At 48.7% G+C, this 72,089-nt stretch overlaps 1 protein-coding gene across 1 annotated transcript; it reads left to right on the top strand.

Annotated features, from left to right (window-relative positions):
• The first annotated feature begins 23,517 nt into the window (after positions 1-23,517).
• LOC147096307 (zinc-binding protein A33-like) lies at positions 23,518-61,542 on the top strand. The gene is made up of 6 exons (XM_085973886.1): positions 23,518-23,941; positions 24,032-24,127; positions 24,214-24,447; positions 25,605-25,627; positions 25,725-25,840; positions 57,029-61,542. The coding sequence occupies exons 1-6, from the start codon at positions 23,531-23,533 to the stop codon at positions 57,559-57,561; spliced, it is 1,413 nt and encodes a 470-aa protein (XP_085830012.1). The 5' UTR covers positions 23,518-23,530; the 3' UTR covers positions 57,562-61,542.
• Positions 61,543-72,089: the final 10,547 nt, after the last annotated feature.

Genomic DNA, 72,089 nt, shown 5'->3' with positions numbered 1-72,089 from the left:
AGTTAACAGTGAACTCAGGAAACGGGAGTGAGAAATATATAAGGACACATTTGAGATGGAAAGTCCGGCTCTCACAAGCGATCTTACAGAGCTCCGTGACCCTAAGAGCCTCTGTCCAGTCTAACCAGGTCCGCAGAGAGAGTTGAGCGACACACATTTTGCCCGCAGAGTGAATGCCATCGCGATATTCGCCAGAAGAACCGACACACCAGGAGTGCAGCAAACTGGAGTGGACTTGCCCAAGACAGAGTCTTGAGACCAAGACTGACAGCGATCCTGTTCAGTTCCCGAGTTCTCCAATCACTTGTTCTCCACCATTACTCGACTGAACTCGCTCTGTGGGCACAACAATGCCTTGGTGTCAATCATATTGGTTTATGTCGGGCAATTCAAAGCTCGCTAAGTACTGCAGCATATAGAACCATAGAAACATAGAAGATAGGAGCAGGAGTAGGCCATTCGGCCCTTCGAGCCTGCTCCACCATTCAATGAGATCATGGCTGATCATCCAAACTCAGTACCCTGTCCCTGCCTTCTCGCCATATCCCTTGATCCCTTTAGCCTCAAGAAATATATCCAACTCTTTCTTGAATATATTTAATGAACTGGCCTCCACCGCCCTCTGTGGCAGAGAATTCCATAGGTTCACCACTCTCTGGGTGAAGAAATTCCTCCTCATTTCAGTCCTAAATGGCTTACCCCTTATCCTTGGACTATGACCCCTGGTTCTGGACTCCCCGGCCATCAGAAACATCCTTTCTGCATCTAGTCTGTCCAGACCTGACAGAATTTTATAGGTTTCGATGAGATCCCCTCTCAATCTTCTAAACTCCAGTGAGTATAAGCCCAATTGACACAATCTCTCCTCGTACGTCATTCCTGCCATCCCAGGTATCAGCCTGGTGAATCTTTGCTGCACTCCCTCCATGGCAAGAACGTCCTTCCTCAGGTAAGGTGACCAAAACTGCACACAATACTCAAGGTGCGGTCTCACCGAGGCCCTGTACAACTGCAGCAAGACATCCTTGTTCTTGTACTCGAACCCTCTTGCTACGAAGGCCAACATACCATTTGCCTTCTTAACCGCCTGCTGCACCTGCATGCTTACCTTCAGCGACTGGTGCACAAGAACACCCAGGTCTCTTTGCACTTCCCCTTCTCCCAATCTATTGCCATTCAAATAATAATCTGCCTTCCTGTTTTTGCCACCAAAGTGGATAACCTCACATTTATCCACATTATAGTGCATTTGCCATGTTTCTGCCCAATCACCCAACCTGTCCAAATCGTACTGGAGTTTCATGACATCCTCCTCAAAGCATACCCTCCCACCCAGCTTTGTGTCGTCTGCAAATTTGGAGATATTGCATCCAATTCCCTCGTCCAGATCATTAATATATATTGTGAACAGCTGGGGTCCTAGGACCGATCCTTGCGGTACCCCACTAGTCACTGCCTGCCACTCGGAAAATGACCCGTTTATTCCAACTCTTTGCTTTCTGTCCGCCAACCAGTTCTCTATCCAAGTCAATACCTTGCCCCCAATCCCATGTGCCTTAACTTTACACGCTAATCTCTTATGCGGGACCTTATCGAAAGCCTTCTGAAAGTCCAAATACACCACATCCACTGGTTCTCCCTTATCTATTTTACCAGTTACATCCTCAAAAAATTCCAGTAGATTAGTCAAGCATGATTTACCTTTTGTAAATCCATGTTGACTTTGTCTGATCCTGTCACTGCTTTCCAAGTGCTCTGCTATTACATCTTTTATAATGGACTCTAGTATTTTCCCCACTACCGATGTCAGGCTTACCGGTCTATAATTCCCCGCTTTTTCTCTGCCACCTTTTTTGAATAGTGGGGTAACATTAGCTACCCTCCAATCCATGGGTACTGTTCCAGAGTCCATTGAGTTCTGGAAGATGACCAGCAATGCATCTACTATTTCTAGGGCCACTTCCTTAAGTACCCTGGGATGTAGGTTATCAGGCCCTGGGGATTTATCGGCCTTCATTCCCATCAATTTTCCTAACACCATTTCCCTACAAATACTGATATCTTTCAGTTCCACCCTTTCATCAGACCCTATGTTCCGCGGTATTTCTGGGAGGTTATTTATGTCCTCCTTTGTGAAGACAGAACCAAAATATGTATTTAGTTGGTCTGCCATTTCTTTGCTCCCCATTATAAATTCCCCTGATTCTGACTGCAAGGGACCTACGCTTCACCAATCTTTTCCTCTTTACATACCTATAACAGCTTTTACAGTCAGTTTTTAAGTTCCCTGAAAGCTTACTCTCATATTCTATTTTCCCTTTCTTAATTAATCCCTTTGTCCTCCTTTGTTGAATCCTAAACTGTTCCCAATCCTCAGGATTATTGCTTTTTCTGGCCAATTTGTATGTCCTCTCCTTGGAATATTATGCTATCCCTAATTTCCCTTGTTAGCCACGGTTGAATCACCTATTTTGTTTTATTTTTATGCCAAACTGGGATGAACAACTTCTGTAGTTCATCCATTCGGTCTTTGAATGTTTGCCATTGCCTATCCACCGTCAACCTTTTGAGTGCCACTCCCCAATCAATCCTACCCCACTCGCTCCTCAGACCATCGTAGTTTATTTAAATTGAGGACCCTAGTTTCTGAGTCAACTACTTCATTCTCCATCTTAATGAAGAATTCGATCATATTATGATCGCTCAGACCCAAGGGGCCTCGTACAACAAGATTGCTAATTAATCTTTTCTCGTTACATAATACCCAGTCTAAGATGGCCTGATCTCTGGTTGGTTCCTCGACATATTGGTCCAGGAAACCATCCCGTATGCACTCCAGGAATTCCTCCTCCACAGTATTGTTACTAATTTGGTTAGCCCAATCTATATGTAGATTAAAGTCACCCATGATGACTGCTGTGCCCTTATTGCACGCTTCTTTAATTTCCCTTTTAATGCCATCCCCAACCTCCGCCTTACTGTTTGGAGGTCTATAAACCACTCCCACTAATGTTTATTTCCCCTTCGTATCTCTCAATTCTACCCATACAGATTCCACCTCATCAGAGCTAATATCCTTCATTACAATTGTGTTAATCCCTTCTTTAACCAGTAATGCTACCCCTCCTCCCAAACCCTACACATTAATGGCGAATCCTAATGTGTGTATATTTCCCACATGATTGTGGATATTAATGTGGCATTTTCTAGCTAATCTTTCCCAATGAGGGCCCTGGAACGGATAATCAAACAATGGGCTTGAATGAAATCAATTTTGAGAAGGTGAATTTGATCAGATCCAAGTGTAAGAATACATAAGAATCAGAGGATGATACAGCACAGAAGGAGGCTATTCGGCCCATCGTGCCTGTGAACCTTCAGAGACAGTCACCGCTTCTTGGGCCGTTTTTAATGGGGATTCCTTCCTGCAGTACTGATATGCTGCCAGCAGGTGGCAGTAATGCACTTTGTAACAAGGACAGACTTGCGATCAAACAGCGTCTCAGGGTCTGGGAGGGCAGCACTGCCTGAGATGTGAATCCACAGACCCAAAATACCCGACACACAGTTTGAGTAACTCGAGAATCTTTTCTATTTCCGAAAACAAACGTCATTTACTCAAACATATAAGAAACAAGCTCCAAATAGATTCTGTGCAGTATAATGACATCTTGGATTTCAAGCCTCACTTTCAATGCATCAATGCTCTCAACTTCAACCACCCAATGAGGCAGCGAGTTCCACATTCTCACCAATCTCCATGTAAAGAAATTCCTCCTAATATTGGGGGAAAGTTGACACTCCAAGGCCTTCCAACATCAGTTGATGCTTTTTTTTGGGCCAGTGTCCCTGGGAAGGATCCATTGAGCACAGAGGCCTGTGTTATGGAGTTGGCTGGGAGTAGCAGGGGGCGGGCCGGCTGCGGGATCAAAGTAGGGGGCGGGCCGGCTGCCGGAGTATTGTAGGGGGCGGGCCGGCTGCGGGAGCATAGCAGGGGGCGGGCCGGCTGCGGGAGCGTAGTAGGGGGCGGGCCGGCTGCGGGAGCGTAGTAGGGGGCGGGCCGGCTGCGGGAGCATAGTAGGGGGCGGGCCGGCTGCGGGAGTATAGCAGGGGGCGGGCCGGCTGCGGGAGCATAGCAGGGGGCGGGCCGGCTGCGGGAGTATAGTAGGGGGCGGGCCGGCTGCGGGAGTATAGTAGGGGGCGGGCCGGCTGCGGGAGTATAGTAGGGGGCGGGCCGGCTGCGGGAGTATAGTAGGGGGCGGGCCGGCTGCGGGAGTATAGTAGGGGGCGGGCCGGCTGCGGGAGTATAGTAGGGGGCGGGCCGGCTGCCGGAGTATAGTAGGGGGCGGGCCGGCTGCGGGAGTATAGTAGGGGGCGGGCCGGCTGCCGGAGTGTAGTAGGGGGCGGGCCGGCTGCGGGAGCATAGTAGGGGGCGGGCCGGCTGCGGGAGCATAGTAGGGGGCGGGCCGGCTGCGGGAGCATAGCAGGGGGCGGGCCGGCTGCGGGAGCATAGTAGGGGGCGGGCCGGCTGCGGGAACATAGTAGGGGGCGGGCCGGCTGCGGGAGCGGAGGGGGAGGCGGGCCGGCTGCGGGAGCGGAGGGGGAGGCGGGCCGGCTGCGGGAACATAGTAGGGGGCTGACCGGCTGTGGGACCATAGTAGGGAGCTGACCGGCTGCGGGATCATAGTATTGGGCAGGCCGGCTGCGGGAGCGGGGGGGGGGGGGTGGGTGGCGGGCCGGCTGCGGGATCACAGTAGAGGGCGGGCCGGCTGCGGGATCACAGTAGGGGGCGGGGCGGCTGCGGGACCGTAGTAGGGGGCGGGCCGGCTGCGGGAGCATAGTAGGGGGCGGGCCGGCTGCGGGAGCATAGTAGGGGGCGGGCCGGCTGCGGGAGCATAGTAGGGGGCGGGCCGGCTGCGGGAGCGTAGTAGGGGGCGGGCCGGCTGCGGGAGCATAGTAGGGGGCGGGCCGGCTGCGGGAGCGTAGTAGGGGGCGGGCCGGCTGCGGGAGCATAGTAGGGGGCGGGCCGGCTGCGGGAGCATAGTAGGGGGCGGGCCGGCTGCGGGAGCGTAGTAGGGGGCGGGCCGGCTGCGGCAGCATAGCAGGGGGCGGGCCGGCTGCGGGAGAGTAGCAGGGGGCGGGCTGGCTGCTGGAGAGTAGCAGGGGGCGGGCCGGCTGCGGGAGAGTAGCAGGAGGTGGGCCGGCTGCAGCAGCATAGCAGAGGGCGGGCTGGCTGCGGGAGAGTAGCAGGGGGCGGGCCGGCTGCGGGAACATAGTAGGGGGCGGGCCGGCTGCGGGAGCGGAGGGGGGTGCGGGGCGGGCCGGCTGCGGGAGCGAAGTATGGGGCGGGCCGGCTGCGGGAACATAGAAGGGGGCGGGCCGGCTGCGGGAGCGAAGTACGGGGCGGGCCGGCTGCGGGAGCATAGTAGGCGGCGGGCCGGCTGCGGGAGCATAGTAGGGGGCGGGCCGGCTGCGGTAGCATAGTAGGGGCGGGCCGGCTGCGGGAGCGTAGTAGGGTGCGGGCCGGCTGCTTGAGCAGAGTAGGGGGTGGGCTGGCTGCGGGAGAGTAGCAGGGGGCGGGCCGGCTGCGGGAGAGTAGCAGGGGGCGGGCCGGCTGCGGGAGCATAGTTGGGGACGGGCCGGCTGCGGGAGCATAGTTGGGGGCGGGCCGGCTGCGGGAGCATAGTTGGGGGCGGGCCGGCTGCGGGAGCATGGTAGGGGCCGGGCCGGCTGTGAGAGCGTAGTACGGGGAAAAGGTGATATGGCTGCTAAATAATATACAGTATCCTTAGCTTTATAAACAGAGTCATAGATTACAATAGCAAGGAAGTTATGCTGAACCTTCCTAAATCAGTGGTTCATAGAAACATAGAAGATAGGAGCAGGAGTAGGCCATTCGGCCCTTCGAGCCTGCTCCACCATTCAATGAGATCATGGCTGATCATCCAAATTCAGTACCCTGTCCCTGCCTTCTCCCCATATCCCTTGATCCCTTTAGCCTTAAGAAATATATCCAACTCTTTCTTGAATATATTTAATGAACTGGCCTCCACCGCCCTCTGTGGCAGAGAATTCCACAGGTTCACCACTCTCTGGGTGAACAAATTCCTCCTCATTTCAGTCCTAAATGTCCTACCCCTTATCCTTAGACAATGACCCCTGGTTCTGGACTCCCCGGCCATCGGGAACAACCTTCCTGCATCTAGTCTGTCCAGGCCTGACAGAATTTTATAGGTTTCGATGAGATCCCCTCTCAATCTTCTAAACTCCAGTGAGTATAAGCCCAATCGACACAATCTCTCCTCATACGTCATTCCTGCCATCCCAGCTATCAGCCTGGTAAATCTTCGCTGCACTCCTTCCATGGAGTATTGTGTCCAGTTCTGGGAAATACAGTTTACTGGACTGGTACCAGGGATGCGGGACTTCAGTTACGTGGAGAGGCTAGAGAAGGGCTGTGGGGAAAGGGCAGTGGAGTGGGATTAATTGTTTCGCTCTTTCAAAGAGCCGGCACAGGCACGAAGGGCCGAGTGACCTCCTCCTGTGCTGTATCATTCACTGGTTCAATGCCCAGGAATTTGGGTCGGGGGCTTCCCGCGGGTGTAAGCCCTTGACCTGCACTTACCTTGCGTGCCGGCAGTTGAGCTGTAGGGCCCCGTGGAATTGCGCTCCGGTACCTGGCCCAGAGACCAGCGCGCTGTGCTTGCGTGTCCCAGGGGCGCAGTTAGTGCGATGCTTCCGCTGGGATCACGTGAGCCATGGGCAGCCAATCGGAGGAGGGAAAAGCCCATTCATAAGATTGACAGGGAGACCTGTCAAAACTTATAAATACTACAGCCCCAAAATAGCAGTAAACCTTCAAATAATTTTTTTTAAATCACGCTTTTGAAATAAACTATAAATTACATTAAATAATTATTTTAAACAATAATTTAAATTTTTGAAAAAAATATTTTTTTAATCTAACGGGGCTAAAAATAAACTTACCTTGCTTTAAAGTATTTAAAAATAATAAACCTCTGGAAAAAATGTTTTAATTTTAATTAATTGACCACTTAGCTTGTAAAAAGCAGGCCTTATGCCTCCTTTTTACATTTCTAAATCCTGTAGGCTTAACCTCACGTGAAAACCTGCAGTCCGTGTCCATATGCAGCAAGACCTGGACAACATTCAGACTTGGGCTGACAAGTGGCAAGTAACATTCGCACCACACAAGTGTCAGGCAATGACCATCTCCAACAAGCGAGACTCTAACCATCTCCCCTTGACATTCAATGGCATTACCATCGCTGAATCCCCCACTATCAACATCCTGGGGGGTTACCATTGATCAGAAACTGAGCTGGACCGGCCAGATTGATTAAGAATGGGAAGATACATTATGAAAGTAAACTAGCAAAAAATATAAAGACAGATAGTAAGAGTTTTTATAGTTATATAAAAAGAAAAAGGGTGGCTAAAGTAAATGTTGGTCCCTTAGAGGATGAGACCGGGAAATTAATGGTGGGAAATATGGAGATGGCAAAAACACTGAATGAATATTTTACATCAGTCTTTACAGTAGAGGACACCAAGAATATCCCAACACTTGACAAGCAGGGGGCTATAGGGGGGGAGGAGCTAAATACGATTAAAATCACTAAGGAAGTAGTACTTGGTAAAATAATGGGACTCAAGGCGGATAAATCACCTGGACCTGATGGCTTACATCCCAGGGTTTTGAGGGAAGTGGCGGTAGGGATTGTGGATGCATTGGTAATAATCTTCCAAAACTCCCTGGACTCAGCAAAGGTCCCGGCAGACTGGAAAACTGCAAATGTAACACCCTTATTTAAAAAGGGCAGTAGACAGAAGGCTGGAAACTATAGACCGGTTAGCCTAACATCTGTGGTAGGTAAAATTTTGGAGTCCATTATTAAGGAGACAGTAACAGGACATTTGGATAATCATAATTTAATAAGACAAAGTCAGCATGGTTTTATGAAGGGGAAGTCATGTTTGACAAATTTGCTGGAGTTCTTTGAGGAAGTAACATATAGGGTGGATAAAGGTGAACCAGTGGACGTAGTGTATTTAGACTTCCAAAAGGCATTTGACAAGGTGCCACACAAAAGATTATTGCTTAAGATAAAAAATCACGGGATTGGGGGTAATATTCTGGCATGGATAGAGGATTGGCTATCTAACAGAAGGCAGAGAGTTGGGATAAATGGTTCATATTCAGACTGGCAATCAGTAACCAGTGGTGTTCCGCAGGGGTCAGTGCTGGGTCCCCAACTCTTTACAATCTATATTAACGATTTGGAGGAGGGGACCGAGTGTAACACGTCAAAGTTTGCAGATGATACTAAGATGGGAGGGAAAGTAGTGAGTGAGGAGGACATAAAAAACCTGCAAGGGGACATAGACAGGCTAAGTAAGTGGGCAGAGATTTGGCAGATGGAATACAATACTGGAAAGTGTGAGGTTATGCACTTTGGCAGGAAAAATCGTAGAGCAAGTTATTATCTTAATGGCAAGAAACTTGAAAGTACTGAAGTACAAAGGGATCTGGGGGTCCTGGTGCACGAAACTCAAAAGGTTAGTATGCAGGTGCAGCAAGTGATTAAGAAGGCCAATGGAATGTTGGCTTTTATTGCTAGGGGGATAGAATATAAAAATAGGGAGGTATTGCTTCAGTTGTACAAGGTATTGGTGAGACCGCACCCGGAATACTGCATACAGTTTTGGTGTCCATACTTAAGAAAGGACATACTTGCTCTCGAGTCAGTACAAAGAAGGTTCACTCGATTAATCCCGGGGATGAGGGGATGGACATATGAGGAGAGGTTGAGTAGATTGGGACTCTACTCATTGGAGTTCAGAAGAATGAGAGGCGATCTTATTGAAACATATAAGATTATGAAGGGGTTGGATCGGGTGGATGCAGGGAGGATGTTCCAGATGATGGGTGAAACTAGAACTAGGGGGCATAGTCTTAGAATAAGGGGCTGCTCTTTCAAAACTGAGATGAGGAGGAACTACTTCACTCAGAGGGTGGTAGGTCCATGGAATATGCTGCCCCAAAAAGCTGTCGAAGCTACATCATTACATAAATTTAAAACAGAAATAGACAGTTTCCTAGTAGAAAAGGGAATTAAGGGTTATGGGGAGCGGGCAGGAATTTGGACATGAGTCTAGGTTCGGATAGGTCATGGCCCTGTGGGTAGCGGAGCGGGCCCAGGGGCCGTGTAAGCCTGATCCTGCTCCTGTTTTCGTGTGTCTAATGCTGTTAGATTCAGGAGATAGTCCTGTCATAGTGGATTGGCGGTTAGGATCAGATCAGCCATGATCTTATTGAATGGCGGAGCAGGCTCGAGGGGCCAATTGGCCTACTCCTGCTCCTATTTCTTATGTTCTTATGTTCTTATATAAATACTGTGGCTACAAGAGCAGGCCAGAGGCTGGGAATTCTGCGGCGAGTGTCTCACCTCCTGACTCCCCAAAGCCTTTCCACCATCTACAAGGCACAAGTCAGGAGTGTGATGGAATACTCTCCACTTGCTTGGATGAGTGCAGCTCCAACAACACTCAAGAAGCTTGACACCATTCAGGATAAAGCAGCCCGCTTGATTAGCACTCCATCCACCACTTTGAACATTCACTCCCTCCACCACCGGCACACTGTGGCTGCAGTGTGTACCATCTGCAAGATGCACTGCAGCAACTCGCCAAAGCTCCTTCAACAGCACCTTCCAAACCCGCGACCTCCACCACTTAGAAGGACAAGGGCAGCAGACGCATTGGAACATCACCACCTACAAGTTCCCCTCCAAGCCACACACCATCCTGACTTGGACCTCTATCGCCGTTCCTTCACTGTCGCTGGGCCAAAATCCTGGAACTCCCTTCCTAACAGTATTGTGGGTGTACCTACACCATACGGACTGCAGCGGTTCAAGAAGGCGGCTCACCACCATCTTCTCAAGGGCAATTAGGGATGGGCACTAAATGTAGGCCTAGCCAGCGACGCCCACATCCCATCAATGAATTTAAAAAAACGTAAGTTTGATGCGCACACGCAGCCTCTCCTGCGCGCACGTTCGCCCTCTGTACCCCTTCGTTCAGAGGATTGGAAGTGCCAGTTTCCCGCGCATGTGCAGTGCATGCAGAAAACCGGCACTTCCATTCGGCCTACGGGTGAGTACCCCGTGCGCACTCACCCGTGGAGACCCGAATTGCTGGGCCAATTAATGGCCCAGAAATTTGGGTCTCCACAGCTGAGTACGCACGGGGTACTCACCCGTAAGCCCAATGGAAGTGCTGGTTTTGTGCATGCGTGGGAACCCGGCATTTCCGTTCCCCTGAAATAAGGGGTTAAGAGGTGGAACGCGTGCGCAGGAGAGGCAGCGCGTGCGCATCAAACTTACGTTTTTCTTGCAGGTTTTCCCGGGAGGGTAAGTCTCCAGGAGCTACACTTATAAAAAGCAGTCGCAAGGCCTGCTTTTTACAAGGTAAGTGGTGAATTATTTAAACTAAAACATTTTTTCCACAGGTTTATAATTTTTAAATACTTTAAAGAAAGGTAAGTTTATTTTTAGCCCCGTTAGAAAATAAAATTCTTTTTTCAAAAATTTAATTTATTATTTAAAATAGTTTTTTCATGTAATTTATAGTTTATTTTAAAAATGTGATGAAAAAAAGACTGAAGGCCTCTCACCACGTGCTGCTGTGCTGAGGACAGCCCCGCCCCCTGCCCCGCCCCCGCTCGCTGATCCTCCAATCAGAGCCGCGCTTCTTCCCGCGCTCTCGGGCCCGCGCTTTGGGGGCGGGGCTTTGAGCGGAGCGCGCGCCCGCTCCTCGCAGTCTGGCCGGAGCTTTTCCCCCCGAGCGAGCGAGCGAGCGGCCGCTTTCGGCCTCAGCCGCCCGGCCTCGCTCTCCTCCGCCCGGCCCTGCCCTGCCGGGGAAAGCCGCTTGACATCAGACAAAAGCTGCTCATGTCTGGCGGGATGGCCAAACGGATCCCGCCGCCTGAATGTGCGGGAGGTGCGCTGCTCGCCGGGCCCGAGCTGAAGGATTCTCTCCCCCCGGGTCTGAAGAACCTGTCAGCAAGAAAAAGGCAAAAAGAGCCGCTTCTTCCCGCACTCAAAGTGGTTCAAAATATTAAACGCTCATTTGGTGCGATTTTAATTGGGGCGAGGGCATTAAACGGGCGATAGCGAATATTGGAGTCAATTGAAGCGAAAATCGGGCGCACAATAGGCGGAGAATTGGATATTGCCCATTTTACACAATCGTCCAAAGTTAAAATTACAGCCGTTCAGTGAAAGGAAACTGGTGTCAGAATAGCGACAGGGAGAGCTCAGTGTGATGGTCCTTTGTTTGTGACAACCTGCAATGTTCCAATGGAAGTAGAGAATCAGCGGGGACCAGAATGTCAGCCTCGACCATTGGCTGGAATCCGGGAGTGGGGCTGGAACCCACAGCACTTGGACCCAGAATACAAAAGTGCTGCAGACCACACCAAGCTGACACTGGGATTGACATTCAAGGCGTCTTCTGGATTTACATCCGATTTATTTATTGATAATTGACCATCACTTACATAGACAGGTTTTCTCATTGACAAGTGGCTATCAGTAAATTGACACTTTGACATTGTCCAGTGATGAGGACAATTTAGCGCAGATAAAAAGGCTCAACCCTCGGCCGGTGATCAGGCCCTGACCCTGTCGCCTTCCCGCAGGCCTGTACACATACTGACAGCGAGGAGTAGCCGCACTCTCCTTAAAGCCCTCAATCGGACAGTTTCTATGGCAGACCAGAGAGCCGGTCCTGCAGACTGCCCCAGTGCACAATGTCGATTCTCAGTCCGAACACTCAGATTGAAGAGAATGGTACATCTGATCATCTTCAAATGGTGAAGTGCCCACTCTGTCACTTCAATTGTTGCATCAAATGTTTTTAACTTCAGGACAGTGACACCATTAGTGCCCCTGCTGACCTGTAGCAACACAGAGGGTGAAATTTGTCTTGGCAGGTAGCGCAAAACAGGCGCATCAGCCGCCCATTTCACACTGCGCCCAATATTCTGTCCCACTGAGGTTGTAAAACGGGCTGCTGATTGGTTGTCACCCGCTTCGCTAAACTGCCGAAGGTGAATCTCACCCCCTTTAGTCTCTGCAACTTTATCGATGACCAGTCACTCCGACTTGTGCCCACCTCCAGTCTGACTATAGGATCCCCTGGTCCCACATCACTGGGTGATTTTTCACCGCCACTGACCACCTCTCTCACCCTGTCTCCCATAAACAGGCGACACTGCATCACATCGCAGCCTTTCACTCCTCCCGCAAGGAGTAAGTCAGTGGGTTAGAATAAATTGTTCCAAAACACACCGACACAGTGCTGGAAACTGTTGAGCTCAATTGCTTGGCGCAGTGTTAATTACACTCCGATTACAAACTGTTTAACAACAGGAACTGTTTATTACACCGGACCAGGACAGAGAGTCTGAAATCAGCCATAGGAAATGAAAGCAGTTAATAAACTCCAATCAGGCAGGTTTTCATCGGCTCTGCGTTTTCCCCACCCTCATGTAAACAGGGACTGAAGTAAGGGTGGACTTTCTCAGTGAACATGTGGGTGAAAGTGTGGAGATGGGACATGTTGTCCGCATCGTAAAATGACACCTGTCCGCCCTCATAGTCCAGGTACACCCCGATCTCCCGAGGCTTCACACTCGGGGCGAGGGGGGTAGATGGTGAAGTGAGAGCCTTGTATTAATGTCCATTCCTCAGCCAGTATCCAGACTCTGGAGCCTCGACCTCATAGCCTTTCCTGTCAATGGACTCTCGGGCCACTCCCACGTCCCACTCAATCTTCTTCCCACCCGCACCTCCCAGTAGTGCCTCCCTGATGTGAATCCCTCAGATCCCAGGACACAGAGCCAGTTATTGAACCTTTCCGGAGAGTGAGGGAGACGCCTCCATCTCTTTCCACTTCTCACAACTCGTTTAGTCCTTAGACAGGGTGAGCTGGGAACGGGCTGCTTTCGGATCCAGAGTCAGACAGGCTGGAACTGGGAGAAAGTTTAAAAAGAGCAACACCAGTGATTTGTGTTAGGGCTGTAATTTATTAAAACAATGTGTGACTTTCCTTTTTAAAATGTGCCTCCCTGCTGTACAATTTAGTGACTGCTGTTTCAGCTCGCTCTGCACAAAGGGTGAATTATGGGGACCGGTTGCATAAACTTGGTTTGTATTCCCTCGAGGATAAAGGTTTGAATGGCGATTTAACTTTACAACAAAGTTTCCTCTGAGTTACACAGTGAACCCGATCTTCAGTAAGCTCTTTTCAATTGTCAAAATCAGGGATACATGTTTGATAAACAAACCTACATTACAATGTAATCCATCTCATCATAACGATGTGTAGCTCCATCGCAGTTCTGGTCGCCATATTTTTTTAAGAAGGATATAGAGGCACTGTAGAGGGTGCAAAATGATTCACAAGGATGATACCAGAACTGCGAGGTTATACGTATCAGGAAAGGGTGAACAGACTGGGTCTCTTTTCTCTTGTAAAGAGATGGCTGAGGGGGAGACTCAATAGAGGTTGAAAAAATTATGCAAGGTTTTGATAGATTAGACAGAGAGAGTGAGTTTCCACATGTGGGGAAGAGCAAAGCTAGAGGCCATTAATATAAGATAGTCACCAAGAAATAAAATAGGGAATTCAGAAGAAATGTCTTTACCCAGAGAGTGGTTAGAATGTGGAACTCGCTACCACAGGGACTAGTTGAGGCGAATAGTATAGATACATTTAAGGGGAAACTAGATAAGCACGTGAGGGAGAAGGGAATTGAAGAGCTATGCTGATCGAGCTAGATGTAGAAAGCTGGACGTTGGCTCGAGTGCAGCATAGATGCTGGCATGGACTGGTTAGGCCGAAGGGCCTGTTTCTGTGCTGTATATTTTATGTAATAAACCATATATTGTGGGCTGGAGTCCCATGTTGGCCAAACCAGAGAGAGCAGATTCCATTCCCTGAAGGATATCAGTGAACTAGTTGGGTTTGTATGAATATCTTAATAGAGTTCGTGGTCTTTTTGTCTGTTAAACTCGACTTTACAATTTGCTATGAAGGGATAAAGAATTTGTGAGCCCTGGGTTCTTAGTCTGGTATCATAACCACTAAACAACCAGGGGAAGAAGGTTCCGGAGGGGCGCTGGTGTCGAAGAGTTGTTGAAGCTTGTGATCCTTGACATCTGAAAGGAAGAAAAAAAGTTTTTTGTTGAAGCGCCGGATGAAACATAGAAACATAGAAGATAGGAGCAGGAGTAGGTCATTCGGCCCCTCGAGCCTGCTCCGCCATTCAATGAGATCATGGCTGATCATCCAAATTCAGTACCCTGTCCCTGCCTTCTCCCCATATCCCTTGATCCCTTTAGCCTTAAGAAATATATCCAACTCTTTTTTGAATATACTTAATGAACTGGCCTCCACCGCCCTCTGTGGCAGAGAATTCCACAGGTTCACCACTCTCTGGGTGAAGAAATTCCTCCTCATTTCAGTCCTAAATGGCTTACCCCTTATCCTTAGACTATGACCCCTGGTTCTGGACTCCCCGGCCATCATAAACATCCTTCCTGCATCTAGTCTGTCCAGGCCTGACAGAATTTTATAAGTTTCGATGAGATCCCCTCTCAATCTTCTAAACTCCAGTGAGTATAAGCCCAATCGACACAATCTCTCCTCATACGTCATTCTTGCCATCCCAGGTATCAGCCTGGTGAATCTTCGCTGCACTCCTTCCATGGCAAGAACGTCCTTCCTCAGGTAAGGCGACCAAAACTGCACACAATACTCAAGGTGCGGTCTCACCAAGGCCCTGTACAACTGTAGCAAGACATCCTTGTTCCTGTACTCGAACCCTCTTGCTACGAAGGCCAACATACCATTTGCCTTCTTAACCGCCTGCTGCACCTGCATGCTTACCTTCAGCGACTGGTGCACAAGAACACCCAGGTCTCTTTGCACTTCCCCTTCTCCCAATCTATTGCCATTCGAATAATAATCTGCCTTCCTGTTTTTGCCACCAAAGTGGATAACCTCACATTTATCCACATTATATGAACTGTGGTTCAGTGAAGTAAGATTTTAGATGCGGGGTCTGTAATGTCCAAGTGAGAGATTACAGGTGTGTAAGGGCTGTTACCTGGGCTGATACTGTCGATCATTTCTATCCACACCATGTACTGTAAAGCTCCTTTGAATATCCCGAGAGACAGATTGCCACCTGCTAATGATACTCCATTACAAATTTCATTAATCCTATAAATATAAAATGTTTGATTGTATTAAGTCACAATGAGCGCTTTGCTGAATAAATGTTCTCAGTTGTGCCGGGATGTTGTACAGAATATGTCCTGCCGCCTCTCCCGATCAGCTTATTCCGGGAAATAAACCATAAACAGATCTGAAGCGGCAGAGGCCAGTGTAAAGCCCAGACTGCAGCGAGCAAGAGGCTGCAGTGCAGAATACAATGGCACTGAGGCAAACACTCAATAATTGCAGACTCTGAATCCACAAAGATAGAATCAGATGTGTGTGGAAATTCTATTTTGTCTGCATTTGGAAGCTCATCCCCAGTTTAAAACACACAGGGACACAATCTCTCACACACACAAACAATATTTATCTGTGCCCACTTGCTCCACCCCAAGAGCTTGCATCATGTAGTCAGGTTTTGTCAGACTTTTGCTTCACATTTCTCCCCTTATAATTTCCAATATCCACATTTATAATAGAAACTGCCTCTGGAAGTCTGTTATTACAACCTCCCACCACCAGGGGCGCAATAGCAACTAGATTGTCAGCTCCAGGTTGCTCAAGTCTGCAGCGCCCAGACTCTCCTGTGCTCCAGCAACTCTACTCCCCAAATTGCTGCAAGTTCAGTTATCTGACTATTAAAAAAATCAAACTATCATCCAGAAAATAAGGGCAGAATGCATGAATTTAAAATGTTGACTGGATTATATCTGCGTGCCCTAGCCCTATTATTACTGATCCCCAACTTCCCTAAACCAGCAGCGTCCACTTGTTCTCGACTCCAGGAATGCAATCTCACAGCAGATGGAGCAACAGCTTCCATTGATACAGCGCCTTTAACACAGTAAATCCTTCCAAGGCGCGACACTGGGCGACAGAAGGAGAAACTAGGCAGGTGGCCAAAAGCTGGCTCAAAGAGGTAGGTTTATAAACAGCGTCTTAAAGAAAGAGAGAGAGGCGGAGAGGTTTAGGGAGGGAATTCCAGAGCTCAGGGCCGAGACAGCTGAAGGCACGGCCGCCAATGGTGGGGCGAAGGAGATCGGGGCTGCACAAGAGGCCAGAATTGGAGCAGCGCCGAGATCAGCAAGGGCTGTGGGGCTGGAGGAGGTTGCAGAGATAGGGAGGGGCCATGGAGGGATTTGAACACGAAGATGAGAATTTTAAAATCGCGGCGTTGCGGGACCTGGACACATAATCACACACAAGTACACACAGCCGGCGCACCCAGACATGTGCCCCCATCACATAGACACACACACAGTCAGAAAACACTGAATCCGACAGGTACATCAGTAAATATAACTACACAGATTTCATTGTGATGTAAAGGCCAATACTGTGTTCTGGGCCAACATAACCGGCAACTAAAAGCGGAATCTCCGGCAACACTCCGAGAATGGAGGAGCCCGAGATTCTGCTGCCCTCCCATTGGTTAGTTGTGTATCACTGAGAGCAGCACAATCGCCCAGTGAATGTAGGAAAGTCCAGAAACTAACTAACCCGCTCCGTTGTGTTCACAAGTGTTAGAGGAATGTTGGCCCTCTCACTTTAAACTTTTATATCTTATTTTATGGCTGTGCCTTTATGAATAAATCACATCAGAGAATCCCCTCACCTTGAGAAATATCTTGTTGATCCGTTTGTATCTGGAACTCGAAGAATACTTGCTCAATGGAATCTACATTCTCTTGAATTTCTCGGAGGTTTTCCTCCATTGTTTCTAGAATCTTCCCCTCTTGTTCCCTGAGATCTCTGATTAAACTCTGCTCTTTCTCACTGAGAATCTGGTGCATTTTAGCGAACTCGGATGTGATGCGGGTCTGCAGACTGCTCGACTGTTCCTACCAAATGAAACGTGAAACATAATTAATGTACCGCGAAAAAGGGAACAAAACTAACCGAGATCCCAAAAAATCAGCACAGGGAGACCTTACCCTAACTGCAGAAATCTGCTGTTTCTGTTTTAATTCCGGTTCTAGAACCGCCGATTTCTTCTCTGTGAGAGAATCTAAGGAAGATTTCAGCTGATCCTGGGATTGGGAGAGAAAAATCACAGAATAAAAGTGTTTGTGAAAACAGGCGAGTGAAAGAGTGGATCAAGTGAATCTCTTGTTCATTTTACCCTGTAGATCTCAACAGCTTCATTGATGGGCAGGAAGCGGCGCGACTCGTCACTCTGCCCGTCTCTCCCCGCAAGGCCCGTCACACAGATCAGTTTCCGGTCAGTTTCACAAAACAGCTTCAGTTCTTCCTGATGTTCCTCACAGTGAAGTTTACTTTCCTTCTCTTTCCCATTCAGGTTTAATTTTCGCGCTTTCTGGGCCAGACTCGCTCAGGCCCGATTGACCGGGAGGTTTCTGTCTGCAAATTCCCCTCTACATTCCGGCCCGGAGTTTGTCGCCTCCTGGTGTTCCCGAGGCCGGGTGACACAGGCGCGGCACAAGTTGTGGCCGCACTCCAGTATAACCGGATCGGTGAAGAAATCAAGACAAACGGGACAATTTCAATCCTCAATGAAACTCTCCGCCTCGTGTCTGGAAGCCAGGATGAGTTTCAGCGCTTCCTGATTCAAACTGCTGGGCTGATATTTCTGTGGGTGGATCAGCCCCGGTTCGCCCATCAAATCCTCCTTCGGTTCCCTGCGGTGTTACCGTATTTACTCTGACAGTGATACAAAGTTATATAGTCACACAATAAAAGACAATTCACAACTCCCTGTCATGAACTAACACTAAATTGTCACTAAATTGGCCTCGTCAGTTCCCTGCTCTGTTACCGTATTTACTCTTACGCTGTTACAACGTTATATATCGCACATTAACATTCCTAATCCCTAATAAAAACAGAAAATACTGGAAACACCCAGCAGATCAGGCAGCATCAGTGGAGGGAAAAACAGAACGTTTCAGGTCGGTGACCTTTGGTCAGAACTGGAAAGGGTTGGAGATTTAACAATCTGTAAGCAAGTACAGAGCCAGGGGAAGGGGGGAGGGGTGGGCGCGCTGGGAAATAACAAAAGGGAGGGTCTGTGATAGGGTGGGGGGCTGGAGTGAATAAATATCAAAAGGGATGATGGTGCAAAGCAAACGAGGGTGGTAATGGGACAAGTAAAGAAACATAGAAACATAGAAGATAGGAGCAGGAGTAGGCCAATCGGCCCTTCTAGCCTGCTCCGCCATTCAATGAGATCATGGCTGATCATCCAAATTCAGTACCCTGTCCCTGCCTTCTCCCCATATCCTTTGATCCCTTTAGCCTCAAGAAATATATCCAACTCCTTCTTGAATATATTTAATGAATTGGCCTCAACTGCCCTGAGTGGCAGAGAATTCCACAGGTTCACCACTCTCTGGGTGAAGAAATTCCTCCGCACCTCAGTCCTAAATGGCTTACCCCTTATCCTTAGACTGTGACCCCTGGTTATGGACTCCCCCGCCATCGGGAACATCCTTCCTGCATCTAGTCTGTCTAGTCCTGTTAGAATTTTATAAGGCTTAATGAGATCCCCTCTCATTCTTCTAAACTCTAGCAAATATAAGCCTAATCGACCCAATGTCTCCTCACACGTCATTCCTGCCATCCCAGGTATCAGTCTGGTGAATCTTCGCTGCACTCTCTCCATGGCAACAACATTCCTCCTCAGATAATGCGACCAAAACTGCAAACAATACTCAAGGTGTGGCCTCACCAAGGCCCTGTACAACTGCAGCAAGACATCCTTGCTCCTGTACTCGAATCCTCTCGTTATGAAGGCCATCATACCATTTGCCTTCTTAACCGCCTGCTGCGCCTGCATGCTGACCTTCAGCGACTGGTGCACAAGGACACCCAGGTCTCCTTGCACTTCCCCTTTTCCCAATCTATTGTTGTTCAGATAATAATCTGTCTCCCTGTTCTTGCCATCGAAGTGGATAACCTCGCATTTATCCTCATTATACTGCATCTGCCCAATCACCCAACCTGTCTAAATCATACTGGAGTTTCTCTGCATCCTCCTCACAGCACACACGCCCACCCAGCTTTGTGTCGTCTGCAAACTTGGAGATATTACATCTAGTTCCCTTGTCTAGATCATTTACATATATTGTGAATAACCAAAGGTGGGTCCAGAGGAGGTGTGAATGGTTCCAGCAGAATGGTGACGGTGGTTATGATCTGAAGTTCTTGGTCTCAGTGTTGAGGCCGGAAGCTGTAAAGTTCCTAATGGCAAGATTCCTAATCCCTGTCATGATGAACTAACGCTACATTATCAGATGCTGCCTGACCTGCTGAGTGTTTCCAGCATTTCCTGTTGTTATTTCAGATTTCCAGCATCCGCAGTATTTTGCTATTGTATTAGTGTTTGGTTCACTGCCACTTCTCTCCTCGGAATGCCCACCTTGAAGAAGTTCTGCTCTTCTCTCCGACCGGATTTCCGTTTGTCTCTTCAACCTTGTTCATCTTCATTGCTTTTGGTTTCCCTTCTCGTGTTTGATCAGGTATCTGCCAAGACTCGTTTTCACAGCCACATCTCTTTCCTCAGCAACTGTCTCCGGTTCCGACTTATTCCACTTGGATTCCGACTGAAATTCCACCCTTCGTGTTTCAGATCTACCCAGGATTACAGATATCTCCGAGATATTCAGCGTTCCTCGAACTACTGCTCTCGCCACATCCTGAGATCCACGCTCAACGCCATGTGTCGCCACATCAACACTCTCGCCCTCTCCCTTCTGCAGCACCGACGCACTCTATCTCAAAGCTGTCCTGGGCTACAGTTCCAGTTCATCCTTCGCCTCATCCGGCGCTTCGACAAAAAACTTGTTTTCTTCCTTTCAGATGTCAAGGATCGCGAGCTTCAAGAACTCTTGGACACCAGCGCCCTCCGGAATCTTCTTCCCCTTCACTTTCCTCTGACCCCATCCCTTCTTCCAATCTCACCCCCTGCTGTGTTTTCACTCTCCCCTCTGACCTTCCCCTCTCTGACCCCGAGCGAGGGAGGCTGCCTGGCCTGCTGAGTGTTTCCAGCATTTCCTGTTGTTACTACATTATCAGAGCTGCTCATAAGCGGCCGTTTGGAAGAGACAGACGAGTAGATGTCATTTTAGAGACAAAGGCGGGAGTTAACAGTGAACTCAGGAAACGGGAGTGAGAAATATATAAGGACACATTTGAGATGGAAAGTCCGGCTCTCACAAGCGATCTTACAGAGCTCCGTGACCCTATGAGCCTCTGTCCAGTCTAACCAGGTCCGCAGAGAGAGTTGAGCGACACACATTTTGCCCCGCAGAGTGAATGCCATCGCGATATTCGCCAGAGGACCCGACACACCAGGAGTGCAGCAGACTGGAGTTGACTTGCCCAAGACAGAGTCTTGAGGCCAAGACTGACAGCGATCCTGTTCAGTTCCCGAGTTCTCCAATCGCTTGTTCTCCACCATTACTCGACTGAACTCGCTCTGTGGGCACAACAATGCCCTGGTGTCAATCATATTGGATTATGTCGGGCAATTCAAAGCACGCTAAATACTGCAGCATATATCAAACCTTACACATTAATGGCGAATCCCAATGTGTGTATATTTCCCACATGATTGTGGATATTAATGTGACATTTTCTAGCTAATCTTTCCCAATGAGGGCCCTGGAACGTGTAAACAAACAATGGGATTGAATGAAATCAATGTTGAGAAGGTGGATTTGATCAGATTCAAGTGTAAGAATACATAAGAATCAGAGGATGATACAGCACAGAAGGAGGCCATTCGGCCCATCGTGCCTGTGAACCTTCAGAGACAGTCACCGCTTCTTGGGCCGTTTTTAATGGGGATTCTTTCCTGCAGCACCGATATGCTGCCAGCAGGTGGCAGTAATGCACTTTGTAACAATGACAGACTTGCGATCAAACAGCGTCTCAGGGACTGGGAGGGCAGCACTGCCTGAGATGTGAATCCACAGACCCAAAATACCCGACACACAGTTTGAGTAACTCGAGAATCTTTTCTATTTCCGAAAACAAACTTCATTTACTCAAACATAAACGAAACAAGCTGCAAATACATTCTGTACAGTATAAAGTCATCTTGGATTTCAAGCCTCACTTTCAATGCATCAATGCTCTCAACTTCAACCACCCAATGAGGCAGCGAGTTCCACATTCTCACCAATCTCCATGTAAAGAAATTCCTCCTAATATTGGGGGAAAGTTGACACTCCAAGGCCTTCCAGCATCAGTTGATGTTTGTTTCTGGCCCAGTGTCCCTGGGAAGGATCCATTGAGCACAGAGGCTGTATTATGGAGTTGCCTGGGAGGACCCGGCCTCGACAGAAAATCCACTGCTTCTTCACATAAGAACATAAGAAATAGGAGCAGGAGTCGGCCATTTGGCCCTTCGAGCCTGCTCTGCCATTCAATAAGATCATGGCTGATCTTCTATCTCATCTCCAGTTTCCTGCACTATCCCCATATCCCTGGATTCCCTTAATATTCAAAAATCTATCAATCTCTGTCTTGAATATACTCAATGACTGAGCCTCCACAATCCTCTGGGGTAGAGAATTCCAAAGATTCACCACCCTCTGAGTGAAGAAATTTCTCCTCATCTCAGTCCTAAATGGCCGACCCCTTATTCTGAGACTGTGACCCCTGGTTCTAGACTCCCCAGCCAGGGGAAACATCCTCCCTGCATCTACCCTGTCAAGCCTGTAAGAATTTTGTATGTTTCAATGAGATCACCTCTCATTCTTCTAAACTCGAGAGAATATAGGCCTAGTCTACTCAATCTCTCCTGATAGGACAATCCCCCTATTCCAGGAACCAGTCTGGTGAACCTTCGTTTATTCCCTCTATGACAAGTATATCCTCCCTTAGTTAAGGAGAACAAAACTGTACGCAATACTCCAGGTGTGGTCTCACCAAGGCCCTATATAATTGCAGTAAGATGTCTTTACTCTTATACTCAAATCCTCTTGTAATAAAGGCCATTTGCTTTCCTAGTTGCTTGCTGCACCTGCATGTTAACTTTCAGTGGTTCGTGTACAAGGACACCCAGCTCCTCTGAACACCAACATTTCCCAATCTTTCACCATTTAAAAAATACTCTGCTTTTCTATTTTTCCTACCAAAGTGGATAACTTCACATTTCTCCATATTATATTCCATTTGCCATGTTTTTTCCCACTCACTAAGACTATCTATATCCCCTTGAAGCCTCCTTGCATCCTCCTCACAACTTACATTCCCACCTAGCTTCGTATCATCAGCAAACTTGGATATATTACATTTGGTCCCCTCATCTAAATCATTGATGTAGATTGTGAATAGCTGAGGCCCAAGCACTGATCCTTGCGGTACCCCACTAGTTACAGCTTGCCAACCCAAAAATGACCCGTTTATTACTACTCTCTGCTTTGTGTCCGTTAACCAATCCTCAATCCATGCTACTATATTAGCCCCAATCCCATGTTTAATAACTTCGTCTGTGTCACTTTACCGAATGCCTTCTGAAAATCCAAATACACCACATCCACTGGTTCCCCCTTTTCTATTCTGCTAGTTATAACTCAAAAAACTCGAACAGATTTGTTAAACACGATTTCCCTTTCATTAATCTGTGTTGACTCGGCCCAATCCTATTGTTATTTTCTAAGTGCCCTGTTACCACCTCCTTAATAATAGATTCTAGCATTTTCCCTACTACTGATGTCAGGATAACTGGTCTGTAGTTCCCCGTTTTCTCTCTCCCTCCTTTCCTAAATAGTGGGGTTACATTTGCTACCTTCCAAGGTGCTATATAAATGCAAGTCTTTCTTTCTAGCAGATAAAATCGATCCTCAATGCTTCAATCCCTCGAAAGATCTTCTCTGTACCTGTCATCTAAAGTCACACCTTGACATTTGTGGCACTTTGTGTTTTAGGGTGAGCGGCTGCAATCATTAACACAATTCAGTTTATGGATCTCTATCTCACACCGTGTGTCACCAGAGGGTTTGTAGTCGGCAGTGAGTTCAGTCTGGAGCAAAGTGCCCTGGAATCTCGATCCCCGCCCATCTCCGCCTCCTCCCTCCCTCTCTCCCCCTCCCCCCACTGTCAACACTCCCGGAACCTTCACCCTCCCGGCCAGGGTTCAATTATTCCCCTCCGTGCTCTGATTGGCTGAACTCGCTGAACTGAGGCTGTTCGGCAGCAGAAAAACATCGAAACTGAAAGCGGTTTGAATCAGGAAGTGCTGAGGGTGAACATGGCTTCCAGACAGCAGGCCGAGAGTATGACTGAGGATTTAAATTGTCCCATTTGTCTGGATTTCTTCACCGATCCGGTAACACTGGAGTGTGGACACAACTACTGCCGCTCCTGTATCACACAGTGTTGGGAAAAGAAGGAGACAAACTCCTGCCCGGAATGTAGAGAGGAGTTTCCGGAAATAAACCGCAGAGTAAATCGGGCCTTAGTGAATCTGGCCGAGAAAGCTCGAAAATTAAAACTGAATCCGAAAGAGAAGGAAAGTGAACTTCACTGTGAGGAACATCAGGAAGAACTGAAGCTGTTTTGTGAAACTGACAAGAAATTGATCTGTGTGATTTGTAGAGATGCGCGGGAACACAGAGAGCACCGCTTCATGCCCATTAAAGAAGCTGTTGAAATCTACAAGGTAAAAGGGAGCAGGTTTGATCACCTGATTATTTTATCACATTTTCATGGTCTAACACTTTTATTCTGTGATTTTCTTTCCCAATCCCAGGATCAGCTGAAATCTTCCTTAGATTCTCTCACAGAGAAGAAATCGGCGGCTCTAGACACGGAGCGGCGGCAGAAACAGAAGATTTCCGAAATTAGGGTAAATCGTCCTGTGCTGATTTTCGAAACTTGATGTTTTTTTTGCTTTTATTGCAGAAAAAATATTTTTCCCATTTCATTTGGTAGGAACAGTCGAGCAGTCTGCAGACCCGCATCACATCCGAGTTCACTAAAATGCACCAGATTCTCAGTGAGAAAGAGCAGCGTTTAATCCGAGATCTCAGGGAACAAGAGGGGGAGATTCTAGAAACAATGGAGGAAAATCTTCGACAGATTCGAGAGAATTTAAATTCTATTCAGGAGAAACTCTCAAAGTTGCAGAAACAGATGGAACAAAAAGATGAGCTGACATTTCTGCAGGTGAGGATTATATTTCAGTTTAGTTCAGTGAAAGTTCACAGTCACAAGTTGACGGGCGAGAATTTTGACATAAATGCAGCATTTTCCCAATAATTCGTCACTGATTTAAACCGATCGAGTGTTTTGTCTATCCGGGGCGGAGCTGCGATTGTCACCGAACTAATCGGCCTCCCACAAAATCTACAGGATCCCGGGAATACCTGCAACCTCCCCGGGAATGAGTTGCCGTGATCTTGATATTTAGTCTGTAATTATTTCTGTTGTGCCCAAGTTTAATAATCTCCTGAAACTCAGATTCCAATCCAGTTCCAGTCCCATGTTGTGAGTGTGTGGGTGTGTCTGGTAGGGTGGGTGTGAGAGGCACTGTGTCTGGGAGTGACACTGGTGTTGATTTCTAGTATCTATACTCTAATAAGATTTTTCAACTATATCCTGTTTCTATCAGAAGCATTTAATAATTTTTCGTGTAATTTCTGATGGCCTGTTTTCAAATATGCCGCTCATAGAATTACACAGAATTTTACAGCACAGAGACCGGCCATTCGGCCCATCAGATCAATGTCAGTGTTTATGCTCCACACGAGCCTCCTCCCACCTTACTTCATCTCACCCTATCAATATATCCTTCTGTTCCTTTCTCCCTCATGTACTGATCTCGCTCCCTTTTAAATACATCGGTGCTATTCACCTCAACTTGTGGTAGCGAGTTCCACATTCTAAACACTCTCTGAGTAAAGAGATTTCTCCTCAATTCTCCTTTGGATTCATTACTGACTCTCTTATATTTATGACCCCTCGCTTTAGACTCCCCACAAGTGGAAACATCTTCTCTACATCTGCCCCATCGAATCCTTTCATAATGTTAAAGACCTCGCTCAGGTCACCTCTCAGTCTTCCCTTTTCTAGAGAATAATCTTTCCTGTTCACTCTTTCCTGTTAGTTGTACCCTCGCAGTTCTGGTATCATTCTTGTAAATCTCTTTTATACGTTCTCCTGTGCTTCTATATCCTTTTTGTAATATCCTCTTTCTACCTGTGTGTGGGCAGCAGTGAGAATTGGGAATTATCAGCAGCTTGTAACAATCTGGGTGTAATTTCTGCTGTCCCGATATAGACGCTCAGTCTCTGTCAACTCAGATTGTGTTTTATTTATTTCAGGAAGAAACTCGTCAGAAGAGGAGGTAGGCCATGCTCTTTACTGAAACTCTGCACTGTTTGGTGAAATAGCTCAGGAAAGTGTTTATGGTCAATTTATAACCAATTGTTTGATATTTGCAGGATTAGTGAGGATGATAATAAACTGACATTAGTAGATACCGCCCTGACTATCGAAAAATTCAACGGCCCTTTACCGTACGCAGTGTGGAGTGAAATGCTGGATTCCATTAACCCCGGTAAAACTCATATCAGTTCCTTTGGCCTGATTTATATCTCATAATTTGATTCGTTATACATAAAAATATCATAGATAGTATCTTTTAGTACTAAGTAGTTGCTAAGGAACGCGGTTAAAAGCGGGCCTGGATGGAGTTAGTGTTATTCACACACCAAATCCATGTTCTAAAAAGCATCAACTGGTCAGCTGAAAATGTCAGCTCCCCGAACATGACCAACACAGGGACCCTCAGATGAACCACAGCCTCCAGAACCCATCGATACTTTGCACACTTCAGCAACAGGAAACACCGCCCTTCCCAGCTGAACCTTTCCTCCTCTACAATACTCATCTCCTGATCCATCTCCATCTTGTGTGTCAAACTCATGTCCGTGACCAAGGTCAGGACAGGAAGCCTGGGAGCGAGGCTTTCTCTGCCTGTTGAGGGAGGAGTGGTCAGGGGTATAGAGTTAGCTGGTGCTCACTGTGGACCTGGGGAGCAAGCACTGGATTGCTGAAAGTGTCACCAAGGCTTATTCTCTCAATTGCCTTGAATCATTCCACTCGCCCTAGACAATTATGGCTTATACATCCAGGGATAGTTTCAGGGTAGAGGTATGACAATGGTGCATCACATTGAATAACCGCTGGTGCTTTGCATCCACGTGCGGCCCCGTATGAAGCCTGTTTGTTTGCATGGACCAGGCCGGAGATATCTGGAGGTTAAGATATTGGCCAATATTTTCTTGTCAGCATTGAGGAGGATTCAGTTTTCTACGATGAGCAATGGTGGTGACCTTTCTGTTCATATGTATTAACATGATTGTGACGAAGTTAAGTGTGTCTGTGTCCTTGTCTCCAGCACATAGTGCGGGGTTTCAGTAGCGGGAGAGTAAGTTCCGTGATTAGGACCTTGTAAAACTCGGTAGGCGAGCTATTAGTTGGTGTGGGACCAGGTCACTATTTTTCCCAGATTGCTCCGGCTGCTTGTCCTAGTGCCCTGTGTCCAGTGGAAGCTTGTCCCGTTGGGAGTGAAGAGCACAGTTTAGGTCTCCACTCATGGTTACTGTGCTGTCCATACGTGGGGCGAGTGTGAGGATTGCTGATGTGGGGAATGTGGGGACACCTCATTCAGGACACAGAACTGAAGCTTCACTTTGGGTTCTCCTGTTATTCGAGATTCTTTAGGATGGAGCGGCCTCCTTCTCCAGGAATGCGTGTCTCAGAGTAATGGGAAGGTTCCTGTTGATTAGTGTGACTATCCTCTGCTCTTGGGTCAGTAGAAGGCAGCAAGCATTGGTCCCACCCACTCACTCACAAACTTGGTGTGTTCTGAGGGTGGTGAGGAGGATCTCCTGCAGAAATGGAGCATCCAGCTGTTCTTTTATGTTGATCAGTTTATTTTGCCTGATTATGTGCTGGAGTCTGTTGAGATTCGTGGATATAATTTGATTGATGGACTGTATTCAGGGCGATGTCGGTTTGCTGTCTCCAGGGTGTCTTTTCCACTTGAGGGTGCCTCTGAATCTGGGGCCGGCCCGGTTGTACCAGATTTGCTTGAGTTCCTGTCCAGGCTGTTGTTCAGACTGATCCAGTTGTGGACCACAGCTGCTTCATCCTCTTTTTTTTCTCTACATTTTCCCTTGAATTATTTATTCACTGCCCTTCCTTACCTTTTCCCCTGTGGTAGCTCTTTTCCTCACTCCATCTGTGGGATGTATTCTTGATCCTGTTATGTGTTATCCTAATACACTAAATATACATTGGCTTTTTACAAAATAATCTGTATTCAAACCCCGTTAAACGATCTTGAAAACTTGGAAATAATGAGAGGTCGGTTGAATACTTTTCAATCATATTGATCCACCCACTACATACAGAGACTGAGATTACTGGTACAGACAGATCATACAGTGAACGTGAGATTACTGGGACAGACAGATCATACAGTGACATTAAAATAATTGGTACAGAAAGATCATACACTGACCGTAAGATTACTGGGACAAACAGATCAAAATGTTACCGTGAGATTACTGGCACAGACAGATCAGACGGTGACTGAGATTACTGGGACAGACAGAGCAAACAGTGAATGTGAGATTACTGGTACAGACAGATCATACAGTGACCGTGAGATGACTGACACAGACAGATCATACAGCGACCACGAGATTACTGTTATAGGCAGATCATACAGTAACCGTAAGATTACTGGCACAGACAGATCATACAGCGACCACGAGATTACTGTTACAGGCAGATCATACAGTGACCATGAGATTACTGGAACAAACATGTCATACAGTGACCGTGAGATGACTGACACAGACAGATCATACAGCGACCACGAGATTACTGTTATAGGCAGATCATACAGTGACCGTGAGATTACTGGCACAGACAGATCATACAGCGACCACGAGATTACTGTTATAGGCAGATCATACAGTGACCGTGAGATTACTGACACAGACAGATCATACAGTGACCGTGAGATTACTGGAACAAACACATCATACAATGACCGTGAGATGACTGACACAGACAGATCATACAGCGACCACGAGATTACTGTTATAGGCAGATCATACAGTGACCGTGAGATTACTGGCACAGACAGATCATACAGCGACCACGAGATTACTGTTATAGGCAGATCATACAGTGACCGTGAGATTACTGACACAGACAGATCATACAGTGACTGTGAGATTACTGGTGGAGACAAATCATACAGTGAATGAGATGACTGACACAGACAGGTCATACAGTGACTGTGAGATTACTGGTACAGACAGATCATACAGTGCATGAGATTACTGGTACAGACAGATCATACAGTTACTGTGAGATTACTGACACAGACAGATCATACAGTGAATGAGATTACTGGGACAGACAGATCACACAGTTACTGTGAGATTACTGACACAGACAGATCATACAGTGAATGAGATTACTGGTACAGACAGATCATACAGTGACCCTAGAATCATAGAAAGTTACAGCACGGAAGGAGGGCATTTCGGCCCATCGTTTCCGTGCCGGCCAACAAAGAGCTATCCAGCCTAATCCCACTTCCCAGCTCTTGGTCCGTAGCCCTGCAGGTTAGAGCATCCCAAGTGCACACCCAAGTACTTTTTAAATGTGGTTAGGGTTTCTGCCTCTACCGCCCTTTCAGGCAGCGAGTTCCAGAATCCCACAAGCCTCTGGGTGAAGAAATTTCCCCGCAAATTCCCTCTAAACCTTCCACCAATTACTTTAAATTTGTCCCCCCTGGTTTCTGACCCCTCTGCTAAGGGAACAGGTCCTTTCTATCCACTTTATCTAGGCCCCTCATAATTTTATACACCTCAATAAGGTCTCCCCTCAGCCTCCTCTGTTCCAAGGAAAACAAACCCAGCCTACCAACCTTTCCTCATAGCTAAAATTCTCTATTCCCGGCAACATCCTTGTAAATCTCCTCTGTACCCTCTCTCGTGCAATCACATCTTTCCTGCAATGTGGTGACCAGAACTGCACGCAGTACTCTAGCTGAGGCCTAACCAGTGTTTTATACAGTTGAAGCATGTGGTAAACCACTTTTATCGTTCACTATCGTTACACTATAGTTATCACTGTTGTATTGTTATCACTGTTCTCACTGTTGTATCACTATACGAGGTCGCCTCTTGTCGCGCTGTTATACCTGGGCTGACCACCTCCGACTCTGCCCATGGCTCCACCTACCTGCCCAGGTATAAAGGTAGTCGACTGGCTGGTATTCCTCCTTGTTGGACCCGATCACCCACGAGGGTGGGCTCTGTTATTTAGTCAATAAAAACCTTTAGTTACGTTCCTAACTCGTCGCTTTTTATTGGACGAATTGATAGGTATATCAATTTTATTGACTAAATTTTAAAGATGTCTACTACTGGCCAGCCAGAAGCCCTCCCAGAAGCACAGCCACAGCAGCTTTCAGACACCGGGCTACACCAGCCACACCAGCCGGCTTGGCTGCAAGCCCTCAAACCACCGTACCTGGATCTAAACCCACAGGCAGCAAACTCAGCCCTCGACTTCAAACACTGGCTGGGCTGCTTCGAATCCTACCTGGAAGAATCCGGCGTCCCTCAGAGATCCAAACTAAGAGTTCTGAACGCCCAAGCGAGCCCGAGAGTATACGCACTCATCCAGGACACGACTACATACGAGGCCGCTATCAACCTACTGAAACAGCAGTACCGGAGCCCGGTAAATTACATGTACACCAGGCACCTCCTAAGATCCCGCCCGCAACAGCCAGGAGAGTCTGTAGCTGAATTTTTATGGGCGCTAAGAGCACTCGGCAGGAACTGTGACTTTAAAGCGGTGACGGCTGTTGAAAATACGGAAGATAATATCCGCGATGCCTTTGTGAAAGGCCTACGGTCCGACTACTCACGGCAAAGACTGCTTGAAGCTAAAGACCTCGACCTGGACAAAGCTGAAGCCCTCGCTCTCTCCCTAGAGGTGGCCCATCAGGACCAGGAGGCGTTTTCCAGGTACTGCTCGCGACCCTGGGACTCGGGCCCGACCCCTACCGCAATACCCTTCGCAGCACCGCCCCCGGGACCTACCTCAGCGTCGGCGTCCCGGACCCGACCGGGACCGCCACCCCCGGTACCGGCTCCGACATCGGGCACCCGCGATCGGGCCGCCGGCTGCTTCTTTTGCGGCCAGGAGAAGCACCCGAGGTCGCGCTGCCCAGCCAGGAACTCTACCTGCTCAACCTGCAGGAAGAAAGGCCACTTCTCTAAGGCCTGCAGGAGCGGATCTTCAGAGGCCAGCAGTGCCTCATGCGAACTGTGGGGGCGGCCATCTTCTTTCAAGGCAACTGAGGCCAGCATCCCCACACGTGAGTCATGGGGCGGCCATCTTTGATCAAGGCAACCGACCCCAATAGTGCCTCATGTGAGTTATGGGAGCAGCCATCTTCTCCGCCATTTTGTCCTACCTCGTGGGAGACGCCATTTTACCCACCACGCCTGACTGCCACCGGGCCTCCGGACCCGACGACCGCCTCACCCGCAGACGACAACGACTCGCTTACCTACACACTAGCCTCCGTCACTCTGGATCAAGCCCGCCCACACCACCTGTCCAAGTCGATGATGGACATCAAAGTAAACGGCCACGCCACGACCTGCCTGTTCGACAGCGGAAGCACGGAGAGCTTCATCCACCCAGACACGGTGAGCCACTACTCCCTCCCTGTCCTGCCAACGCGCAACCGAATCTCGATGGCATCGAGGTCCCACGCCACGGACATTAGCGGCTACTGTGTTGTGACCTTGTCGGTTAAGGGTACGGAGTATAAAAATTTTAAACTCCTCGTCCTCCCCCAGCTCTGCGCTGCCGTCCTACTAGGGCTGGACTTCCAATCCCACCTCCAAAGTGTAACCCTAGCATACGGTGGACCCCTCCCCCCACTCACAGTCGACAACCAGCGAATGTTAAACCGCCCACCGCGTAACACCTGCAGCCTATCCACCCTCAAGGTGCCGCCACCTTCCCTGTTCGCTAACCTCACCCCCGACTGCAAACCCGTCGCTACCAAGAGCAGGCGGTACAGCGCTGGGGACAGAGCCTTCATTAGCTCTGAGGTGCGGCGCCTCCTGAAAGAGGGCATTATCGAGGGGAGCAACAGCCCCTGGCGTGCCCAGGTCGTGGTCGTTAAGACCGGCGATAAAAATCGCCTGGTCATCGACTACAGCCAGACCATAAACAGATACACCCAGCTGGACGCATACCCCCTTCCCCGCATATCTGACATGGTCAATCAGATTGCACAATACCGCGTATTCTCGACCATCGACCTTAAGTCGGCCTACCACCAACTCCCTATCCACCCCGAGGACTGCCAGTACACCGCCTTCGAGGCGAATGGGCGCCTATACCACTTCCTTAGGGTCCCCTTCGGTGTCACCAACGGGGTCTCAGTCTTCCAAAGGGAGATGGACCGGATGGTTGACCAGAACGGACTGCAGGCCACATTCCCCTATCTAGATAACGTCACCATCTGCGGCCGCGACCGGCAGGACCATGACGTGAATCTGGAGAAATTCCTCCGTACGGCCCAACGGCTGAACCTCACCTACAATAAGGAGAAATGTGTGTTTAACACCTCGCGCCTTGCCATCCTTGGCTGTGTAGTAGAGAACGGACTCATCGGCCCCGACCCCTAAAGAATGCGCCCCCTCATGGAGCTACCCCTCCCCCACTGCCCTAAGGCACTTAAGAGAACCCTGGGGCTCTTCGCCTACTATGCCCAATGGGTGCCCAATTATGCGGACAAAGCCAGACCCCTCATGAAGTCCACATCCTTCCCCCTCACGGAGGGAGCGTGCGCGGCCTTCTCCCTCATCAAGGGAGACATAGCCAAGGCCACAATGCACGCAGTGGATGAGTCCATCCCCTTCCAAGTGGAGAGCGATGCATCCGACTTCGCCCTAGCTGCTACCCTTAACCAGGAGGGGAGGCCGGTGGCCTTCTTCTCAAGGACCCTACAGGGCCCCGAGATCCGACACTCGTCGGTCGAGAAGGAAGCCCAGGCAATTGTGGAGGCGGTACGGCGCTGGAGGCATTACCTGGCAGGCAAACGATTTACCCTCCTCACCGACCAACGTTCGGTTGCTTTCATGTTTAATAACAAGCTGAGGGGCAAAATCAAGAATGACAAGATCTTGAGGTGGAGAATCGAGCTATCCACCTACGATTATGATATCTTGTACCGGCCAGGTAAGCTGAACGAACCCCCTGATGCTCTTTCACGAATTACATGCGCCAGCGCGCATATTGATAGACTTCAGACCCTCCACAACGACCTCTGCCACCCCGGGGTCACCAGACTTTACCATTTCATTAAGGCCCGCAACCTGACCTACTCCATCGAGGAGGTCAGGACCGTGACCAGGAACTGCCAGACCTGCGCCGAGTGCAAACCGCACTTCTATAGGCCGGACAGAGCAAGCCTGATCAAGGCCACCCGCCCCTTCGAGCGCCTGAGCATCGACTTTAAGGGGCCTCTACCATCATCTGACCGCAATGTGTACTTACTCAACATCGTTAATGAGTACTCCCGTTTCCCTTTTGCCTTCCCCTGCCCAGACATGACCAGTACCACGGTCATCAAGTGCCTGAATGACCTCTTCGCCTTGTTCGGGTTCCCGAACTATATACATAGTGACCGGGGCTCCTCCTTCATGAGCGAGGAACTCCGTCAGTTCCTACTAGCGAGAGGTATTGCAGCAAGTAGGACCACCAGCTACAACCCCCGAGGGAACGGCCAGGTGGAAAGAGAGAACGCGACGGTATGGAAGGCCGTCCTCTTAGCCTTAAAGTCTAAGGGCCTCCCAACCTCCCGCTGGCAGGAAGTCCTCCCTACAGCGCTGCACTCCATCCGGTCACTACTTTGCACTGCCGTTAACGCCACCCCCCATGAACGAATGTTTAGTCGACTGGCTGGTATTCCTCCTTGTTGGACCCGATCACCCACGAGGGTGGGCTCTGTTATTTAGTCAATAAAAACCTTTAGTTACGTTCCTAACTCGTCGCTTTTTATTGGACGAATTGATAGGTATATCAAAGCATAACCCCTGTGATAATAATAATAACTTCTGGGAAGTTATGTCATCACTTCCTGTGAACTGTGAACTATGAACTATGAACCTTGTACATACCTCACTTCCTGTCGTATGTCACTTCCTGTTGGACTGGTATAAATACTGGACTGTTCAGTATTGTAAGAGGCTTCTACCAGAGGCATGGTAAAGACCTCTCTTGTATATAGTGTGTTTATAAGTTGCTTAAAGCTTACTTTAAAGTTACTTGAGTGTAAGACTCCTTTTTCTTACATCAATTTAAGCAACTTCGTATTTACACTCACAAATACTAGACCTTCGGACAAACTCGGAGTTAAGGATCCAGGGAACCACCCATCATGGAGAGAATCCTTAGACCTATTCGTCTGGACTTGGACCCGAATACACCAGCAGCTGGCAGGGTATGGAAGCATTGGTACCGTACTTTTGAGAATTTTCTGGATGAATGTAAAGCGGATGCTCCTACTAGATTGAGGATACTTATCAACTATGTGACCCCAAAAGTGTTTGAATATGTTGATGAATGGGATAATTATGATGAGGTGATTCGGGCACTTAAGAAACTGTATGCCAAGACTCCAAATGAGGTCTATGCTAGACATCTACTGGCCACAGCCCAACAAGGGCCAGGGGAATCGATTAACGAATTCCTTCAAGAACTTCGCAGGCTCAGCATAGATTGTAACTTTCAGGCAGCCTCAGCTGAGCTGTACCGCGAAGAAATGATTCGTGATGCTTTCATCTGCGGGATTGCCTCTCCATTTATACGCCAGCGTCTACTAGAAAGTAAAACACTTGAGCTACAAAAAGCTTTTGACCTAGCTTGTTCTCTGGATTTGGCAAAGAGAAAAGCAGACCTCTATCAGCTGCCCAGATCTCGATCTGCTGCTGTAACTGCAACCAGACAATTCAAGCGGTCTCAGGTGAACCCTATCATGGGGGAATCTAATTCTGATGAAGAAGAGGAGGATGACCCCACTTTAGCAGCCTCTTGGCAATCTAGGAAGGAATGCTTCTTTTGTGGAGATGCTTTTCACCCTAGGAAAACCTGCTCTGCTCGCAATGCAATCTGCAGTTATTGCAAAAAAAAAGGACACTTTGCTAAAGTTTGCCTATCAAGGGCCTCTACGAGGGCCAATCCAGCTAAGGCCTACCGAACTGCCCCAATTAGGGCCTATCAAGATACTCCAGCTAGGACCTATCAAGCTCCCTCTCGAGCTCTCTCCCGAAGAAGCACACCGAGAGTTTTAGCCACTCTCTGTGCAACGACAGCAATTACAGCTGCTTGCCCACAGAACCTGTTTCATGCAGCTACAAAAGTTTCAATTAAAGGGCATCCCTTAGATGCCTTAATTGACTCAGGAAGTACTGATAGTTTCATTAAGGAACAGATTGTTGCGAAATTGAAACTACATATCTTCCCATCAGACCAGGCAATTGCGATGGCTCAGTCATCACTTAATACCAGAATCTCCGGCTTTTGTATTGTTGATATGACACTTAATGGTCGCATGTATCCCTCCACCCGACTTTCGGTACTCAAGGACTTATGTAGCGATCTCCTCTTAGGGCTGGATTTCCAGAAACAGCATAAGAAACTCACTATTGAGTTCGGCGGATCCAAACCTGGTCTTACTATTTCTAATATACCGTCTAAATTACCGTTTTGTGCATTATCAGCAGCTTCACTGGATGAACCCTCATTATTTGCCAGTATTCGGCCTCGATGCAAACCAATAATAACAAAATCGCGGCACTTTAATCAGGAAGACCAATCTTTTATTGAGGCTGAAATCTCTCGACTTCTAGCAGAGGATATCATCGAACCATGTTCATCGCCCTGGCGGGCTCAAGTCGTCATTGTCAAGAACCCTCTAAAACCTCACAAACAACGACTATGCATTGATTATTCGCAAACCATCAATCAATATACCGACTTGGATGCCTACCCATTGCCACGCATTGATGATATGGTTAATAAACTGGCCGAATACAAAGTGTTCTCAACTTACGACTTAAAGTGCCTATCATCAGGTACCCTTGAAGGTCTCAGATAAGCAGTACACGGCCTTTGAGGCTAATGGACGGCTGTACCAATTTCGTCGCCTCCCATTCGGGGTTACTAATGGAGTGGCTGTCTTCCAACGGGCGATGGATGGCCTGGTTAAACAGGAAAATCTAAGGGACACTTTTTCCTATCTTGATAACATTACTATTGCAGGTCACGATCAACAGGAACACGACGCCAAACTCCAAAAATTTCGGGATGCCCTCCATCGCCGTAACTTAACCTTGAATGAATCCAAATCTGTTGAGTCGCAACCGACCATCAACATCCTTGGCTACTGCGTAGGCAATGGTATCATTAAGCCAGACCCAGAAAGACTTCGCCCGCTCCAAGAGCTCCCGTCACCTAAGAATCCGGCTTCTTTACGTCGGGCTCTCGGTCTGTTTGCATACTACGCTAAATGGATTCCTCATTTTTCGGACAAAATCCAACCCTTGCTGCATGCTAGATCATTTCCATTGGGAACAGCGGCTGTTGCAGCCTTTAACCTTCTCAAAAAACAGTTGGAGAAAGCGGCTCTTCACTCCATCGATGAGAATCTCCCTTTCGTAGTCGAATGTGATGCCTCGGAGGTGGCGATCTCGGCTACTCTGAATCAGGAAGGTCGCCCTGTAGCATTTATGTCCAGGACCTTACAAGGTGCCGAGCTACATTATCCTCTGGTTGAGAAGGAAGCCACAGCCATCATAGAGGCAGTACGGAAGTGGAACCATTTTCTAGCTCGCCAGCACTTTACATTAATCACGGATCAGCGATCAGTCGCCTTCATGCTCGATAATCGAAAACGAACCAAAATTAAGAATAATAAAATACAACTTTGGAGGGTGGAACTGGCCTCTTTTGGTTATACCATTCTCTATCGGCCTGGCAAGGAGAATGTGGCCCCGGACACCCTCACACGGGCATTCTGCTCCACTATGTCGTCCTCTACTCTCATGGAGGTCCACAATGGATTGTGTCATCCTGGCGTTACGCGCATGCTACATTTCGTACGATCATGGAATCTCCCTTTTTCCACTGGAGATGTAAAGAAAATATGCTCAGAATGCCGGCTTTGTGCGGAATTAAAACCTCAGTTCTTCCGCCCCTCAGATGGTATACTCATACATGCAACCCAACCGATGCAACGACTTAGCATCGATTTTAAGGGCCCAGTGCCCTCTTCAACTCGGAACACATATTTGCTCACCATGATCGACGAATATTCACGTTTTCCGTTTGCCTTCCCCTGCTCCAATATGCTGGCGTCCACAGTAATCTGCTGCCTTGAGCAGGTATTTTCTCTCTGTGGCATGCCGGCTTATATTCACTCAGATCGTGGTCCATCCTTTATGTCAAGGGAACTCAAGGACTACCTCTCAGAACGGGGAATTGCTACAAGCAAAACAACACCATACCATCCCATCAGAAATGGGCAGGTAGAGAGGTATAACGGTATCATCTGGAATGCCGTACGTCTCACTTTAAGATCTCGGGGCCTACCAGACCAGCAATGGGAAACAGTGCTTCCGGATGCATTGCACTCTATACGGTCCCTGCTTTCTACAGCCACAAATACTACACCTCATGAGCGGTTCTTTGGATTCCAGCGTCGTTCATCTCATGGGACATCACTCCCGTCATGGCTAACTACTCCTGGACCTGTATTACTCCGAAGATACGTTCGGACGTCTAAAAATGACCCTCTCGTAGACGAGGTCGAACTAACCGATGCCAACCCCACCTATGCAAACATACGATATTCTGACGGCCGAGAATCTACCGTATCATTACGGGATCTGGCTCCCTGCCCACCAGGACCTAGTGGGACATCGGGTGATGGCATTTCACCAGGAAACTCTTGGGACCTATCGGGTACCCCTCCAGGATCCTGATCAGACACCAACTAGCTTGGTGCCGGTAGAACCCTGTACTCAAAGTTGCGACCCTCCCAGTACCGCGCACAAAAGTACTGATCCGCCACAAACCAGCTCTGCACCTCCCTCTGAACAGAGGCAGTCCGACTTTGAACCTATTGGGGCTCGTACACGAAGCCATGATTTCCCCGACCCTTCACAGGGTAATCCGGGCCACACAGACTCTGACCAATGGCCAACCGCATGTAAGCGGACCAGCGACCCTCTACGACGGGAACCCAAACGGGTGCGACTCTTCCTCGTTCGGCGGCTGCAGAACAAAAGGTAGACCACAGCCTCCTAATCCTGCAGGAGGGAAGAATGTGATAATAATAATAACTTCCGGGAAGTTATGTCATCACTTCCTGTGAACTGTGAACTATGAACTATGAACCTTGTACATACCTCACTTCCTGTCATATGTCACTTCCTGTTGGACTGGTATAAATACTGGACTGTTCAGTATTGTAAGAGGCTTCTACCAGAGGCATGGTAAAGACCTCTCTTGTATATAGTGTGTTTATAAGTTGCTTAAAGCTTACTTTAAAGTTACTTGAGTGTAAGACTCCTTTTTCTTACATCAACCCCCTGCTCTTGTATTCTATGCCATGGCTAATAAAGGCAAGCATTCCGTATGCCTTCTTAACCACCTTATCTACCTGGCCTGCTACCTTCAAGGATCTGTAGACATGCACACCAAGATCCCTTTGTACTTCTACAAGACTCAGTGTCCTACCATTTAATGTGTATTACCTTTTACTTGTTAGCCCGCTCCCCCCCACCAGCCAAATACATTACCTCACACTTCTCCGGATTGAATTCCATTTGCCACTGTTCTGCCCACCGGACCAATTTATTGATATCTTCCTGCAATCTACAGCTTCCTTCTTCAGTATCAACCACACAGCCGATTTTAGTGTCATCTGCAAACTTCTTAATCATGCACCCTATATTAAAGTCTAGATCATTGATATATACCACAAAAAGCAAGGGACCTATTACTGAGCCCTGCAGAACCCCACTGGAAACAGCCTTCCAGTCACAAGAACACCCATCAACTATTACCCTCTGCTTTCTGCCTCCAAGCCAGTTTTGAATCTAACTTGACACTTTGCCTTGGATCCCATGGGCTTTTAACTTCGTGACCAGTTTCCCATGTGGAACCTTACCAAAAGCCTTGCTAAAGTCCATATACACTACATCAAACGCACTACCCTCATCTACACTCCTTGTTACCTCCTCAAAAATTCAGTCAAGTTTGTCAGACACGACGTTCCCTTAACAAATCTGTGCTGACTATCTTTCTAAATGAAGATTTATCCTGTCCATCAGAATTCTTGCCAATAATTTTCCCACCACCGAGGTTAGGCTGACTGGTCTGTAATTACTCGGTCTATCCTTTTCTCCCTTTTTAAACAAGGGTACCACATTAGCAGTCCTCCAGTCCTCCGGCACCACACCTGAAGCCATGGAGGATTGGAAAATGATGGTCAGGGCCTCTGCTATTTCCTCCTTTGCTTCGCTTAACAGCCTGGGATACATTTCATCCAGGCCTGGGGATTTATCCACTGTTAACGTTGCTAAACCTCTTAATACTTCCACTCTCACTATGTTTATTTCATCTAATATTTCACACACCTCCGCCCTAATAGCAATGTCTGCTCCTCCCCTCTCCTTTGTGAAAACAGACGCAAAGTATTCATTAAGAACCCTACCGACATCTATCGTGTCCACACACAGATTACGCTCATGATCTCTAATAGGCCCGACCCTTTCTTTAGTTAACCCCTTACACTTAATATATTTATAAAACATCTTTGGGTTTTCCTTGAGTTTAATTGCCAATAATTTTTCATGCTCTCTCTTTGCTGACTCTGAGATTACTGGGATAAACAGATCATACAGTGACCGTGAGATTACTGGTACAGACAGATCATACAGTGACCGTGAGATTACTGGTACAGACAGATCATACAGTGACCGTGAGATTACTGGTACAGACAGATCATACAGTGACTGTGAGATTACTGGTACAGACAGATCATACAGTGACCGTGAGATTACTGGTACAGACAGATCATAAAGTGACTGTGAGATTACTGTTATAGACAGATCATACAGTGACCGTGAGATTACTGGTACAGACAGATCATACAGTGACTGTGAGATAACTGTTATAGACAGATCATACAGTGACCGTGAGATTACTGGTATATGTGGTGTATGTAACCTGTTCCACCTTAAGAGAACTACCTTAAGAGATGTACTACTTTCTCTTGGCTGCTGTATACTGTAATACCGGTGGTGACCACACCGGTATATAAACGTTGTGTAGTGACTTGCTGGGCAGTTCAACCCTGACCGCCGAATAGTAAAGACCTGTTAAAGTTATTCTTGTTCTCTGTGTCCAGTGATTTATAATAAGCATAACTGGGACACACAGACTCAACAGTATAGACAGATCATACAGTGACACTGAGATTACTGGTACAGACAGATCATACAGTGACACTGAGATTACTGATACAGATAGATCATACAGTGACCGTGAGATTACTGGTACAGACAGATCATACAGTGACCGTGAGATTGCTGTTAGAAACAGATCATACAGTGAATGATATTACTGGTATAGACAGATCACACTGGGACCGTGAGATTAATGGTACAGACAGATCATACAATGACCGTGAGATTACTGATACAGTCAGATCACACAGTGACTGTGAGATTACTGGTACAGACAGATCATACAGTGACCGTGAGATTACTGGTACAGACAGATCATACAATGACCGTGAGATTACTGATACAGACAGATCATACAATGACCGTGAGATTACTGATACAGTCAGATCATACAGTGACGATAAGATTACTGGTACAGACAGATCATACAGTGACCGTGAGATTACTGGTACAGACAGATCATACAGTGACCGTGAGATTACTGGTACAGACAGATCATAGAGTGACCGTGAGATTACTGGTACAAACAGATCATACAATGACCGTGAGATTACTGGTACAGACAGATCATACAGTGACCGTGAGATTACTGGTACAGACAGATCATACAGGGACTGTGAGATTATTGGTACAGACAGATCATACAGTGACCGTGAGATTACTGGTACAGACAGATCATACAGTGACTGTGAGATTACTGGTACAGACAGATCATACAATGACCGTGAGATTACTGGTACAGACAGATCACACCGTGACCGTGAGATTATTGGTACAGACAGATCATACAGTGACCATGAGATTACTGGTACAGACAGATCACACCGTGACCATGAGATTACTGGTACAGACAGATCATACAGTGACCGTGAGATTACTGGTACAGACAGATCATACAGGGACCGTGAGATTATTGGTACAGACAGATCATACAGTGACCATGAGATTACTGGTACAGACAGATCACACCGTGACCGTGAGATTACTGGTACAGACAGATCATACAGTGACCGTGAGATTACTGGTACAGACAGATCATACAATGACCGTGAGATTACTGGTACAGACAGATCATGCAACTTTAAGTTTCTTTTTTTCGCCTTTTGATCTGGACGCTGTGTTCCAGGAGGCAATCACACCCCTTAGATTAATTCATTCAAATTTGGTCCGTGGTCAGTGACAGGTGGGTGTGACTACAAGCGAGGCAGGTATGGGTACCCAGGAGTTAGTGGTGGAGGAGCCTCAGCTCTTGCTCTTGTCCAATAGTTACGAGGTTTTACTCTCTGCATGGGCGTGAGCAGGGGCTGCAGTGAGGATGAGCAAACTGACCACAGCACCGTGGAACAGGGAGCCATTCAAGTGGGAGGAGCAAAAAGAAATGTGGTAGTGGTCGGGGACAGTACAGTTAGGCGGATAGGCACGATTCTCTGCAGCCAAGAGCGTGACTCCCAAAGGTGCCAGTGTAAAGGAAATATCCTCTGGGCTGGAGAGGAACTTAGAGTGGGAGGGGAAAGATCAAGTTGCCGTGTTCAATATAGGTCCCAATGACATAGGACAAAGAAAGAGGTTCTGCTGAGGGAGTATGAGCAGCTAGGGGCTACATTAAAAGCAGAACCACAAAGGTAATAATCTCTGGATTACTACCTGAGCCACGTGCAAATTGGCATAGGGTAAATAGGATCAGAGAGATGAACGAGTGGCTCGAAGGTTGGTGTGGGAGAAATGGGTTTCGATTCCTGGGGCACTGGCACCAGTACTGGGATAAGAGGGAGCTGTTCTGTCGGGATGGGCTTCATTCGAACCAGGCTGGGGCCAGTGTCCTGGCGAATTGCATAACTAGGGCTGTAGATAGGGCTTTAAACTAAATAGTGGGAGGGAGGGATACGCTGCGCGGAAATTAAAAAATTCGAAGTAAAATGAGAAGGCAAAAGTGCAGGGTAGCGATAGGGGTAATGATAACCAGAGTGTGACAGGAAGGGACAGAGTGTACACACATAAGAGTGCATCAGAAAGAGGGGTCAAAGTAGGGAAAAATGGTAAAAAGACAAAATGAAAAGCTCTATATCTGAACGCACACAGCATTCGTAACAAGATAAATGAGTTGACAGCACAAATAGAAATAAATGGGTACGATCTGATAGCCATTACAGAGACGTGGTTGCAAGGTGTCCAAGGCTGGGAACTGAATATTCAGGGGTATTTGCCATTTCGTAAGGATAGGCAGAAAGGAAAAGGAGGTGGTGTAGCTCTGTTAATAAGGGATGAGATCAGTGCAGTAATGAGAAATGATATTGATTAGAAGATCAAGACGTAGAATTGGTTTGGGTGGAGATAAGAAATAATCAAGGTAGGTAGTCACTGGTGGGAGTGGTCTACAGGCCCCCAAACAGTAGAAACATTAAAATATAGAAAAATAGGAGCACTTCGAGCCTGCTCCGCCATTCAATATGAGCATGGCTGATCCTCTATCTCAATACCATATTCCCGCACTCTCCCCATAACCCCTGATGCCTTTTGTGTCTAGAAATCTATCTACCTCCTTCTTAAATATATTCAGTGACATGGCTGATCATCCAAATTCAGTACCCGGTCCCTGCTTTCTCCCCATATCCCTTGATCCCTTTAGCCTAAAGAAATATATCCAACTCCTTCTTGAATATATTTAATGAATTGGCCTCAACTGCCTTGTGTGGCAGAGAATTCCACAGGTGAAGAAATTCCTCCTCATCTCTGTCCTAAATTGCTTACCCCTTATCCTTTAACTGTGACCCCTGGTTCTGGACTCCCGACCATCGGGAACATCCTTCCTGCATCTAGTCAGTCTAGTCCTGTTAGAATTTTATAATTTTTAATGAGATCCCCTCTCATTCTTCTAAACTCTAGTGAATATATGCCTAATCAACCCAATCTCTCCTCATACGTCATCCCAGGTATCAGTCTGGTGAATCTTCGCTGCACTCTCTCCATGGCAAGAACATTCTTCCTCAGATAAGGCAACCAAAACTGCACACAATACTCAAGGTGTGGTCTCACCAAGGCCCCGTACAACTGCAGCAAGACATCCTTGTTCCTGTACTCGAATCCTCTCACTATGAAGGCCAACATACCATTTGCCTTCTTAACTGCCTGCTGCACCTACATGCTTACCTTCAGCGACTGGTGCACAAGGACACTCAGGTCTCGTTGCACTTCACCTTTTCCCAATCTGTTGCCGTTCAGATAATAATTTGTCTTCCTATTTTTGCCACTGAAGTGGATAACCTCGCATTTATCCACATTGGGCAGATGCATGGCAAGCGCAGTATAATCACCCAACCTGTCCAAATCTTATTGAATTTCTCTGCATGCTCCTCACAGCACACCCACCCACCCAGCTTTGTTTCATCTGCAAACTTGGAGATATTACATCTAGTTCCCTTGTCTAGATCATTTATATATATTGTGAATAGCTGGGGTCCTAGCACCGATCCCTGCGGTACCCCACTAGTCACTGCCTGCCACTCGGAAAAAGACCCATTTATTCCAACACTTTGCTTCCTGTCTGCCAACCAGTTCTCTATCCAAGTCAATACCTTACCCCCAATCCCATGTACTTTAACTTTACACGCTAATCTCTTATGCGGGACCTTATCGAAAGCCTTCTGAAAGTCCAAATACACCACATCCACTGGTTCTCCCTTATCCATTCTATCAGTTACATTCTTAAAAATTCCAGTAGATTAGTCAAGCATGATTTACCTTTTGTAAATCCATGTTGACTTTGTCCGATCCTGTCACTGTTTTTCCAAGTGCTCTGCTATTACACCTTTTATAATGGACTCTAGCATTTTCCCCACCATCGATATCAGGCTTACCGATCTATAATTCCTCGTTTTTTCTCTACCACACTTTTTAAATAGTGGGGTTACATTAGCTATCCTCCAATCCATGGGAACTGTTCCAGAGTCTACAGAAATTTGGAAGAGGACCGGCAATGCACCTATTATTTCTAGGGCCACTTCCTTAAGTACCCTAGGATGTAGATTATCAGGCCCTGGGGATTTTTTGGCCTTCAATCCTGTCAATTTCCCTAACAGCATTTCCCTACAAATACTGATTTCATTCAATTCCTCCCTCTCATTAGATCCTATGTTCCCCGACATCTCTGTGAGTTTATTTGTCTCCCCCTTTGTGAAGACAGAACCAAAGTATGTATTTAATTGGTCTGCCATTTCTTTATTCCCCATTATAAATTCCCCCGAATCTGACTGCAACGGACCTACGCTTGCCTTCACCAATCTGTTTCTCTTATTGGTGAGTAAGTGCCGCTTGATAGCACTGTCGATGACACCTTCCATCACTTTGCTGATGATTGAAAGTAGACTGATGGGGCGGTAATTGGCCGGGTTGGATTTGTCCTGCTTTTTGTGGACAGGACATACCTGGGCAGTTTTCCATATTGTCGGATAGATGCCAGTGTTGTTGCTGTACTGGAACAACTTGGCCAGAGGCACGGCTAGTTCTAGAGCACAAGTCTTTAGCACAATAGCCGGGATGTTGTTGGGGCCCATAGCCTTTGCTGTATCCAGTGCACTCAGCCATTTCTTGATATCACGTGGAGTGAGTCGAATTGGCTGAATACTGGCTTCTGTGATGGCGGGGACCTCGGGAGTAGGCCGATATGGATCATCCACTCAGCACTTCTGGCTGAAGTTGGTTGCAAACGCTTCAGTCTTGTCTTTTGCACTCACGTGCTGGGCTCCACCATCATTGAGAATGGGGATATTCTTGGAGCCTCCTCCTTCCGGTAGTTGTTTAATGGTCCACCACCATTCACGACCGGGCCACGAGGTTACAGATTGTGGTGGAATACAATTCTGCTGCTGCTGATGGCCCACAGCGCCTCATGGATGCCCAGCTTTGAGCTGCTAGATCTGTTCTGAATCTATCCCATTTATCACAGTGGTAGTGCCACACAACACGATGGAGGGTGTACTCAGTGTGAAGATGGGACTTTGTCTCCACAATGACTGTGCGGTGGTCACTGCTGCCAATACTGTCATGGACAGATGCATCTGCGACAGGTAGATTGGGGAGGACGAGGTCAAGCAGGTTTTTCCCTCTTTTTGGTTCACTCACCACGTGACGAAGGCCCAGACTGGCAGTTATGTCCTTCAGGACTCGGCCAGCTCGGTCAGTAGTGGTGCTACAGAGCCACTCTTGGTGATGGACATTGAAGTCCCCCACGCAGAGTACATTCTGTGCCCTTGCAACTTTCAGTGCTTCTTCCAAGTGGTGTTCAACATGATTCATCAGCTGAGAGAGGGTATAGGTGGTAATCAGCAGGAGGTTTCCATGCTTTACCTGAAGCCATGAGACTTCAAGGGGTCCTGGGGCTGTGATGATTGACTTCCAACAACCACAACCATCTTCCTTTGTGCTAGGTATGACTCTAGCCAGTGGAGAGTTTCCCCCCTGATTCTCATTGACTTCAGTTTTACTAGGGCTCCTTGATGCCAGACTCGGTCAAATGCTGCCTTGATGTCAAGGGCAGTCACTCTCACCTCACCTCTGGAATTCAGCTCCTTTGTCCTTGGTTGGACCAAGGCTGTAATGAGGTCTGGAGCCGAGTGGTCCTGACGGAGCCCAAACTGGGCATCAGTGAGCAGGTTATTGGTAAGTAAATGCTGCTTGATAGCACTGTCGATGACACCTTCCATCACTTTGCTGATGATTGAGAGTAGACTGATGGGGCGGTAATTGGCCGGGTTGGAGTTGTCCTGCTTTTTGTGGACAAGACATTCCGGGGCAGTTTTCGGCAATGTCGGATAGATGCCGGTGTTAAAGCTGTACTGGAACAGCTTGCCTAGAAGTGCGGTTAGTTCTTGAGCACAAGTCTTCAGCATGATAGCCGGGATGTTGACAGGGCCAATAGACTTCGCTGTATTTTTTTAAATTCATTTTTATGTGATGTGGGCCTCGCTGGCAAGGCCAGCATTTATTGTCCATCCCTAATTGCCATTGAGAAGGTGGTGGTGAGCCGCCTTCGTGAACCGCTGCAGTCCTTGGTTGGGGGAATGAATGTTTAAAGTGTTAGAGGGGGTGCCAGTCAAGCGGGTGCTTTGTCCTGTATGGTGTCGAGCTTCTAGAGTGTTATTTGAGCTGCAGTCATCCAGGCAAGTGGAGATACTCCATCACACTCCGTACTTGTGCCTTGTAGATGGTAGAAAGGCTTTGGGGAGTCAGGAGGTGAGACACTCGCCGCAGAATACCTCGCTTCTGACCTGCTCTTGTTGCCACAGTATTTATGTGGCTGGTCCAGTTAAGTTTCTGGTCAATGGTGACGCCCAGGGTGTTGATGGTGGGGGATTCGGCAATGGTAATGCCATTGAATGTCATGGGGCGGTGGTTAGACTCTCGCTTGTTGGAGATAGTCATTGCCTGGCACTTCTGTGGCGCGAATGTTATCTGCCACTTAACAACCCAAGCCTGAACGTCTTCCATAGAAACATAGAAGATAGGAGCAGGAGTAGGCCATTCGGCCCTTCGAGCCTGCTCCGCCATTCAATGAGATCATGGCTGATCATTCAAATTCAGTACCCTGTCCCTGCCTTCTCCCCATATCCCTTGATCCCTTTAGCCTTAAGAAATATATACAACACCTTTTTGAATATATTTAATGAACTGGCCTCCACCGCCCTCTGTGGCAGAGAATTCCACAGGTTCACCGCTCTCTGGGTGAAGAAATTCCTCCTCATTTCAGTCCTAAATGGCTTACCCCTTATCCTTAGACTATGACCCCTGGTTCTGGACTCCCCGGCCATCTGAAACATCCTTCCTGCATCGAGTTTGTCCAGGCCTGACAGAATTTTATAGGTTTCGATGAGATCCCCTCTCAATCTTCTAAACTCCAGTGAGTATAAGCCCAATCGACACAATCTCTCCTCATACGTCATTCCTGCCATCCCAGGTATCAGCCTGGTGAATCTTCGCTGTACTCCTTCCATGGCAAGAACGTCCTTCCTCAGGTAAGGCGACCAAAACTGCACACAATACTCAAGGTGTGGTCTCACCAAGGCCCTGTACAGCTGTAGCAAGACATCCTTGTTCCTGTACTCGAACCCTCTTGCTACGAAGACCAACATACCATTTGCCTTCTTAACCGCCTGCTGCACCTGCATGCTTACCTTCAGCGACTGGTGCACAAGATCACCCAGGTCTCTTTGCACTTCCCCTTCTCCCAATCTATTGCCATTCAAATAATAATCTGCCTTCCTGTTTTTGCCACCAAAGTGGATAACCTCACATTTATCCACATTATAGTGCATTTGCCATGTTTCTGCCCAATCACCCAATCTGTCCAAATCGTACTGGAGTTTCTCGACATCCTCCTCACAGCTTACCCTCCCACCCAGCTTTGTGTCGTCTGCAAATTTGGAGATATTACATCCAATTCCCTCGTCCAGATCATTAATATATATTGTGAACAGCTGGGGTCCAAGGACTGATCCTTGCGGTACCCCACTAGTCACTGCCTGCCACTCGGAAAATGACCCGTTTATTCCAACTCTCTGCCTTCTGTCCGCCAACCAGTTCTCTATCCAAGTCAATACCTTGCCCCCAATCGCATGTGCCTTAATTTTGCACGCTAATCTCTTATGTGGGACCTTATCGAAAGCCTTCTGAAAGTCCAAATACACCACATCCACTGGTTCTCCCTTATCTATTTTACCAGTTACATCCTCAAAAAATTCCAGTAGATTAGTCAAGCATGATTTACCTTTGGTAAATCCATGTTGACTTTGTCCGCTCCTGTCACTGCTTACCAAGTGCTCTGCTATTACATCTTTTACAATGGACTCTAGTATTTTCCCCACTACCGATGTCAGGCTTACCGGTCTATAATTCCTCACTTTTTCTCTACCACCTTTTTTGAATAGTGGGGTAACATTAGCTACCCTCCAATCCATGGGTACTGTTCCAGAATCTATCGAGTTCTGGAAGATGACCAGCAATGCATCTACTATTTCTAGGGCCATTTCCTTAAGTACCCTGGGATGTAGGTTATCAGGCCCTGGGGATTTATTGGCCTTCAGTCCCATCAATTTTCCTAACACCATTTCCCTACAAATACTGATTTCTTTCAGTTCCACCCTTTCATCAGGCCCTATGTTCCCCGGCATCTCTGGGAGGTTATTTGTGTCCTCCTTTGTGAAGACAGAACCAAAGTATGAACTTAGTTGGTCTGCCATTTATTTGTTTCCCATTATAAATTCCCCTGATTCTGACTGCAAGGGACCTATGCTTGACTTCACCAATCTTTTTCTCTTCACATATCTATAAAAGCTTTTACAGTCAGTTTTTATGTTCCCTGCAAGCTTACTCTCATATTCTATTTTCCCTTTCTTAATTAATCCCTTTGTCCTCCTTTGTTGAATCGTAAACTGCTCCCAATCCTCAGGATTATTGCTTTTTCTGGCCAATTTATATGTCGTCTCCTTGGATCTTATGCTATCCCTAATTTCCCTTGTTAGCCACGGTTGAGTCACCTTTTTTGTTTTATTTTTATGCCAAACTGGGATGAACAAATTCTGTAGCTCATCCTTTCGGTCTTTGAATGTTTGCCATTGCCTATCCACCGTCAACCCTTTGAGTGCCATTCCCCAATCAATCCTACCCAACTCGCTCCTCAGACCATCGTAGTTTCCTTTATTTAAATTGAGGACCCTAGTCTCTGAGTCAACTACTTAATTCTCCATCTTAATGAAGAATTCGATCATATTATGATCGCTCAGACCCAAGGGGCCTCGTAAAAAAGATTGCTAATTAATCCTTTCTCGTTACATAATACCCAGTCTAAGATGGCCTGATCTCTGGTTGGTTCCTCGACATATTGATCCAGGAAAGCATCCTGTAAACACTCCAGGAATTCCTCCTCCACAGTATTATTACTAATTTGGTTGGCCCAATCTATATGTAGATTAAAGTCACCCATGATGACTGCTGTGCCCTTATTGCACGCTTCTTTAATTTCCCTTTTAATGCCATCCCCAACCTCCGCCTTACTGTTGGGAGGTCTATAAACCACTCCCACTAATGTTTTTTTCCCCTTAGTATTTCTCAATTCTACCCATACAGATTCCACATCATCAGAGCTAATATCCTTCATTACAATTGTATTAATCCCTTCTTTAACCAGTAATGTTACCCCACCTCCCTTTCCTTTTTGCCTATCTTTCCTGAATATCGAATACCCCTGGATGTTGAGTTCCCAGTCTTGGCCATCCTTGAGCCACGTTTCCGTAATCCCAACCAAATCATATTCGTTTACCTCTATTTGCGCAGCCAATTCGTCCACCTTATTACAAATGCTCCTCGCATTAAGGCACAAAGCTTTCAGGCTTGTTTTTTAACGCTCTTAGACCTATTAGAATTATTATTTACTGTGGCCACGTTTGATTTAAACCGTTGATTTCTCTGACTGCCACTTTTGTTTTTCTCCTTCCTATCTTTTGCTTTTATCCCTGTTTCCCTTTCCTCTGTCTCCCTGCTCAGGTTCCCAACCCCCTGCCATTTTAGTTTAAGCCCCCCTGAACAGTGCTAGCAAACCTCCCCGCAAGGATATTTGTCCCGCTCTGGTTCAGGTACAACCCGTCTGACTTGTACAAGTCCCACCTTCCCCAGAAGCAGGCCCAGTGATCCAGGAAACTAAAGCCCTCCCTCCTGCACCAAGTCTTTAGCCACGCATTCATCTGCTCTATCCTCCTATTCCTATACTCACTAGCACATGGCACCGGGAGTAATCCAGAGATTACAACCTTTGAGGTCCTGCTCTTTAATCTGCTACCTAGCTCCCTAAATTCTTGCTGCAGGACCTCATCCCTCTTCCTACCCATGTCGTTGGTCCCAATGTGAACCACGACCTCTGACTGTTCACCCTCCCCCTTCAGAATGCCCTGCAGCCGTTCAGTGACATCCTTGACCCTGGCACCAGGGAGGCAACAAACCATCCTGGAGCCACGTCTAAGACCACAGAAACGCCTATCTGTTCCCCTTACGATAGAATCCCCTACCACTATTGCTCTCCCACTCTTTTTCCTCCGCTCCTGAGCAGCAGAAGCACCCCTGGTGCCAGGAAGTTGGCTGCTGCTGCCTTCCTCTGGTAAGTCATCCCCCTCAACAGTATCCAAATCGGTATACCTGTTTGAGAAGGGGATGGCCACAGGAGTCCCCTGCACTACCTGCCTGCCTCTACTGCTCTGCCTGATGGTCACCCATTTGCCTTCTGCCTGCGGTGTGACCAACTCACTAAACGTGTTATCCACGACCCTCTCAGCATCGTGAATGCTCCAAAGCCCATCCATCCGCAGCTCCAGCGCCGCAATGCGGTCTGCTAGTAGCCGCAGCTGGATGCATTTCTGCATCCAGGTCTTGTTGCAGGCGGGCATGGACTGCTTCATTATCTGAGGAGTTGTGAATGGCACTGAACACTGTGTAGTCATCAGCCAACATCCCCACTTCTGACCGTATCCAGTGCACACAGCCATTTCTTGCTGCCACGTGGAGTGAATTGGCTGAAGACTGGCTTCTGTGATGGTGAGGATCTCAGGAGAAGGCCGATATGGATCATCCACTCGGCACTTCTGGCTGAAGATGGTTGCAAATGCTTCAGCCTTGTCTTTTGCACTCACGTACTGGACTCCACCATCCTTGAAGATGGGGATGTTCATGGAGCCTCCTTCTCCCGTTAGTTGTTCAATGGTCCACCACCATTCACGACTAGATGTGGCAGAACTGCAGAGCATTGATCTGATCCGTTGATCGTGGGTTCACTTAGCCCTGTCTATAGCATGCTGCTTCTGCTTTTTAACATGCATATAGTCCCGTGTTGCAGCTTCTCCAGGTTGGCACCTCATTTTTCGGTACGCCTAATGCGGCTCCTGGCATGCTCTTCTACACTCCTCAGTGAGCCAGGGTTGGTCCCCTGGTTTGATGATAATGGTAGACTGAGGGATATGTCAGGCCATGAGGTTACTGATTGTGGTGGAATACAATTCTGCTGCTGCTGATGGCCCACAGCGCCTCATGGATGCCCAGCGTTGAGCTGCTTGATCTGTTCTGAATCTATTCCATTTAGCACAGTGGTAGTGGCACACAACACGATGGAGGGTGTCCTCAGTGTGAAGACCGGACTTCGTCTCCACAATGACTGTGCATTGGTCACTGCTACCAAAGCTGTCATGGGCAGATGCATCTGCGGCAGGTAGATTGGTGAGGATGAGGTCAAGTAGGTTTTTCCCTATTGTTGGTTCTTTTTTTTTTATTCATTGATGGGATGTGGGCGTTGCTGGCTGGCTAGGCCTGAATTTAGTGCCCATCCCTAATTGCCCTTGAGAAGATGGTGGTGAGCCACCTTCTTGAACCGCTGCAGTCCGTATGGTGTAGGTACACCCACAATGCTGTTAGGAAGGGAGTTCCAGGATTTTGGCCCAGCGACAGTGAAGGAACGGCGATACAGGTCCAAGTCAGGATGGTGTGTGGCTTGGAGGGGAACTTGTAGGTGGTGATGTTCCCATGCGTCTGCTGCCCTTGTCCTTCTAAGTGGTAGTGGTCGCGGGTTTGGAAGGTGCTGTTGAAGGAGCTTTGGCGAGTTGCTGCGGTGCATCTTGTAGATGGTACACACTGCAGCCACAGTGCGCCGGTGGTGGAGGGAGTGAATGTTGAAGGTGGTGGATGGAGTGCCAATCAAGCGGGCTGCTTTATCCTGAATGGTGCAGGCCCAGACTGGCAGCTATGTCTTTAAGGACTTGGCCAGCTCGGTCAGTAGAGGTGCTACCGAGGCACTCTTGGTGATGGACATTGAAGTCCTCCACCCAGAGTACATTCTGTGCCCTTGCTACTCTCAGTGCTTCTTCCAAGTGGTGTTCAACATGGAGGAGAACTGATTCATCAGCTGAGGGAGGGCGGTAGGTGTTAATCAGCAGGAGGTTTCCTTCACCTTGCTTTACCTAAAGCCATGAGACTTCAGGAGATCCGGAGTCAAGATTGAGGACTCCCAGGACCACTCCTTCCCGACTGTATACCACTGTGCCGCCACTCCTGGTGGGTCTGTCCTGCCGGTGGGACAGGATCTGCCCAGGTGATGGTGATGGAGGAGTTTGGGACAGTGGCTGAAAGGTATGATTCTGTGAGTATGAGTCTGTCAGGCTGTTGCTTGACTTGTCTGTGGAACAGCTCTCCCAATATTGGCACAAGTGCCCAGATGTTGGTGAGGAGGACTTCGCAAGGTCGACTGGGCTGGGTGTGCCATTGTCATGTCCGTAGCTGGTACCGATGTCCATGCTGGGTGGTCCAAATGGTTTTATCTGGGGTATTTATGGCAATACTAAAGGAATATGTCTCCACAGGTTGAGATACGGCCCTTGCTGTTGGCCTTTGTTTTTATAATTCACTGCGGATGTTCTAACATTTCAGCACAATGGTAACTGCACCTGACCTTGGTTCCCAGGCTAACTGCAGTCTAGACGACCGTGGAAATCTCTTTCTCACCCCAGGCTGTCTGGTTACAGCTTCCTCACAGACTTTTAAGCATAAGAAAAAGGGTTACATGTTACACATCATTCAGGTTATCATTGCATACAGTTGGTGATTACAAACTTCTACATTTAATTCTTACACACGATTATGGATCTCTTACTGACAATTATAAGATATTATTGGTTATAAGATATTAAAACAAGAATTCAAAAAAAACAAACATGTAATTCATAACAATCTTACAGTCCCTGCCTCGTATCTCAGTCTCTAGAATTCTATTAATTCTCTCAGCTTTTCTCACAGACTGACTGTCGCTTTGCTAACAAGGCTTGTTAAAGTCTGCACCATTAATATTTGGTCAAGCAGGCCCAAGGCCTCTTTCTTCCATTTTAAAATCTAACTGGGTCTACCCAAGGCATATTACACTGGTTTATAAACACGATTATTCAAGAATTGGCGAGCATTGACTAACAGTTACATAATACCAACCTAAACCTACAACTAATAATGTTTATTTCATTTCGTCCATGTTAGCTAGTGGGAATCTGAAATGGGGATTTCTCAGGATTCTTACACTGGGACAGACAGATACTCACTGGAGGATTTATCAGGAACAGTTGTAAGCGTGTAGCTCTCATCTCCTTACGCTGCTCGAAGCTCGAAGTCCAAGTCCCTCTGAGCTTTTGGGTGTTGTTCCATTTATCGACACCGCCCATAAAACTGGCCCCGCCGCCAGATCGGGATAATGAGCCTGGCGAGTTTCCGCTGATTGTGCCCGTTTGAGGAAGCTCTTCAAATTGAACCCATTTTTAGGGGCACAGGCACTAGTAGGCACGTTTTAACAGTTTTTAAACATTAAAATATATTAAATTTACGAAGAAACTGACTAGTGTACACCAATGAAACTAGTAAATGGTTCAGTACAGTTTTAAAGTCGTTCTTGGTCATCTGAAAGCAGACTACTCACAGGTGGAGGATTAGACACTCTTAATAAAATGCTTATTTTTTGTGACCATAGAATGATGCAGAACAAAAGGAGGCCATTCGGCCCATCTTTGGTAGAGCTATCCTATTAATCCCAGTCCCCTGCTCTTTCCCCACAGCCTTGTCATTTTTTCCCTTGAACTATTTATCCAATACTCTTTGGAATGTTACTATTGAATCTGCTTCCACCGCCCTTTCAGGCAGCGCGTTCCAGATCACAACAACTCGCTGTGTAAAAAATGTTTCCTCATGTCGCCTCTGGTTCTTTGGCCAATCACCTTCAATCTGTGTCCTCTGGTTACCAACCCTTCTGCCATTCGAAACAGTTTCTCCTTATTTACTCGATCAAAATCATACATGGTGTGGAGATGCCGGTGTTGGACTGGGGTGGACAAATGTAAGAAGTCACACAACACCAGGTTATAGTCCAACAGCTTTATTTGAAATCACAAGCTTTCGGAGCGCTGCTCCTTCGTCAGGTGAAGTGGAGAGATGCATAAAGTCAGTACCTTGCCCCAAATCCCATGTGCCTTAACTTTACATGCTAATCTCTTATGCGGGACCTTATCAAAGGCCTTCTGAAAGTCCAAATACACCACATCCACTGGCTCTCCCTTATCTATTCTACCAGGTACATCATCAAAAATTTCCACTAGATTAGTCAAGCACGATTTACCTTTTGTAAATCCATGTTGACTTTGTCTGATCCTGTCACTGTTTTCGAAGTGCTCTGCTATTACATCTTTTACAATGGACTCTAGCATTTTCCCCACTACCGATGTCAGACTTACCAGTCTGTAATTCCCCATTTTCTCTGTACCACCTTTTTTGAATAGTGGGGTAACATTAGCTACCCTCCAATCCATGGGAACTGTTCCAGAGTCTATAGAATTTTGGAAGATGACCAGCAATGCATCTACTATTTCTCGGGCCACTTCCTTAAGTACCCTAGGATGTAGATTATCAGGCCCTGGGGATTTAGCAGCCTTCAATCCCGTCAATTTCCCGAACACCATTTCCATACAAATACTGATTTCATTCAGTTCCTCCCTCTCATTAGACCCTATATTCCCCGACATCTCTGGGAGGTTATTTGTGTCCTCCTTTCTGAAGACAGAACCAAAGTATGTATTTAATTGGTCTGCCATTTCTTTGTTCCCCATTATAAATTCCCCTGATTCTGACTGCAAGGGACCTACGCTTGACTTCACTAATCTTTTTCTCTTCACATATCTATAGATACCTTGGTTTGAAAGTCGATATATACCACATCCACCTCACTACCTTCATCAACTCTCCCCGTTACTTCATCAAAGAACTCGATCTCGTTAGTCAAACACGATTTGCCTTTAACAAATCCGTGCTGACTTTCATTTCCTCGCCCATACTTTCCCAAACGCTGATTAATTTTGTCCCAGATTATTGTCTCTACAACTTTCCCCACCACCGACGTTAGGCTGACTGGCCTGTAGTTGCCAGGTTTAGCCCTCTCCCCTTTTGAAAAGAGCAGTGCAACATTTGCAATCCTCCGGTCCTCTGGCACCACCCCCAGATCTAAGAAGCATTGGAAGATTGTGGCCAGAACCTCCGCAATTTCCCCCCTTACTTCCCCCAGTAACATAGGATGCATCCCATCCAGACCGGGGACTTTTCTACTTTGAGGAACATACACACACACATCTACCCATATACACCCAGTCCCACAGAGTGACTTTCCTCAGTTAGTAATCTGGTAAGGAGTATGGAATGTGTTCAACCCCCAGGTATTTTAACCCCAATTTGTGGGGCATTAAACTGGGAACAGTATTTAGTTGTACATTGAGGCTCCAGTTCCAGCTTTTGTTCATTTTAGTATTTATATCCCCACAGAATCCCACAGTCCGGAGGCGGGTGTAATGTTTGATATTTTCAGAAGCTGTGACCTCCCTCCCTGGAAATCCCGGTGTTTTCTGCTGTTGTCAGATCCTCGTTTCCTCCCCTCAGGGCGGCTCTTTACTCGAATTGAAAAACAAAAAAGTCAGAAAGGGGGATCTCGATGAGAAAATCTCTCCCCGATCCCCGGCCAGTCTCTCCCCAATCCCCGGCCAGTCTCTCCCCCCAGTCCCCGGCCAGTCTATCCCCCTGATCCCCAGCCAGTCTCCCCCCGATCCCCGGCCAGTCTCTCCCCGATCCCTGGCCAGTCTCTCCCCCCGATCCCCGGCCAGTCTCTTCCCCCCGATCCCCGGCCAGTCTCTCCCCCCGATCCCCGGCCAGTCTCTCCCCCCGATCCCCGGCCAGTCTCTCCCCCCGATCCCCGGCCAGTCTCTCCCCGATCCCCGGCCAGTCTCTCCCCCCGATCCCCGGCCAGTCTCTCCCCCCGATCCCCGGCCAGTCTCTCCCCCGATCCCCGGCCAGTCTCTCCCCCCCCGATCCCCGGCCAGTCTCTCCCCGATCCCCGGCCAGTCTCTCCCCCCGATCCCCGGCCAGTCTCTCCCCCCGATCCCCGGCCAGTCTCTTCCCCCCGATCCCCAGCCAGTCTCTCCCCCCGATCCCCGGCCAGTCTCTCCCCCCGATCCCCGGCCAGTCTCTCCCCCCGATCCCCAGCCAGTCTCTCCCCCCGATCCCCGGCCAGTCTCTCCCCGATCCCCGGCCAGTCTCTCCCCCCGATCCCCGGCCAGTCTCTCCCCCCGATCCCCGGCCAGTCTCTCCCCCGATCCCCGGCCAGTCTCTCCCCCCCCGATCCCCGGCCAGTCTCTCCCCGATCCCCGGCCAGTCTCTCCCCCCCCGATCCCCGGCCAGTCTCTCCCCCCGATCCCTGGCCAGTCTCTCCCCCGCGATCCCCGGCCAGTCTCTCCCCCCGATCCCCGGCCAGTCTCTTCCCCCGATCCCCGGCCAGTCTCTCCCCCCGATCCCCGGCAAGTCTCCCCCCGATCCCCGGCCAGTCTCTCCCCCGATCCCCGGCCAGTCTCTCCCCGATCCCCAGCCAATCTCTCTCCCCGATCCTCGGCCAGTCTCTCCTCCCGATCCCCGGCCAGTCTCTCCTCCCGATCCCCGGCCAGTCTCTCCCCGATCCCCGTCCAGTCTCTCCCCCCCTGATCCCCGACCAGTCTCTCTCCCCGATCCCCGGCCAGTCTCTTCCCCGCCGATCCCCGGCCAGTCAACCCCCGATCCCCGGATAGTCTCCCCCCGATCCCCGGCCAGTCTCTCCCCCCGATCTCCGGCGAGTCTCCCCCCAATCCCCGGCGAGTCTCACCCCGATCCCCGGCCAGCCTCTCTCCCCCAGATCCCCGGCCAGTCACCCCCCGATCCCCAGCCAGTCTCTCCCCCCGATCTCCAGCGAGTCTCCCTCCGATCCCCGGCGAGTCTCACCCCGATCCTCGGCCAGTCTCTCTCCCCCCGATCCCCGGCCAGTCTCTCCCCCGATCTCCGGCGAGTCTCCCCCCGTGATCCCCGGCCAGTCTCTCCCCACCCCGATCCCCGGCCCGTCTCTCCCCCCGATCCCCAGTGAGTGTCTTCCCCCGATCCCCGGCCAGTTTCTCCCCCCGATCCCCGGCCAGTCTCTCCCCCCGATCAGTCTCTCCCCCCGATCCCCGGCCAGTCTCTCCCCCCGATCCCCGGCCAGTCTCTCTAATCCCGGGTGAATCTCTCTAATTCTCTGCTTTTTCTCCCAGTCTCTGTGACCCTGGATGTGGAAACAGTGAGTCCATGGCTCGAGATATCTGAGGATCTGAAGAGTGTGAGATGGACCCGGACCAAGAGGAATCTCCCTGACACCGGGAAGAGGTTTACAGCCTGGCCCTGTGTGCTGGGATCGGAGGGATTCACATCGGGGAGACATTACTGGGAGGTGGAGGTGGCGGGGAATCGGGACTGGAGTCTGGGAGTAGCCGCAGAGTCTGTGAAGAGGAAGGGAGGGGTCAGACTGAGCCCGGAGACTGGAGTCTGGACCATCGAGCGGTTTGGTGATGAATTTAATGTAAACTCCTCCCCTCAATCCCCTCTCCCCGCCGGTCCGATCCCCGGGAAGGTGGGAGTTTATCTCAGTTATGAGTCCGGGACAGTTTCATTTTACAGCGCGGACACCAAGTCCCATCTCCACACCTTCACTGGGAATAAATTCACGGGGAAACTTTATCCTTTCTTCTGGACTTGGGATGTGAACAAGTGGCTGAGAATCTGCTCCGGCTCCGATCCGGGTCTGTAAAAGGGGCGGGGCCTCGGGCCGGCCCGCATCATCCATGACGTCACAGTGACTTGACCCCCCACGCCATTCGGGTCAGGAGCAGAGGTCAGGGGTCAGGAGTTAGAAAATGTAATTTCCAAATTACACATTGTAAAATCCCAATGAGACTGTAAATACAACCAATAAAAATATAAAATGTCAGAAGAAGAAAGAAAGACTTGCATTTCTATAGCGCCTTTCACGACCACCGGGCTTCCCAAAGCGTTTTACAGCCAATGAAGTACTTTTTGGAGTGTAGTCACTGTTGTAATGTGGGAAACGCGGCAGCCAATCTGCGCACAGCAAGCTCCCACAGACAGCAATGTGATAATGACCAGATAATCTGTTTTTTGTTACACTAATTGAGGGATAAATATTGGCCAAGGCACCGGGGAAAACTCAAACACAAAAGCAAAATACTGCGGATGCTGAAAATCTGAAATAAAAGGAGAAAATGCTGGAAATACTCAGCAGGTCAGGCAGCATCTGTGGAGAGAGAAACAGAGTTAACGTTTCAGGTCGATGACCCTTCCTCAGAACTCTTCTCTGAAATAGTGCCTTGGGATCTTTTACATCCACCGGAGAGAGCAGACAGGGCCTCGGTTTAAGGTCTCATCGAAAAGACACCTCCGACAGTGCGGCGCTCGCTCAGTACTGCACTGGAGTGTCAGCCTAGATTGTTGTGCTGGTGTCTCTGGAGTGGGACTTGAACCCACAACTTTCTGACTCAGGAAGCGAGAGTGCGACCAACTGAGCCACTGGCTGACACTGTAATAAAAACAAAGACTAAAATAAAAAGTAAAACCAACAGCAACTCTATCCCAGCCCTTTCTCATCACTGCCCCACTCCTTTATATTAAAAAGCAGGTATAAGTTGTGCTCTCAAAATGAGGACATTCCTCAGTTCATCAGCACCATTAGTGATGAGAAATACACAAACTATCTCTCTTCAAGATGACGGGGAGTTTGCAAATCTTCGGTTTAACGGGCTGAATGTTCACTTTTACTGCGGTGCGGGCTGTAAAACGGGCGGCCGATCCGCTAACGCCTGTTGTGGTAAAAGTGAAAATTCACCCCGAGAGTGTTTGACGTTCCCTCGCAGTTGATTGTAGTGCCACCTTCAGCCAGGAGATGGTGATGGCGAGCTGTACAAAGAGCTGTAAAGTTTTACAGTGCAGTATCACCACCTGCTGGTGGAAACCGGTACTGAGGGAATATCAAAAACAGCAAATGCTGAAACACTCGGCGGATCAGACAATTCAGGCAGGGCCTTCCTTCAGAACTGAAAGATAATGGGATCAGAAAAAAGAATGGAAAATAAATACGAGCCTAGAATTCCCTCTTCCGTGCTCCTGACAAACACAGAGTCGCTGTCGGGAAAATCCGTATCCCGGTTTGTCCAATGTTCAAAAAAGCACAGGTTGGGAGTGTGGAATTTCCCAATATGGGCTCTTGCTGTGTGTCAGGAGAGCAGAATTCCAAAATCTGGGCCTGTATTCCGAGTACAGAGAGGAGATTAATCAGTTAAAAAATCTCTGAAGTGGTTGCTGAAGACATGAAATTTATTTCCCGAGGGTGCCTGGGAGATACTTTGGTCAAAAGTGAATGGAAACTAGTTACTGGATTATCCTAGGCAGCGCCCTAGGAATGTGTCAGACCGTTACTTCACCCCTTGGTCCTGGATTTGAATCAAACAACAACGACAAATTGCATTTATATAGCACCTTAAACATAGTAAAATGACCCAAGGCGTTTCACAGGAACGTTATCAAACCAAATTTGACACCGAGCCACATAAGGAGTTTGGTCAAAGAGGTAGGTTTAATGGAGTTTATTAAAGGAGGAGTGAGAGGTAGAGAGGCGGAGAGGTTTAAGAAGGACATTTCAGAGTTTAGGGCCTAGGCTGCTGAAGACACGGCGGCCAATGGTGGAGCGATGAAAATCGGGGATGCGCAAGAGGCCAGAACTGGAGGAGCACAGAGATCTCGGAGGGTTGTAGGACTGCAGGAGGTTACGGAGATAGGGAGGGGCGAGGCCATGGAGGGATTTGAAAACAAGGATGATAATTTTAAAATCGAGGCCTTGCCGGACCGGGAGCCAGTGTAGGTGAGTGAGCACAGGGGCGAAGGGTGAACCGGATCTGCCGACTGCACGGTGCAGCCGCGACCAGTCTCCTTAGTGCCAGGGTCTGGGAGCCCACTCGGGTAACTGAAAACCCAGTAGAGTCTGAATGTTGTGGGGTCAAAGCCCTCGCCTTGCTGAGTACATAACCTGAGCTGACACTCCAGCGCAATAATGAAGGAATCAGAAGGAAAGAGCTTGCAATCATAAAGATCCTTCATGACTTCAAGACATGCCAAAGCACATCACAGCCAATGAATTCTTTTTGAAGTGCAGTCACCGTTATTTAGATGTACCATCTTTAGGTTGAGGTGTTAGAGGCCCTGTCTACCTGTTCAACTGGGTGTTAAAGATCACGAGACACTATTGAAATAAGGGCAGGCAGTTTACCCATGTCCCGGCCAACATTCAAATCAAATCAAATCAAATCAACTTTTATTGTCATTGTTAGTGCACAAGTGCAGTACAACGAAATGTAGGCTTGCGGCTCCCGAGAGTGTACATTTTGGATTAGGACACTTAAACATTTGAACATACATTTGTACATATATATTAGCATAAATATGACCATAATAAAGTGCATCGGCCGATGTGCAGGCTTTAGTATTTATTTGTGAAGTTCAGTAGGATGACAGCCCTGGGAAAGAAGCTGTTCCTAAATCTGGTCGTACGGGTGCGAATGCATCTGTAGCGTCTTCCAGATGGTAGGAGGGTGAACAGACTGTGGCTGGGGTGGGTAGGGTCTTTGATGATGGACCGTGCCCTCCGTAGGCAGCGTTTCTGATATATATGTTCTATGGTCGGTAGCCGGGTGCCGGTAATGCGTTGGGCAGTTTTGACTACCCGCTGCAGGGCTTTCCGGTCATGGGAGCTACAGCTGCCGTACCATACCGTGATACAGTTTGTCAGGATGCTCTCTATAGTGCAGCGGTAGAAGTTAGAGAGGATCGGGGGTGACAGATTACATCCCTTCAGCCTCCTCAAGAAATATAGGCGCTGCTGGGCCTTCTTCCTTCTGCAATCAGTTGATGGATTTGGAGGAGTTGGGCAATGGAACATACACTTATTTACTGTATGTCGACCTTTCCCTTTCATCATTGTAAAGACCTCTATCGGGTATCTGTAAGATAGAGTGTACCGATAGGATTTACTAACCATTATTAAGTTTCTATAACCATTTTTATATAACTATAATATGTGGAATTCTATGTTAAAAACCGATATAGCCTGTATAAAATGGCGAATGGCTGAGACCAAAGCAGGATGGGAAATTATGCCAACCTGACTAAAAACCTGTGTTTTAAATTACTGTAGCAATGGAATATGGTGCTAAATAAACAGAGACTGTCAGAGACATAGAATTCGGTAATGTTATGGAAAAGCGATAAGAGCTAGAGAAAAGAGATAAGAGTTGGAGACATCCTTCATTTTAGAAACTGCAGAATAGACAAACTGTTTAGAAAACTCCTCAAGGATGTTCTGTAAAGTGAAACTCTTAGATACGGGTATTTTGTTATACACAGAAAGAGGCCGAGTGGGTTAACGAGGTCAGAAGATGATTGGTGAGGAGAGGGGGGACATTTACTAGGTGTCAGAGAGCTAATTACTGCCACATAGTCAAAATGGGAGAAAAAGGGTATAACAATACAGATATTGAACACCGAAAGCAGTGGAGGAAGAAGAAGCTTCAGTCAACAGAACACAGCAAGAGAAAAAAGAGACACAGTCACTCAGAGGAATGCCAGGGTTCGATGAACAGACTGTGACTATCTTCTTGTTCAGTATTACTTCTTTGTACTGGATGTTTAATGCTTAATAAACCTGTTTTACTGATACACAATATACCTGGACCCAGAGTGGTTTGTGTAGTCATGGATAAATTACTCTAAAGAGCTTTTAAAAGCTACATCATCCCTCAGTCTTCTCTTATCTAGAGAAAAGAGCCCCAGGCTGGGCATGGCCATCAGGTGAGGACACAACTGAGCTCAGCTCTGCTGTTCCCGAGACTGGAGTTAGTGCCTTCTGGAGAAGAAGCGAGGAAATTGAGGGTTGAGGGACTTCTGCAAAGAAAGCCACATTATGAAAAGGCGATTGGCTGTGCTGGTGCTCAGCTCACTGTGCCACGGTGCTCGCTGCACTCCACACATGGTGTTCTCCCAGTCTGAGCTGTGCTGCCCCATAAGCTGGAGTGAAATCTCTTTTACAGCCCTCAGTGCATTGAGAAATATTATAGTTTGCAACTTATTTTTTTCATGAGTAAGCTCTGTCACTGTAGTGTGGCAAATTCAGTTGCCCCCTTTTCGCCCGCCCCTCCAGTGCCACACATCTGTTCCCAGCTGATGGGGCTCACTGGCAAACTGTTCCTACCGGATATAAAACACAAAGTGCCGGCAGTGCATGGCAGACCAGTCAGTATCTGTAAAGAGAAAAGAGCTGATTGATGGTTTGAATGTGAATCTTTTCATCAGAACTCGTGATGAGGCGTTATACACCTGAAACACCTTTTCCAATTCAGGTTTATTGTATTAGTAGATTCTGTTTTTTATATTATTGTTCACACCATGTCTCTGCTAATACGGAAATGTAACCTGCTTCGAGCAGATACAGAAGAAGAGAGCACCTTTGTTTCAATTCTTTACCTCCCTGCCTGTGCTGGGACGTGTCTTGGCTCTGATGTGAGCTCCCTGCTTCTGCTGGGATGCTGATTGCCTCTGCTGTGTGCTTCATGCATCTGCTGGAATACACTCTGGTTCTGCTGGGAAACCCCCTGCCGCTGTGTGATTGATGCTCCTTTCCTCTCTTCTTTACCTGCCTCTGTTGGCCTGAGTAAGATCTGGATCTCAATGTGTGGCCAACAACAGTGCCCGTGAACTTTCTTCCACTACATCCCCGGGTATCTTGCTCCTGACAGACCAGTAAGCAGCGCCTGAACTTCCTGCTTTAGAGTTTTTGTCTGACAACATTTTTGTTCTTTTCGTTCGCTTTGTTTGTATTGTTAGATTAATGAATGTAATAAACATGGTGAGACTGCACTGAAACCAAATGATCGCTGGTTGGGTGCAAATTCATTACGAACAAAAAAATGAATGAACGAATTCTGGGGATAAAATAGTTTTTGGGCGGTAATTCAAAATGTCCAGCTAAGTCCAGAATGAGGTGTGAACTGCAGGAATAAACACAGGAAATGCTGGAAATCCTCAGCAGGTCAGGCAGCATGTGTAGGCAGTCAGGGAGTGGTGGAGACAGAGATGCACTTCCTCACAGCTTGTGGAAAATATCAGGGCATCAGGGAGAATTTCTACCAAAAATTCTCACAAATATGCCCTGATTTCAGAAATCTGAATGACAACCAAAAACTCCCATTCCTACTGGGAGAGGAGAGAAGCTGTATAACACTGGCGGCGCACTATGTTACAGCTTGCCATGAACAGAGGGACAACCAGTAAACTAAGAAAAAATATATATATAAACAATGCGAATGTATATTTATACACTCAGGGATATACCTGTTTATACACTGTATGAATAGAACTGCGTTTATGTGCTAAACCATAAATGTATTTTGATGCTTTGGCAACATAAGATGTAACTTATCATGCCAATAAAGCGATTTAAATTGTAAATTGTAAATTGAGAGAAACCGAGTTTCAGGTCGATGAGCCTTGGTCAGAACTGCAGGAAGCCGGTGAGCTCGCTGCCTGTAATGTGGCTCCACAGCCGGAAGGTGGCGTTCCATGGCCGTGTCTCCGGTGGATTCCCGCGGTCCGGCTCACTCGAGCTGCTTTCCCACCGCGGCCATTGGCCACACTTCCCCAAGGCCCGCCAGCTTCACTCGCTCTCAGAAGGAACCGCATGAAGGTTCCGTCAATGACCAATTCCTGAGTCTGTTCCGCGACCCGTCTGCGTGCGATTCACAGGCTGAAATAGAAGAGCCCGTGTCCAGTGACAATGACCTTGTCATTGGCCGGAGAGCCTGTCACTCAGTGAGGGGGCGGGTCTCTCCCGGGGGAAGCGGATTGGCCGGAGAGCCTGTCACTCAGTGAGGGGGGTGGGTCTCTCCCGGGGGAAGTGGATTGGCCGGAGAGCCTGTCACTCAGTGAGGGGGCGGGTCTCTCCCGGGAGAAGTGGATTGGCCGGAGAGCCTGTCACTCAGTGAGTGGGCGGGTCTCTCCCGGGGGAAGCTGATTGCCCGGCGAGCCTGTCACTCAGTGAGGGGGCGGGTCTCTCCCGGGGGAAGCGGATTGGCCGGAGAGCCTGTCACTCAGTCAGGAGGGCGGGTCTCTCCCGGGGGAAGCGGATTGGCCGGAGAGCCTGTCGCTCAGTGAGGGGGCGGGTCTCTCCCGGGGGAAGCGGATTGGCCGGAGAGCCTGTCACTCAGTGAGGGGGTGGGTATCTCCCGGGGGAAGCGGATTGGCCGGAGAGCTTGTCACTCAGTGAGGGGGCGGGTCTCTCCCGGGGGAAGTGGATTGGCCGGAGAGCCTGTCACTCAGTGAGGGGGTGGGTCTCTCCTGGGGGAAGTGGATTGGCCGGAGAGCCTGTCACTCAGTGAGGGGGTGGGTGTCTCCCAGGGGAACCGGATTGGCCGGAGGAAATGAACACAATCCTACATTCTCTGAAGCCGAAGAAAACCACTTTTGAAGATTTTGAGTTTAAGCAACAAGAGAGCGTCTGTGAAATGAAGGTGAATTCTCAGTGGGCCGTTGTGGGCTGCGCCTGTACGGGTAGCGTGTGATGCACCCCATGCCCGGATAACTGAACTCATAGAATCATAGAAAGTTACAGCACGGAAGGAGGGCATTTCGGCCCATCGTGTCCACGCCGGCCAACAAAGAGCTATCCAGCCTAATCCCACTTCCCAGCTCTTGGTCCGTAGCCCTGCAGGTTACAGCATCCCAAGTGCACACCCAAGTACTTTTTAAATGTGGTTAGGGTTTCTGCCTCTACCGCCCTTTCAGGCAGCGAGTTCCAGACCCCCAAAACCCTCTGGGTGAAGAAATTTCCCCTCAAATCCCCTCTAAACCTTCCACCAATTACTTTAAATCTGTGCCCCCTGGTTTTTGACCCCTCTGCTGAGGGAAATAGGTCCTTTCTATCCACTCTATCTAGGCCCCTCATAATTTTATACACCTCAATAAGGTCTCCCCTCAACCTCCTCTGTTCCAAAGAAAACAACCCCAGCCTATCCAATCTTTCCTCATAGCTAAAATTCTCTATTCCCAGCAACATCCTTGTAAATCTCCTCTGTACCCTCTCTAGTGCAATCACATCTTTCCTGCAATGTGGTGACCAGAACTGCACGCAGTACTCTAGCTGAGTCCTAACTAGTGTTTTATACAGTTCAAGCATAACCCCTCTGCTCTTGTATTCTATGCCATGGCTAATAAAGGCAAGCATTCCGTATGCCGTCTTCACCACCTTATCTACCTGGCCTGCTACCTTCAAGGATCTGTGGACATCAAAGGTCCCTTTGTTCCTCTACACTACTCAGTGTCCTACCATTTAATGTGTATTCCCTTTCCTTGTTAGCCCTCCCCAAATACATTACCTCACACTTCTCCGGATTGAATTCCATTTGTCACTGTTCTACCCACCTGACCAATTTATTGATATCTTCCTGCAGTCTACAGCTTCCTTCTTCAGTATCAACCACACTGCCGATTTTAATATCATCTGCAAACTTCTTAATCATACCCCCTAGATTCAAGTCTAGATCATTGATATATACCACAAAAAGCAAGGGACCTAGTACTGAGCCCTATGGAATCCAACTGGATACAGCCTTCTGGTCACAAAAACACCCATCAACCATTACCCTCTGCTTCCTGCCTCCGAGCCAGTTTTGAATCCAACTTGACACTTTGCGGTGGCGGACCTGGGTGGAGTGAGGTGGCGGCGGAGAGACTACAAAACCGAGGTGGCAGCAGCAGGTAGGCCCCACAGCGGTGGCGGACCTGGGCGGAGCGAGGCGCTGGCGGAGCAACTACAAAACTGAGGCGGCAGCAGCAGGTAGGCCCCACAGCGGTGGCGGACCTGGGTGGAGCGAGGCGGCAGCGGAGCGACTACAAAACTGAGGCGGCAGACCAGGTAGGCTACCAGAAACGCTGTTTACGGAGGTCACTGACCATCATCAAAGACCCTACCCACCCCAGCCACAGTCTGTTCGCCCCCCTGCCATCTGGGAGACGCTACAGATGCATTCGCACCCGAACGACCAGATTTAGGAACAGCTTCTTTCCCAGGGCTGTCATCCTACTGAACTCCACAAATAAACTCTAAAGCCTGCACATCTGCCAATGCACTTTATTATGTTTATGTTAATGTATTACAAGCCAAATGAATGTTGAATGTTTAAATGTCTTAATCTAAATGTACACTCTTGGGAGCCACAAGCCTACATTTCGTTCTACTGCACTTGTGCACTAACAATGACAATAAAGTTGATTATGATTATGATTATGATAGGTAGGCCCCACAGCGGTGGCGGACCTGGGTGGAGCGAGGCGGCAGCGGAGCGACTACCAAACTGAGGCGGCAGACCAGGTAGGCCCCACAGCGGCAGCGGACCTGGTAGGTTTACCAATCTCAGAGCGCAAGAGAGAGAAGTAAAAAGTAATCGAAGTGTGACGTCACCAGAAACCAGGTAAGTGATTGGTTGGTGAGTATTTCTCTCTTTCTCCTTTTTTCCAAACTTAAACTCTGTGGTTTATAGTTTCTAAGCTCTCTGTGGTGTAACAGGGACTGTTGGTAAACAAGGGCCCTTGAGTATGTCATTTAATTATACTGTAATTGGTGGTATGATTTGATTTAATTTAATTTAAATTAATTAAAGGGTAAGTCATGGCAGGAGAGCTTGACCCCATGGTATGCTCCTCCTGCACTATGTGGGAAATCAGGGATGCTTCCTGTGTCCCTGACGACCATGTGTGCAGGAAGTGTGTCCAGCTGCAGCTACTGGCAGACAGCATTGCGGCGCTGGAGCTGTGATTGGATACATACTGGAGCATTTCCGATGCTGAGGACATCGTGGATATCACGTTTAATCAGTTGGTCACACCACAGGTAAAGGTTGCAAAGGCAGAAAGGGAATGGGTGACCACCAGGCAGAGTAGTAGGCGCAGGCAGGTAGTGCAGCAGTCCGCTGTGGTCATGCCCCTCTCAAACAGATACACCACTTTGGAAACTGTTGAGGGGAATGGCTTACCAGGGGAAGGCAGCAGCAGCCAACTTCCTGGCACCAGGGGTGCTTCTGCTGCACAGGACGGGAGGAAAAAGAGGGGTAGAGCTATAGTAATAGGGGATTCTATTGTAAGGGTGTGGTAAACCACTGTTAACCTGTACATGCCTGTGTGGTAAACCACTGTTAACCCTGTACAAGTCCAGGCATGTCTCAGCCCTTGGCTCCACCCCTAAGCCCGGGTATAAAGGTGACTCACCACCCTTCCCCCGGGAGCTCTTAGGGTGGATTCACTAGCAGAGGCATGCTCTAGTTCTTAGTCAATAAAAGCCTACTTCATTTAAGTCCATCTCATAGTCTTTGGTATTGTTGATAGCGCATCAATTTTATTGACTAATTTTCAACATGGAGCAAATCTTGAAGCCGGAACGTTTAGACCTGGATCCTCAAGCAGCAGATGCAGCCAATAACTTTGAACACTGGCTGAGCTGTTTCGAAGCCTTCCTGGAGGCCTCCAGCACTACTGTCACTACAGATGACGCGAAACGGCTTGTCTTGAACTCACGGGTGAGCCACCGAGTCTACTCGATCATCCGAGACGCCACTACTTACGCGGCCGCCATCGCGACGCTAAAGGAACAATACGTGAGGCCTGTTAACGAGGTCTATGCCAGACACCTCCTGGCTACCCGAAAACAGCGCCCCGGGGAATCGGGCACTGAATATTTACTGGCACTGAGAGTCCTTGGCCGGGACTGTAATTGCAAAGCGGTGACGGCCAAGGAATGCACGGAAGACCTGATCCGAGACGCCTACGTAGCCGGCATCAGGTCCAACTATACTCGGCAGAGGCTGCTGGAACAGAGGGGGTTCGACCTGCAGAAGACGGTGGCCCTCGCTAACTCGTTAGACGTGGCCCTCCAGAACATGGACGCCTACCTCCCTGACCGGATGGCCACGTGGATACCACGGGAGCAGCCATCTTGGGACCCGGTAAGGCCACAAGCCGCCAGCAGCCCAACTACAGCTGCAATGACCAGAGGCCAGAAATGCTACTTCTGCGGCCAGGCCAAGCACCCCAGACAGCAATGCCCAGCAAAGGACGCGACCTGCTCCAAATGCGGCAAGAAAGGCCACTACGCGAGAGTGTGCAAGGCGAAATCGACCCCCAATTCCAGCAGCGCCACGTGTGAACCGTACAGGCCGCCATTTTGGACCCCACCAACCACGTGTGAGCCGTGCGGGCCGCCATTTTGGACACCATCAGCCGAGGGGGAGCCGCCATCTTGGACACCATCTCGGGACCAGGCCCTCGGCGCGGGCGAATACTACAGCGACCCACCGACCTCGACGATGGCCTCCATCACCCTGGACTAATCTAGGCCCCGCCAACTAGCCAGGTCCATGATGAACGTAAAGGTAAATGGCCATGCCACAAATTGCCTTTTCGACTGCGGAAGCACGGAGAGCTTCATCCACCCCGACACGGTGCGACGCTACTCCCTATCGGTTATGCGCACACGCCACCAGGTCTTTATGGCCTCAAAGTCCCATACGGCGGACGTCGGCGGCTACTGTGTAGCGACTCTGACAGTGAACGGCGTGGAGTACAGAGAGTTTAAATTCCTCATCCTGCCACAGCTCTGCGCTCCCGTACTGCTAGGATTAGACTTCCAGTGCCATCTGGAGAGCGTCACGATGGCATATGGCAGGCCCCTGCCCCCACTTACAGTCTGCAGCCGGCAGAATTTAAACACGGTGCCGGGCAAAGTATGCAGCCTGTCCACCCTGAAGGTCAAACCCCCCCTAACCTCGCCAAAGGGGGGTTTGACCTTCAGGGTGGACAGGCTGCATACTTTGCCCGGCGCCGCTAACCTCGCCAAAGACTGCAAGCCAATTGCTACTAAAAGCAGGCGGTACAGTGCCGGGGATAGGAGCTTTATTAAATCAGAAGTACAAAGACTCCTGAGGGAAGGGATTATCGAGGGCAGCACCAGCCCATGGCGAGCCCAAGTGGTGGTAGTAAAGACCGGCGAAAAACAGCGCCTGGTTATTGATTACAGCCAGATGATCAATCGATACACGCAATTAGACGCATACCCACTTCCCCACATATCTGACATGGTCAACCAGATAGCACAATACCGGGTATTCTCGACGATTGATCTGAAGTCGGCATACCACCAGCTCCCCATCAGGCCTGAGGACCGCCAGTACACGGCCTTCGAGGCTGACGGTTGCCTCTACCACTTCCTCCGAGTCCCCTTCGGCGTCACCAACGGGGTCTCGGTCTTCCAAAGGGAGATGGACCGGATGTTTGACCAGAACGCGCTGCAGGCCACCTTCCCCTATCTAGACAACGTCACCATCTGCGGCCATGACCGGCAGGACCACGACGCCAACCTAGAAAAATTCCTCCGTACGGCCCAACGGCTGAATCTGACATACAACAGAGAAAAATGTATGTTCCGCACCGCGCGCCTCGCTATTCTTGGCTGCGTGGTGGAAAACGGAGTCATCGGCCCCGACCCCGACCGAATGCACCCCCTCCTGGAACTACCCCCCCCCCACTGCCTAAAAGCCCTGAAGAGATGCCTAGGGTTCTTCTCTTACTATGCCCAGTGGGTGCCCAACTATGCGGACAAAGCCCGGCCCCTCATCAAGTCAACCTCCTTCCCCCTGACGGCAGAGGCCCGTGCGGCCTTCACCCTCATAAAAGAGGACATTGCGAAGGCCACAATGCACGCAGTGGATGAGTCCATCCCTTTCCAAGTGGAGAGCGATGCATCTGACTTCGCCCTAGCCGCAACCCTTAACCAGGTGGGGAGACCCGTGGCCTTCTTTTCACGGACCCTCCAGGGCCCCGAAATTCAACACTCCTCAGTCGAGAAGGAGGCCCAGGCGATAGTGGAGGCTGTACGGCACTGGAGACATTACCTGGCCGGTAAACGTTTCACCCTGCTCACTGACCAACGGTCAGTAGCATTTATGTTTAACAACAGACAAAGGGGGAAAATCAAAAATGATAAGATATTGCGGTGGAGGATCGAGTTATCCACCTACAACTACGATATCTTATACCGGCCCGGGAAACTTAATGAGCCCCCAGACGCCCTATCCCGTGGGACATGTGCCAACGCACAAGTCGATAGGCTACGGACCCTCCACAATGATCTCTGCCACCCGGGGGTCACCAGGTTCTTCCACTTTATTAAAGCTCGCAACCTGCCTTACTCCATCGAGGAGGTCAGGACCATGACCAGGAACTGCCAGGTCTGCGCCGAATGCAAACCGCATTTTTATAGGCCAGACAGGGCACACCTGATTAAAGCCACCCGCCCCTTTGAACGTCTCAGCATCGATTTCAAGGGGCCCCTTCCCTCCTCTGACTGCAACACGTACTTCCTCAATATTATTGATGAGTACTCCCGTTTCCCCTTCGCCATCCCCTGCCCGGACATGACCAGCGCCACAGTCATCAGGTGCCTCCACGACCTGTTCGCCATATTTGGCTTCCCCAATTACATCCACAGCGACAGGGGCTCGTCGTTCATGAGCGACGAGCTGCGCCAGTACCTGCTCGAGAAGGGCATAGCCACGAGCAGGACTACCAGCTACAACCCCCGGGGTAACGGACAGGTAGAGAGGGAGAACGCAATGGTGTGGAAGACCGCCATGCTCGCCCTAAAATCCAAGGGCCTCCCAATCTCCCGCTGGCAAGATGTCCTCCCTGATGCGCTCCACTCCATACAATCACTGCTCTGTACTGCCACAAACGCCACCCCTCACGAGAAGATGTTCGTCTTCCCCAGGAAATCCACCTCAGTGACATCACTACCGCCATGGCTGACGTCTCCGGGACCTGTCCTGCTCAGGAAACACGAGAGGAGCCATAAGACGGACCCCCTGGTCGAAAAGGTTCACCTCCTCCACGCCAACCCACAGTACGCCTACGTGGCGTATCCTGACGGGCGGGAGGACACAGTCTCAATTCAAGACCTCGCACCCTCAGGTACCACCCGAAACACCATCGATCACCATCCACTACCTCCACCCACCACCACTACCCACGACGCACCACCGGGGTGTCTACCATGAACTGACGACATGCCGGTGCCATCCCAACCCCGAGAGGACGACACGCCAGTGCTCCGTCCCACGCGAGAAGCGGCCGCGGGCAAAGAACCGCTGCAACCGGCACCACGAAGATCATTACGGCAGACAAGCCCCCCGGAGAGACTTTCGTATACGAACTTTTGAAACACTTCACCCCGCCGGACTCTTTTTCAAACGAGGGGTGAATGTGGTAAACCACTGTTAACCTGTACATGCCTGTGTGGTAAACCACTGTTAACCCTGTACAAGTCCAGGCATGTCTCAGCCCCTGGCTCCACCCCTAAGCCCGGGTATAAAGGTGACTCACCACCCTTCCCCCGGGAGCTCTTAGGATGGATTCACTAGCAGAGGCATGCTCTAGTTCTTAGTCAATAAAAGCCTACTTCATTTAAGTCCATCTCGTAGTCTTTGGTATTGTTGATAGCGCATCAAAGGGGAACAGATAGGTGTTTCTGCGGCCGCAAACGAGACTCCAGCATGGTGTGTTGCCTCCCTGGTGCAAGGGTCAAGGATGTCTCAGAGCGGCTGCAGAACATTTTGGAAGGGGAGGGTGAACAGCCAGTTGTCGTGGTGCATATAGGTGCCTACGATATAGGTAAAAAACAGGATGAGGTCCAAAAAGCTGAATATAGGGAGTTAGGAGGTAAATTAAAAAATAGGACCTCAAAGGTAGTAATCTCAGGATTGCTACCAGTGCCACGTGCTAGTCAGAGTAGAAATAGAAGGATATTTCAGATGAATATGTGGCTAGAGGAATGGTGCAAAGGGGAGGGATTCAAATTCCTGGGACATTGGAACCGATTCTGGGGGAGGTGGGACCAGTACAAACCAGACGGTTTGCACCTGGGCTGGACCGGGACTGATGTCCTAGGGGGAGTGTTTGCTAGTGCTCTGGGGGAGGGTTTAAACTAAAATGGCAGGGGGTTGGGAACCTGAGCAGGGAGAAAGAGGAAAGGGAAGCAAGGATAGAAACAAAAGACAGGAAGTAGACAAGCAAAAGTGGAATGCAGAGAAATTAAGGGTGTAAATCAAACAGGGCTACAGTAAATCATAATTCTAAAAGGACAATGTGTTACAAAAACAAGCCTGAAGGCTTTGT

The sequence above is a fragment of the Somniosus microcephalus genome, unplaced genomic scaffold (genome assembly GCF_052327205.1).
Source record: "Somniosus microcephalus isolate GS21.2 unplaced genomic scaffold, FLI_Smic_1.0 unresolved_chr1, whole genome shotgun sequence".
In the NCBI taxonomy this organism is placed as follows: domain Eukaryota; kingdom Metazoa; phylum Chordata; class Chondrichthyes; order Squaliformes; family Somniosidae; genus Somniosus; species Somniosus microcephalus.
Note: the sequence above shows the minus strand (reverse complement) of the source record. Positions and strands in the feature narration are given on the sequence as shown.

Bases quoted from the DNA above. Each gene is read 5' to 3' on its own strand.
- LOC147096307 (XM_085973886.1), top strand. From the start codon at position 23,531: ATGGCTTCCAGACAGCAGGCCGAGAGTATGACTGAGGATTTAAATTGT. The intron at 24,448-25,604 runs GTGAGGATTATA...TATTTATTTCAG, and splicing joins ATGAGCTGACATTTCTGCAG to GAAGAAACTCGTCAGAAGAG. The intron at 25,841-57,028 runs GTAAAACTCATA...TTTTTCTCCCAG, and splicing joins GCTGGATTCCATTAACCCCG to TCTCTGTGACCCTGGATGTG.